The sequence below is a fragment of the Buteo buteo genome, chromosome 24, assembly GCF_964188355.1.
Source record: "Buteo buteo chromosome 24, bButBut1.hap1.1, whole genome shotgun sequence".
In the NCBI taxonomy this organism is placed as follows: Eukaryota; Metazoa; Chordata; class Aves; order Accipitriformes; family Accipitridae; genus Buteo; species Buteo buteo.
The window spans coordinates 14,917,519-14,989,607 of NC_134194.1; positions in this window are offsets into that span (position 1 = coordinate 14,917,519).

Below are 72,089 nucleotides of genomic sequence, written 5' to 3' on the forward strand. Positions count from 1 at the left end.
CTTCAGCTGCACAAGAGAAGTACATTTAATTCAGACCCAACACTGGATCCATACCATATAGTTGTATTGTTAGCAGACTCAGCAGAGAGCTCTCAAACTGCCCGTGCTCAGATGCTTGAGTAGCCTCTGTTCTTCTGTAGGTGGGCCATCCGTCTCTGCATGCAGACATACGGATGGGGCAGTATTTGAAGGCTTACACCATCCTTGCCTATGCTGCATCTGTCTTTTGGATTACTGGAGAACTTTTAGTTTCTCTTGCTTTCTACTGCTTTTTTCTAACACTTAAAAACCAAAAACCTTTTAGAGTGTACTTGTATTATCTTATAGTTAACAGTGATTGATCAAATTATAGTACTGAGCTGCAGTTTAATGCAGATATGACAACATTGTAGGACAGTGCTTTTCAAATGAAAGACTAGATTATGTCAGTAAACGTAAGGGGAACTTACAAAAGTGTGGTACCCACAGAAGAACAGATAAATGTTAAGGGTAAGCCTGGGCTAGGTTTTGGTAGGGCAGACATTAAACTGCAAAAGAAAGGCAGAGTACTCGAAGGCAGTTGAGACAGCAGAATGAATCAACAGCTGGATCACTGAAAGTTATTCAGAGGTTAATTCAACAGATAGATTTGTATGGAAGCTTGTTTGTATATTCTCATTTTCATGGGGAGTTTTGCCTGAATAAGCAAGATTGAGCCTGCAGATGTTGCTTTACTATTAAAATTGTTATTTGCATTATGTGAATTGGACATTCAAATCCCTTAGGCAGCTTGGAAAATGTCAGCCCTACCCACATAATAAATATGACCCATGTTAACGTACTGTGGGACTTTGTTTCCCCTGTTTCTGGACTCCTGAAAGAGACTGTTACTGCCTTCAAGGTAACTGTCCTGGTCTCTTAATTCAGGCACAGAAACCTCTGCATTTGTGGACAAAGCTCACAGTTTCAGTATGGCCATATAACCTATTTCTGGGAGTTTATACACAAAGGATAACTCAATTAAGTTTATTAATGACCAAGCCACACAGACAATACCCTGTTGTGGGAAGGAATCTATTCCTACTGCATCCAATTTATGATATGCTTATGCAAATTTATATGTCTTTATACTGATGCACAATAACATCACTGAAATTAAAAAAAAAAAAAAGGTAGGTGATAGATGATGAGGAAGTCTGAAAAGGTGCAGTATATAGACTGAGCACAGGAAAATAACTGGTCTGAAACTATATCCAGTTTGTTCAGCATACCTGCATTTTGTTAAGCGAAAAACCTGAGAAGGTGTCCTGTTGTTGCCTAAGTTTGCTTTTTAAGAGCTGAGAACTTGATGTTTCAGGTTTTTTGGCTGTGTGTGTGCATGCCTAGTTGTGTGTCTTTTGAAAAGATGTGGACTGATTTGCATGTCTATAATAAGAAAAAGAAAAACATAGGCCACAGCTTGAGAACCACCTGTGAGTAACTTGCTCTTTTATTTTTAGCTCGTTCTGTTTTGTGATGTGTTGGCATATATTGATTACATGGGTAGATCTTTAAGATGATGAGCTAAAGAGATTGAGCAGCACATGCAATGAGATTAAAACAGTTTAATGAAGAATGCCATTTTTATCTTCAACTTGAATGCTACTTGCATTGTGCCATATTCCGTTTTTACCTGTTCACTGCTTAATTGCTGTGTTGTAATCTTAAGTATTAACAAATCTGAATTTAACATCACAAACCTACTTTTTTATTGACTTTTTCTTTCTTTTTTTGACTTTTGACTTTCATACTTTGTTATTATTTTCAATTTAAACTGTCTCCTATACATCTTTCCTGGTTTATAATTGTGAAGTTTTATCTATACTAATTCCAGCTGAATAATGTGGAATGAAAGTGTTAGGATAGTCAAACCCTAGTGTTTAAGTGGGGTGTGGGGGAATTATAGGAATGCTTGATACGATAGAAATTAACACTAAATGATTGATAGAAAAATAGTTTTTTTCTCACTGCACTTTCTCATCTCACCGAAAATCTAATGGAATATGAGAATAACAGCACTAAAACAATCAGATCACTTGCAGAATATAGAACATGGCTTTTCACAACGGCACATGACTTTCAGGAAACATAGGCACCAAACTAAAGATCACTTTTACTATGTTTTAGATCTTGTCTATCTTTTTTATTCTTCCCAATTATTGATTATTTTTTGTTGTTATTGTTCCAAAATGAATGAATTAACTAAACCAATTCAAACTGCCATAGGATTTACAGGGAATATACTTAAACATGAAAGGTTGTGAAGGTGATAATATTTACTATAGTAGTCTCCACTCTGTTTTGGACATGTAGGCTTGCTGTTTATTTAGCTTGATGTCTGATGCCAGGAACCACAAATAACAACTCAGATTTCTACCCTCCCTACCATTTTTCATTCTTGCAGAGTTTCACAGTTAAAGCCTGTGGCTCATGGGGTAGGAGACTGCAATCTCTGTGTTTCCATTTGCTCTAGTGGAGATGGAATGATTTCTTGCTCATAAGAAGTTGTTTGAAATAAAATGAGCAGGAGCTGGAGGAAGCCAAGGGGAAAAATACATTAAATGCTGTGTATGAGAGGGGAGGGGTCTGCAATAATTTTGTCTGCCATAGGAGTTTTAGAACCCACATCTGTGAGACAATGTCCTGGGCTGACCAAGTTTATGCATTTGGGAAAGTGACTTTCAGTCCCTGCTGTTGACTTTGCTCAACTTTCAATAAACTACTGAGCATACCCTGGAGCGATGACTGGAGTCTGATCCTCCCAGGTACATCTTCTAATTGCCAGGGGATAGTATTGTTTCTATGCTCTCTGTTTAATATTTTGTATACACTGCATCAGCACTTCTGGGAGTGGCTGAGGAGATGCACCTGAAAACCCATTTCAGGATGGGGAGTGGGGAAATTGTTCAGCTCCTGTTGTGGTTTAACCCCAGCTGGCAACCAAGCACCACGCAGCCACTCACTCATCTCCCTCACAGTGGGATGGGGGAGAGAATCAGAAGAGTAAAAGTGAGAAAACTTGTGGGCTGAGATAAAGACAGTTTAATAGGTAAAGCAAAAGTTGTGCATGCAAGCAAATTAAAGCAAGGTATTCATTCACTGCTTCCCATGGGCAGGCAGGTGTTCAGCCATCTCCAGGAAAGCAAAGCTCCATCATGTGTAATGGTTACTTGGGAAGAGAAACGCCGTAACTCCGAACATTCCCTCTTCCTTCTTCTTCCCGCAGCTTTATATGCTGAGCATGACATCATATGGTCTGGAATATCCCTTGGGCCAGTTTGGGTCAGCTGTCCTGGCTGTGTTCCCTCCCAGCTTCTTGTGCCCTGCCAGCCTACTCACCGGTGGGGTGGTGTAGAGAGGCAGAAAAGGCCTTGACTCTGTGTAAGCAAAACAAAACATAGCCCCTATACTAGCTACTGTGAAGAAAATTATCCCAGCCACAACCAGCACAGCTCCCCTTGCTGTATTGCGGATAGAGTTGAAGTGAAATTGTCTCTTATTCCACAGGTGGTTTTTTTTTCCTTCCTCTATCTTATGTGCTATTTAACATGACATTCCTCAAACTATGTTAGTGCACTAAGTAATACATTGGATATAGAGGTAATCTTCGACTTGGCTCTCTATAAGATGAGGACTTGTAGTTTCTATAGAACTTCTACCAGAGTGAAAGTCATTGCCTTGCAGTGGAGCAAACAGGACCCTTGTATCCCAAGGAAACATGCCTTACCTTGTCTGTAGGTACTCAGCAGAAGCAGCTACAGTTGGCCTGTGTACGAGGCAAAGGTTCTTGCTGAGTCCTTAAAACCAGTGTCAGCGCAGCAGTTTCCCTACAGACAGTGTCTGTTCGCTGAACTTTGAAATAATACTATGGCAATGTGACACATTGCAATGCATCACTGACAGTGAGCACACACCCTGTTGAACCACCTGAACTTCTGGACATAATGTACCACATTATGCTTGTCTTACTGTCCTGGAGTTGTGCTACTGAGATCAGAAAAGCCAGCTATAACCTAATGGAACTACAATGATAAATCACTTTTTTTGGAAGCTGTCCTGTTCTGCTCCTGTATACCTGCACTGGGCGGGGGGGGGGGGGGCAACCCACCATGTTTCATTAGTTTTCCTTTCTCTAGAGTGGAGAAGCATCTAAAAACTGCAGACAGATGGAGTCAAAGAGGGCATACCATGAGAAGTGTGTTTATAGTACTATTTGTGCATTCCTGGGGGCCTTTAGCAAAGAGGTGGGATACTGGATTTGGTAGATTTTCTGTCTCATGAAGCATTACAATTTTGTGATTTCCATCACCACCCTCCAACCTGCCTTCCACTAACTGCTGGGTCTCTGCCAGCCTTCTAGCCTCTAGGAACTAGGCATGACTATGGTGAAACTAAAACAGAGGCCGAGTCCATTCTGTATGGTGAGTCTGCATGTTCAAGTAGTGCTTTGAAGAAAATCTTGGTAAGTCTGAAGATGAATTCTGCCAAGGGTAACTAATGTAGTATAAGCTACTTGATGGAATTAGAATTTAAGGGAGCTGTAGGTACTGTGTGTGTGGACACTTGAAGTGCTGTCCTGCGCTCTGGAACCTCTACCACCATAGGTGCTCCAGCAAAGCCCTGTACTGTGAGTGTGGCACATGCTAATAGAACTGCATTTCCCCACGTAGTTGTACTGCATTGCAGACTACCCAAGCCAGAGGAGAGCTCTTTTCTGTCAGCTTAGTTATGTTTTCTCCACTAGTCTTGCCATAGTCGAGATTTTAATGAGGAGATAGAAATTTTTGAGATACTGATTTGAAATGTGAAAGGAGCAATGCTGAAACTTCTTTGGCTTTAAAAATAGCCTGAGCTGCTTTTTATGAAAATACTTCTAGTGCTATTGCAGTTGAGCTGTGTATTTCAGTGTAGTAACATAGTTCTGCTAGCCTTGCTTCAGCTCTGTGCCATGAAGACAAATCTAAAAATAATGCAGAGAATGACTGTAGGCAGAGTACTGCTGCTACTGCAGTACCACAATGTAGTATTAGTTTCTGCAGCAGGAATTCTACAGCTTTTTACACAGTCACAACTAGATGTAGACAAGACCACACTGAGTTCCCTGCCTCGCCTCCTGCCTTGTGATTTTTATTTTTCCTCTTCTAGACTTAAGATTCCTTAAAAATACTTAGAATACTTGTATTGTGCTTTAAAAGTAAAAATTTAAGCTTTGCATTAAGTTAGCCTCTATGGCAGCCCATCCCTCACTACGCAGTATTATGGAATGGGGACCATGTAGGCACTCCTCTCCCGCCCCCCCCCCCCAAACCCCCGCAATATCCCTTTCTTGCTGATTGCTGCAGCACTCTATAATCAAGTGCTCAACTATTGTGAGCATACTTCAGCTTGTTGTAATTGCCCTTTGTTTCAGTCAAGAGACTGGTAATTACTCCTGTGGGCCATGCCTTTTGCTTTAGCAGCATTTGATTGAAACCAGTCATTTATTGTGGTAAAATCGTAAGGCTTTCTGCAGTGTTTACAGATAAGCTTTCTTTGTGACAGTCATTTAGTCTACCCAACCATCCATATATTAAAGATATTGCACATTTTCCCTTTCTCTATTCAGACAAATCAACTGCTGTTTTCAGTTTGATTACATTTCAGTTCATAGAGATCATCCTATGAGTCTCCTCTCCTAGCTTCTGCTTGGAGCAAGATTGCCTTTTGTTGGGCCTGTGCTAGCTTTTTGGCTGTTGGAAGTTACTGATGTGGAACTTGTTAATAAAATTAACTAAATACCTTTATGTATGCTTTATTATTATTCCCTTTTCCTTACCACTGCATAAAAGAATATACGACTGCTTCATAAGGCCTTTTAAACATTAGTGGTTTGGAACCTACCAATGCTTGCTTTATCAGTTACTCACAGATTATTAACTAGAGTTCATTTACAGTGATATAAATCTTCTGCTTATTACCAAGTTTTCTTGGTAACTAAATATCTTAAGTCTGAAAGTGCTTTAGTGTTTATGAAAGAAGCCAGAAAACCTTAGAAGAAAACTGGGATGGAATTCCTCTGAGCACTCTCAAATAGTGAGGTGGCTGATACGTGTCAGAGGGTTAATTGAGTTGTTTCTGGGGTGGGCAGTCTGGGTAATAGAGGATGTTTGGGTGATTTTATGTCCTAAGAAATTGAAATGGGCATGTTTCACATTACTCATTTAAAATTGGATTAAAGCTAACAGTTGATAACCTGAATCTTGTTACAACCTAGGAGTAAAAAAATGTACAAGTTGGATTCAGTGACCAGTGGGTCATTAGGAGCTCTTTCACTCATCTTGGTAAGCTTTGTGCAAGGCATTACCTGTTATCACTCCCTTGGACATCTAGGGTTCTGGCTCCCTTTAAAAAAGAGAGCATTCAAAAAGCATTATACCTTTTCAAACTTTCTTCCGAAAATGAAATGGGCAATAGTTCAGATTTTGACATTTGAGAACAGTACCTTTTATTATGCAAATCCTTCCAAATGATTTGTAGGAGTTACAGTCTCAGTCTTTGTGCCTCATTGGTAGTCAGATAATGTGTGGCCCTGAGGGTTATGGGGCTGGATATTTTGCTTGAGCCATCAAGACTTCTGCTTTTAGATCATGTGTAGCTATCTTCCAGGTTTACTTGGATTAGGATCACTTAAATCCGTAGTTTAAAGTCTGTAAATTATGAGTCTGTAAGGACTTTTAAAGTCTGTGATCTATCACATCGAGACACTGAGGCCCACAATGTGTTAACGTACTTCACGAGCAAGTTGTCTTTTCAGTTCAGTTTGACTTTGCATAATATTTTCTTCAGCAGCATTTTTGGTAGATACCTTTTGTTGGAAGGGCTGCTCTTGAAGGTTGTAAGTTTCTAGAATACTTCACAAAAGAAGGTGTTAGATTTGATAAGTGGTGATTCAAATTGGTGGTAGTTGCTTTTGATATATCTCACCAAGACTCAAATCCTTGACTGTCTTGATAGTTCAGAACAAAGTTTTGTGCAGTCAGTGGCTGGTACTTTTTACTTTAATTGCTCACATGCCAGGAATTACATAATGCCCTTCCATGTTTTATAATTCTACTTGATCTTTGTGGGAGTTCTTATTGCTGCAGTTACATGTCTGAAATCTGGCTAGTGATATATGGTTACATATGGGGAATCATTCTTGTGATCAGTTTACAGTTTCTAATCTGTCTTTACCATTATCTTTGTTATTTATAAGTAAAACCATTACCTCTGGCTTTTTTTTACTACGTTGGCTAGTATAGTAAAGGTTTGGGTTAGAACAATCTGAAGGTGATAGGTGACATTTCATAGGCAAATAGATTACTTCTTGGATCCTAGCCTCAATGATCTGTTTTCCTTTGCTGAGCTATGGAAAGGTGTCGTGGTTTAACCCTAGCCAGCAACTAAGCACCACACAGCTGCTTGCTTACTCCCCCCCACCCAGTGGGATGGGGGAGAGAATCGGAAGAGTAAAAGTGAGAAAACTCGTGGGTTGAGATAAAGACAGTTTAATAGGTAAAGCAAAAGCCACATGCACAAACAAAGCAAAATAAGGAATTCATTCACCATTTCCCATGGGCAGGGAGGCGTTCAGTCATCTCCAGGAAACAGGGCTCCATGTTGTGTTAATGGTTACTCAGGAAGACAAATGCCATCACTCTGAACATCCCTGTTTCCTTCTTCCTCCCTCAGCTTTATATGCTGAGCATGATATCCTATGGTCTGGAATATCCCTTGGGTCAGTTGTCGTCAGCTGTCCCAGCTGTGTCCCCCACAACTTCTTGTGCACCCCCAGCTTACTCGCTGGTGGGGTGGTGTGAGAAGCAGAAAAGGCCTTGACTCTGTGTAAGCACTGCTTGGCAATAATGAAAATATCCCTGTGTTATCAACACAGTTTTCAGCACAAATCTGAAACATAGCCCCATACTAGCTATTATGAAGAAAATTAGCTCTATCCCAGCCAAAACTAGGACAAAAGGTGAGATCTAAGAATTAGGAGATGGGTAGGATACAAAGTACAGTGAGAATTTGAACTACAGGCTGTAGCATTCTGCCACTCTTAGATGTGTGTATGGTGTTTTATTGGTTGGTGGTTTTTTGGGTTTGGGGTTTTTTTGCAATTCTGTTTTATGGCCTGTGCTTATTGTGTGTGATTGCAGGGGATTGAATTTGAAAACACAGTAGTGTGCGTCTCCTTGTTCCATTTTTCTATGTAATTTTTTTTGTTTGTTTCTTTATTGTAATACTCGTTCCAGCTTGTACCTAGCCCTGTCGAATTTGCATGCTGCTGAGCCCATGGGATTTGTTTTGTCACAAAGGCCCAGGCTTTCTTTCCTCTCTCTTCTTCCAGAGGTAGGTTTTTCTTTCAGGAATTTTGTGGTTCCAAGGTCTTCCTCAGTTTATAGGAGACAGTAGGAGAAGATGAGAGAATATAGTTAGGCCAAATGAGAAATATAAAGTGTTTGTGTCTACATTGTGCCCTGCAATAGTAATGATAAAGCGGATAGAAAAAGCTGTGGCTAGAAAGATATGCTTCCATTGCCATTGGAGAAATTTTCCTGCAGTGTTGCATTTTCTGCAAGTATTTCTGATATTATTACAATAATTGGTTAGTAAAATAGCTATTCTTCACACATCTGAGTGGTTGCACTGTTTTAAGTTTTTCTTACTTGCTTGTTTGAAAATAGGAGTGGAAAAATAAAGCCAATATGTATACTGTTGTCTCTGACTTGTTTGCCACTCTTCCTCTGGTACAAGCAGGTAATGCAAAATCTCCCAGAAGAGGCTTGACAGAATAGTCAGTAGAAGGTGGGGGTTAGTATTGAATCTCTTTCTTTTCTGATGTTCAGTAAAAATCAGTAAGAGTCAGAAGTGAGATCAATTGTAGTGTTCCATAGATTGGTCAAGTTAGGCTTTCCCTGTATGTGAGGAGGGTATGCAGTCAGTGGCTCATGGTGCCATTGCCCCTAGGTCCTGCTCTGAATAACACTAAAGTATTTAGCAGCAAAACCACCTGGAACGATGATAGTGTTTCACTTTTGTGAAGGTCTAATTGGATGTCTTTCTCCTTCAAGGCTTGCATAACACAGACTAAGTGAATACAGTAAAATACTTGGGCATTTGAGAGTCGTATTACTGGTCCTAAAACAAAACTGTTGTGACAAACTATTAAATGGAAGACTATTTCAAACAAATTATCCCTCCTTAGCAGAAAGACAAGTCTACAACTATTTTAACAAAAGGAGCAAGGAGTCTAATCAGCTTGTTGAAGCTGCTGTATTTTTGCATACAACACAAATACAGGAAACAGTTACAGTGCTCAGGTAGGACAACCTTGCAAGTGCTGATGAAGGCAGACAGGTAAACAATGCTGAGAAATGTGCCAAAAATACAGTAACAGGCAGGATATGGGAGCTCAGCCATTGTGCCAACAACTGTTGACTTGAATTATTACTCTATATATCCTCATCATGAATATTGTTGCTTGGACAGTACAGTTGTTATTGTCAGTAGTAGAACAACCTTTCGGTTACCGTCATGTTGCCTACCTATCTTCTGGTTAACTAATATATTGTGTAAGAACCCATCATCTGTGCTCCTGCTCCTCAGTTTTCATCATTATTGATTGGAATTAGTAATGACATAACATTTGTGTGTTTAAAAAACCCCCAAACTAACCTTAAACCCCATTCCCCCCCAGCCCGAATCACCCCTTTCCCTAGTAAGGACTTGGCCTAGAAACAAACAGCATTTTAAAACAAGCAAGCAAACAAAACCCCCAACAACAAAAAAACCCAAACTACCTGTTCGGCTTAGACTTTCAGGGTTATCTTTGTTAAAGCTGACAGACTTGTGTGTTCTTGTGTGCACTGACTGTATATGGAGTGAAATTTGGGTTTAGTAGCATAATTCTGCATCAGAGGGTAGGCAGGCTTGGGCCAGAACTGAGGAGAGAGAGGTGTTTGGAACAGAAAATCCACTATCTTGCTTCTCTATTATTCATAACACAAATGACTTGGCCAGTCATACACCAGCCTTGGCCACCTTGGATTTTAATAAGTGTATTTTACATACATGATTAGTTTATTTTTGTAATGCTAAAATTTTCTTTTAGTGAACAATAGTCTTTCAGTAACATGAATTTTTGAAGTGTTCTGATTAACAAGATTCTAATGGATATATGTAATGGAATGATCAGGGCCTGGCAGAGAATGTAATATTGTAAATCTCTCCCAATTCTACCTCTTAAAATGGTAATTATTAAGAAAATGAGACTATAAAGTGCATGACATTGCACAAACAAAAGGCTGAACGCTTACGCTCTGGCTGACGTGGGTTCATACTTAGACATGTATACAAGTCACTTTGCATTGACAATGTGTTTCCCTACATGCATTAGTTTAACTTCTATAATGACATTGCAGTTCTCTGTAGATGTGCCAACAGCCCCATATAAACTAGCATGGCTCATTTATGAGTTCTGAAAATCTCGCTTGGAGATCAAAAAGGGACTCTTTCCAGGATTCAAATATGGAAAGGAACCCATATCCTCCCATTCTGGAAATAATCACCCTGTATTTTTGTGGAGGCATATGTAGTCTATATACATTTAAATGAAAAGAGAACTGCAGCTCAATATGCGGAAATTAAGGGCGTTAAAATGAGCAGCATCTGGTCTTGAGGAAAAAATGAAATAAAATGAATCAGAGACATGGTGAACCTTAAATTATTTAAGCTCCTCCAGTGGTAGTGCTCTGTAATTGCTTTCCCTTTCTGTAAATGTTTCACAGCTGTGAAGTTTCCAAGTGAAGAGCTAAAGTGCTGGCTATTGTACAAAAATTAAGGCCAATTTCTGCTTGCCTTGCTCACTTGTAAAATCTCATCAGGCCTGCTTCTCCCCATCCTGTGCTCTCTGCAGTCAATTACACCTGTGCAAAGTGGTTGTAAATTGCTCCTATTTATGAATGGATAGAGTTTTATCTCATGTTGTGCCCTGTCTACAAGACTTCAAAAAGTAGCATGCAGTGCAGAATCAGGCCCACATTTCTTACCACCAAACGAGTTGTACTTCATAACATAGACCCATAGAAAAACATGTGAAAACAGCAAGAACATTGGGCAGGTGTCTAAAAGACTCAACCCCCCAAAATGCTGAAGAGAAGACAAGACAGCAGCAGATGGCTTTACTTTCACTGGACACTTCAGAGATACAGTGGAGATCAGTCTCTGCTGGCGAGTTGCTTGAGCAGCCAGGCTCTGCAAGGAGCTGGACTCCTTCAATTACAAGACTTTTAACTGAGGACCTTTCATATGTCTATGGAGTGTGAAGTGTAGGAAGTTTTAGTTTTTGTTTTATTCTTTCTTACTAATTGGTCTGGAGTAATGTCAGCAGTAGAATCCTTCTGCACTGTTTAGGAGTGCGATTTTTTTTCAGGCAGCATGTAACAGCCTAACATGACTTCTGTTGCAGTCCCTGCAAAAAATGTAGGCCAATGCTGAGTAGTTGCCTGGGTGGGTGGGTAGGGAGAAACCACACACACCAAAAAAAAAAAAAAAAAAAAAAAATCCCCAACCCACTTTATAAAAGTAAGATAGTGTTTCTGGATCCTTGGAATTGGCAGAGATGGAAAAGAAATAGGAATACTCATGTATTGGCCAACCAAACACATCCCACAGGGAAAGCTGGCTTGTTGCCTCTGCACAGCACTGTAAACCAAAGCAGAATGAAACACAGTAAGCTAATGACATGGTTGTTCCCATGTTCACATGTGAATTGTTTGGTTTTAAACAAATGGCCTTGAAAATGGAGGTTTGACCTCCAATGTGCAATGTTTACACCACAAGCTTACTTTTTCTCTTAAAATTGGCACAGTCTGATTAGCTCGTCATGGGTTTACTTGCAAAGTTTCCATATATTTAGTTTTCTTAATGCTTCACTTTCATTCTTGGATGTCAATTTCAGTGCATTTCTGTTCATGATAGTTATGACTTCATGTTTTTGTGTTTCCTGTTAGTAGATATTCTGTCTTACTATATGTTAGCATTTCTAAATTAATTTATTGAACTCTGATTTTTAATGCTGTTACAGGGAATTTAAAATAACTCACATAACTTAAAAAGCAATTACTTTTATTCTGATTGTGTGCGGACAGCTGCCATTTTGAGAAATGAAAAAGAACTTGGAGTCCTAATAAGATCAGGGGAAATATACCATATTATCTGTCTGATTTGCCTTATGCCTCTCTGGGTTTTTCAGCATTGGTGTATAGTTCATGTAAGCATGAAAAAGTTCCAGGATTTCTACTTCCTCCTCCCTTTGCAAAATGTGCATCTACAGCCCAACATTTTAAACGACTTGCATCTTGAGCAGTGTCCAGTCTCACCTGCAGGATGGTAGCAGTGCTTGTAACATTTGCATCAGATGTGGTATGGAGTTTGCCACCTAGATGATTCATATAGATAAAAGTTGCAAATGACATGGGAGGGATTGAACAGTACATCTGTTCAAGGAAGAGGGGAGGAAGAGACTGGCTTGCTTTCATATGATTCTTGGGCTCAAGAACACATAATTGTGTCTGCTTTTGGGACAGGGACATTGTGGTACTTGCATGAGGATTTTTTAAATTTTACTCTTTCAGCTAATGTAGGTTTGTATTTTCCTGAGGGGGTGACTAGAGGATGTGTGTCACTAGGGGGCTGGTTACACTGCAACAGTAAGCAGCCTGGATTTTCTTGGAATGACTCAGATGTGTATGTGAATGTATGTAAAACTCTGCTGATCAAAGGCAGGATCTGCCACAAAATGTAATGACATAAAGATTGACTTTGCATAACTCGTCTACAACCACTATAGAGAGAACGTGGCATTTGGTTACTTGTCTTCTGCATTCTTTCTACTTGTCCTCAGCATTTCTTTTTTTGTAAGGTGAATGGTTGCTGTTGTGCATGATTTTGAGTATCTTCAAATCTTTGTCCCTTTGTTTTTTGAAATACTGCTTTTGCTCTGGTGCCAGATTAGACTGTATAAAATGTAGAAAAATCCAACCTGACAACTGTACTGAGAACTTAAAATGCTCTTGAATTTTTTGAGTGCTTTAAAACAGTTCTCTCTCTTTAAGAAGTGCAGCTCATTGATGCTACAAAGAAAATTTAATTAGTTGGCATTTATAGCCCCTGCCCTATGGTAGAATAAACTAAAAAGCTTTACATAATCAAATAATCTTGAATTTAACAAACTTGTTTATTTAAACAGATTGTGTTTTTTTTAGAGAAGTCTGTAGTCTACTTTGTAAATTCTTTTCAGATCTTTTTTATATTTATTGATTTTGATTAGCCAACTAATTTGTACTTAATCAATAAGAGTGATTCTGATTAGCTCATTTTGAACTGTTAGCATAGAAGGCTGAAATGAAGAAGGGATTAGCAAAGTGTTTTGCTGACATTCCAATCTATTTTAAGTGAATGCAAGCTTCTAATAAATATTTAATGGATAGTTGTTTGTGGTTTAATAGAATTAGATAATTCTATTAGAATCCTGTTTGGAGATTTACATGTACCATACATCACTGCCGAAGATATGGTTAATAATTTAGGCTAAGTGACTAGTAATTAGAAACACAGATTAAGTAGGGACTTTTTTTTTTTTTTTTTTTTAAGGTCATCCAGGTATTTATATGGGTATGTGTTTGCTATGTAACTGCAACTCCGTTCTTAGGTTCTGTCTCGCACAGAAGAACTAATTTGGTGAGTCTGGGACAAGCCTTAAATGTGATAACAAAGCATGAGACCCCTGGGGTTTATTTAATATCTTATCCTCTGAGTTAATGAGTTGGAAAATAGTTCACTGTTTATCTACAGTAGATTGAGCAGATGTTGCCAATTCAATTTTATGGAAAGTAATCTCTGAGAGATTGTCTTCTGCCCGTTACTTTTTCATGGCTTGAATCTCTGCTGTCCTCTTCTCAGCTTCAAGAGAATGTTTCCCACACTGTTCGTGGAGTTGACAAAAGATTAGTACAGCAGAACTTGGTAAAGGTGGTTAATATGAGGAGGCTTTGCAAAGATTGTTTGAAAATACCCTGAATTTAGTGTTGTAAACGGAATGGCAAGGAAAATGGTAAGCAATTGAGAAGGCACTGAGGAAAGTTAAAACTAAATAAAATATAGTGCAAATATTTCTCTATTGCTGCCACTTATATCAGCTTTGGTTTCAAGTGAAGCTGTAGAAATGGTGATACAATGTGCACAGAAATCTCTATGGACATGTAATTTAGGGCTAGTACAAACAAAGCTGCGGACAGCTGCAGTCGGGTACTGGTTGTAGTCTAGACCTAATCTCACTGGATCTCAGTGCGCATGGTTTGACAAAAAGATGTTATTTCATCTTCTGCAGCGATCTTAGAATGTGAGGACAGTATGAATGCATAGCTGAGTCAAGGGAGGATGCCTAGCAAGAAGCTTTGCATCCCAGCTACCCCCTCTGTCAGTTGAAATGAGGAGGCTGTCACTCAGCTCTTACACTGTCCGGGAGGTGAGCTGCTCTTGGTCTTTCCTCTAGTTATTCCCATTGTAATATCATCACTTTTGTGCACCTGTCATGGATTACAGAGTATTCAGTTACCATCTGTCCTATCAGTGTAGGAGATGCTAACCATATTTCGTGAGGCATTTGTTCTCACATACATGTATGTTTCTGAACATGTGTATTGTCCATTGGAGAGCCAGAGGCTGGTGTTTTCAAGTTGACCCAGCACCTAAGTTCTGGTGCCATTTACTGCATTCAAGGTACCTATTTAATGGTGTCATGCAGCAGGAGCACTGTTGCACTTGTTGTGAGAGTTTTGTCTCTAAAGCTAGATTACTTTAAGATTTAATTTTGTGAGCAGGAGAGTTCAAGAGGCAATAGTACTGCAGAGTCTTTCTGCTGCCACTTCCCTTTCATTCTTAGTGCTGTCTGTTCTTACCTGCTGTAAGGTACAAGTGTGTTACCTACCTACCTGATGTATATACTTTGCAGAATTGTTCTTCAAAGAATGCTCATTTTGTGAGGCTGCGTAGTTAGGATTGTACTATGCGAGAATTTGGTAAAGGCTAAAAATTCAGTCTTTCAAAAATCCAATTATTGAAGATAAGATAGTTGATCAGTGTGACTAATTAAGTACGCAGATCTGGGGAGTAGCATGTCATTGACCAGTTACACAGTAGTGTCATGTAACGTACAAGAGGACAGTTTCACAGGAATCTTTTAACTTTGACTGGATAATGATGTAAGAATGTGGAAATTCAAAGTAGCATTGACAGTATATTTGTTTGTTTGTTTGTTTGCATTTTTATTTTGCCCCATCATTGTACTTTTCACTTCTCAAAGTTAACTGCGTTACTCCATTACTGTCTTAATGCTGTCACGCAGTAGTACTGGCTTGAACTGGAGTTGTGTACTACTCTGAAGACTGCCAAGCGCAGAATTAGACCTCTGTGGTTTTGAAGATGGTTTCATTTCTTGACAAGTGTGGCATTACTTCTATGGAATTGCTATCATTCCTTGAGTTAAATCTGCTGGAGCTGAGACCTGAATCTGGCCTTGACTTCTAGTGTATGTACATGTGTATATGTGTGCTTACAAATAAATCTTCCTAAAGCACTCTGGGCAGGTTTTGAGGCATTGTCGTTAATGCTGTACTCCCTAGGTAAAGTGAGGTTAATAGGCACTGCATTGGCACAAAAGGTAGGATTAAAACTGTTCTTTGGGGATGTTCTTTCTTAAGCTTCTCGTAGAATTCTTCTAGTCCTTGCATGGATAAAAGAATGGCATCAGCTTGGTTCCTGTGCTCATCCTGAGTTTGTCTGCTTTGCTCCAGTTTTATTTCTTAGGAGGTAGTGATATGTATTGTGTCCTCTGGAGAACAGTTCCATTACTGTGAGCTGTTAGTTCCACTCAATATTCACTCCTTGGAAACAATGATTTGATGGCCTGGGACATGGATTGTTATATTAAGCAAGAAAATAACTTGAAGTGCTCCTGTAATTACTTTGCATGCAGTCAGTCTCATAGAATTTCTGGCAAGCTCACCTTCATTTCTACATATATAATGTTGCAGCACTTAGCACTTCTGTAACATGGCTTTACACCTTCAAATTGTTTTATAGTTATTAACTAATTAATCTCATAACACCCCTGTAAGGTATATCTGCTTGTTTCTGCTTGGGTGACTATGTGGGAGATAATAATATGTGCCTTGAATATTAATAAACGCTGAAGTAGTATACTGCATTTGTGGTTGGAGTGGATTGTTGTTTTTTTGTTTGGTTGTTTTTTTAATCAAACTTGCTTTGTTAAACTTTGTTTCTGGCTTAGCTTGAATGATTACTGTCAAAGGCAATGCCAAAATGTAGGTTCTGGAAGATATATATGTATGGTCTAACTTTTCACTAGTGCTGATGATTTTTTGCACTGCTCTAGTAATAAGTCAGAAAAAATGCAAATGCTGCAACTGTGTAATCTGATAATTATTATTAATTAGGGACATAGTCTTTTAGAGGCTGTTGGATTTTGTTGTTGTTGTTAGGATAAAGGAGAACTTGAACGCACTGAAGTCTCTTCCTTGAGAATTTGAGGGATGATGATAAACTTCCCTTAGCTTTGGCTCTTCGCTATTTTTTCCAGTTCCTAGAAAATACCAGCATATTATGCAGATGTCTTACAACCTTACATCACAATAAGTCTGTGAGTTGTAATAGTTGAAAGGGATGCTGGGCAAAATTTTTCATGAGGAGGATGAAATGACAGGTGGATGAACAATGAGGGTGGGGATTTTTTATGGTTTAACCCTGGCTGGCAGCTAAGCCCCACACAGTTGCTCGCTGGCTTTCATGCTGCAGGATGGAGGGGAGAATCAGAAGGGTAAAAGTGAGAGAACTTGTGGGTTGAGATAAAGACAGTTTAATAGGTAAAACAAAGATGCATGAACAAACCACAAAACAAAGAGGAATTCATTCACTACTTCCCATCAGCAGACAGGTGTTCAGCCATCTCCAGGAAAGCAGGGCTCCATCATGTGCAATGGTTGCTTGGGAACACAACTCCGTAACTCTGAACATCATCCCCCTTCCTCCTTCTTTCCTCCAGCTTTTATTGCGGATCATGCTGGTCATATGGTCTGGAAAATCCCTTTCGTCAGTTGTGGTCAGCTGTCCTGGCTGTGTCCTCTCCCAACTTCTTGTGCCCCACCAGCCTACTTGCTGGTGGGGTGGGGTGAGAAACGGAGAAGGCCTTGAGGCTGAGAGAGCGCTGTTCAACAACAGCTAAAACATCCTTGTGTCAGCACTGTTTTCATCACAAAACACAACACCATACAAGCTACTATGAAGAAAACTAACTCTATCCCAGCCAAAACCAGTACAGGCTTTAAATTCAGTTCAATTACTGCATTATTACTTGACTCTTGGAAGTCAAATGGTCAACTCACCGGAGTGAGTTAGGTGTTTGCTTCCCACCAGCATCTTTGCTTCTAATATGGAATATTGACTTGTCCATCCCTAAAGGCTGAACACAAATGTGCTTTTATGCAAGTGGGTAGTCCTGCAGAGGCGAATCTGCCACAGCTGTGCAAGGAAATACTCTTCAAGAAACACAAACCCTCACAAAACCTTCTTCCTCTTCAAAGGGAAAAAAACCCCCAACCAACCAACCAAAACACGAAAAAAAAAGACTCAAAAAACCAAACCAACAACATCACCTCCCCAAACAACAGCATACCTCGACTTTATATGTAGAAAACACTTTATTTTGTAGGTAAAGTTCTTTTGTATGTTTGGCAGGAATCTTATCATGGTGTTTCCCTGGCCTCACTCCTCAAAACTGATAGTAATTTGCCTGCTTTATGTGCAATTTGGGTGTCTTCAAAATCTGAATCTTTGCCATCTCTACTTTTGTACAGTGCCTTGTGCAGTAAAATTATCATTTCAGATAGGCATTTGGGTTGTTGTTATAAGCAATTAACTGAAACCAGTGGGTTTTGGTGTTTGTTTTTTTTAAGAGTTTGTATGAAGTAGCACCATTTGTCTTCCTGTCATCCAAAGAAGAAAAGTTTGAGGCACTCAGTGGAACTACAAAGAATTGTATATTAACTATGGAGGACAGACAAGGGATAGCAAGAGGAAGTGTTGATTTTTCATGAAGTGCCTTGGCAGCTGTGTTGATTATTGTGGAATATCTGTTTTGGCAGATGAGTTGCAACTAGAGTTGCCAAGGAGTAGTTTGAATAGAGACAAGCATCATTAGACATTGTTCTCTCAAAGGTTTTGGCTAGGTCACTGGACTAACTGTGAATTTGGGTCAAGGACCTGAGCAGGTAAAGTAGCCTCATTTATCATCAGCCAAGGTTGAGATAATAGTCATCAGTCCATTTGACTTTAGCTGAGAAGTGAACAACTTACTTTGTTTTAGTAATGATTTGAGAGACTCATCAATACAATCACCAATACTCTTCAGTGCAGTAATCTGTCCACGTCTCAGTGACCAGCGTGATTTCTTGCCAGCAAAGAGAAAGGAGAGCAAAGTGGGCAAGCTGATTACCTTTCCTTTTGTTTCCTCTTGTTTCCACCACATGGAGACACCTTGTAATCTCAGGACTAACTCAACAAGGTCATCTAAGATGTAATTCTCTTATCCTACAAAGCAATCCTGTCTTGTTGCATTAAAATAGTTGAAACCTATATAAGGCATGCATACTGTCTGGTTTTATGCAGAAATTGTTCCTAGAATACTGGTATTGACTGTACTATTCCTGCTTGTTTTAATCATGAACAAAATGTCTTCCCTGGAAATATTCCCAGTTCATGCTGACATAGGCAAGAATTTAGCTAGGCCACCTCAGCAGGACATAGTGTTTTGCTAACACAGCTGTGGAACTTCCAAACCAGGTAACCTCTGGCCAGCTTGGAGGGCAGGCAGAGCAAATCTGCATTTCTTTGCATGTAATTTGCCTTTATAGCCTGACTGCATCCGCGCTGAGCTGTAACTGTAGACAGAGAAACACTTGGGTTGATTTGAGCTAATTGAGTTGATCAAGTGTTACCGATTAGTTCAATTTGCACAAAGTCCCACTTGTCTTGTCTTCACTTGGAACAGCAGCAGTGCTAGCAAATGAATTACCACATTAGAGCTCTTGTTACATATAGACAATAGAGGGATGCATTGTTTCTGTACTGGGAGACTGACTGACAGACTTTTGATAAAATTTGGTCGCTTTCAAAATTTGACTGACCCTTAAGAGTTGTTTTTTTTTTTTTTTTTTTACTTACTGCAGGGAGTTTTCTTTTCTGTAGGCTAGTAGTGCCCCAGATGGAGAATTTAAATAGCGGTAGCTCAGTAGCTATTGTACACTATATTTGTCTGTTTGGCAGGTGTTTGTATTTTAATCTATGCTAATTCTATATTTTAATCTATGTTAATTCTACATTTATGCATTTTTTCATTCATGGCCCCACTTGCCACTCTCCAAAGACATCAGTAAAAATACCTTCATATTTGCAGTATAATTTTTGCTCTTCTCAGCTGATACACAGTAAGGAAGTGAAAAGCACTTCACAGATGCTAATGAGATAAGCTGTACAACACCTCAAAGCATAGAGATAGCATGCTAATACTTGTATTTTACAGATGGGGAAGCTGAGACAAAGAATGGTTAAATGTTTTGCTCTAAGTTATGCAGGAAGATGAAGTTAAAGATGGGAAAAGAAAGAAGCTAGATATTACCCTGAGTCCTGGGGAGATGGCCTTCAACCATGAGTTCATCATTTCCTCACTAAGACTACCTTGTTCTTATGTCTGTCGTAATACATTACAGAACTCTTGCACAAGGTTAATCTACCTGATGTAGTTCAAGGTAACTAATAGGACAAAATATTATTTGTTTGTTTAGCACTGGAGAAAGGGATGTCTTCTAAACTCTAGTACGCCAAAACCACAAGCGACTGTAAATGCCAGAGAAATTTTCTTCCCAAAGTCCTGCTTGTTAGCTGTGTTGCATTCATCTGAAAAGAATGCTGCAAGGGTGTTTGCCTGTACCAAGTGAAGGGCCTTGGGCTGCCTTGGAGCAAGCAGGTGCTCACTGTATCCTCTTCTCCCTTGGCTAACTTGGTATTAAAAGAGTTTGGGATGCAGCTGTATGAGTGCAGAAACACATACTCTCAAGTGATTTTATTTTTATCTGAGTCTTTTTCATGTGGATTATTTCGGTTGATGTCAAAACAAGCTCTGCTACAATATTTGGAACTTGAGAGTTGGCTTGCAGTCATAGCACCAATAGAACAAGGTTTCTTCTCCTAAAGCACCTTTGAATCCCCTTCCTTGAGGATTCATAACATTTTTTTGCAGTAGAAGGATTTCATGTCATCATTAAGGTGCATATACCCTAATGTTTGGTCTATGTAAAGATGAGGTGCTTTTTTAGCTTATAGCTATAAATGGAACAGATATCAAAATAGTTTTAAAAAAATCAGTAAACTTACATTGTGTGCAGTAATGCACAAAAGGCTACATTTTATGATCCTTACTCATGATGGAAAGTACTTACATTCATCGCTCTATAGTTTTCCATTTAGTGGCACTTCTGGGGGGGAACAGAACTTGTACATGGGAGTAAATGTTGCCTTCACACAGATCAGCCTCTCTTCCAGGTACAAGGCAAAATCTTTAAGGAAGATCTCTAAAACTCAGCTTAAAATCAATGAGCAAAAGTTTTGTATTCGGACTGAAAAAACCAGTTTGTTGGAAAAGTGAAAACTATTGTAGAGTGCTCTGTTTCACATATTACTTTCTTAAAAAAAAAAAAAAAAAAAAAAAGGAAAAAGCTTCCACTCCTTTGCCTCCAAATGCTGCTACTGAAAATAGAAATATTATGAAGTCTCATGAGAGCTGACATTTGGTTGTTTCACGTCTCCCTTCTGCTAACTGCATTTCCCATGCTGCAAAATATTTAAACACCTTGTGCATTGTGGGAAGAAATAGTCTGTATATTTTAATTTTTGAGATAAATATTTTGGTTCTCCTCCAGTTACTTATGCCCAAAAAGGATGCAATTGCCCAGAATATTATTTCTCCTTTGTTTATTGCTGCTTTTCCTCTAGTGTCTCCATCTCTGAACAGTTCTACTTCCACATTTATGAGTAGTGCACTTCCTTAATCTTTGCTTCAAGTTCATTGCATCTGGAAAATGTTTTTCTTCTTACTTTTTTTGCTTCTTGCGTTTGACAGCATTCAGTGCATAGGCAGCATTGCTATTTCTCCTTTATGTCAGTGAGCCCCCTGTGGGTTTTTTAACGTGTGTTTCATGTGGTGGCATGGGAGACAGAAATATTTAGAAAAAATAGAGAAGGATGATTTTGAAAATGAGGAACCCCTGTCAGGAAGACCCAAGGGTGAATATAGTACATAAAACTACCTCTAACTCTTCTTTAAAAAAACCAAACTAATGAAGAAAAAAATGCCCAACCAACTAAACTTTGACTAAATTACAAATTGTCTCTGTCCTTTTAAAGTAAACATAAACTCCCTCTGAAAGGAGCAGATGGGTTTGCTTTGCACGGAGTTGTTTTTTTCTTGCTAGCATGTACAGCTGTCTACAAAAAGATGGGCTTTTTTTTTTTAATGAAGCATTACTTTACAGGCCGAGTGGAACGTGTACTGTATATGAAAATTTGGGGGAATTATTTATTTGCCATTTATGTGCTTGTTGCATATTTGCATCGATACGTTTGTACAAGTAGAGTCAACCCAAAGCTGAATCACAGCTTATAAGTAACTCTGTAGTGCTCTTCCATATAAAAAGGAGATGGGACACAGTCATGTTTGTTCTGAGAAGATGAGGGAAGCCTAAAGGGTCTACCTTGTCCATCTTACTCCTACAGGAGGATGGGAGGAGTGGAGGTGTCACCATGGTCCCTGACTTGCGCAGTAACCATGAAGTGGCAGCACTGATAAGAGTCTATCTTCTAGGGTGCTGGTTCAGGGGGCAGAAGGACTCTGGGTGTTACTTCTGATGGTCTTTGGCCCAGGGCAGCTGCTTATTTTGCCTACTTGAACAGCCAGATGTTGCCAGTGTTCTGTTGGAAGTGCAGTAAGTGTGCTGAGAAGTTGGGAAACAGCTAAGATCTGTTTAAGGAAGTTAAGAGTATGTCGCCCAGTGGATTGAGCATTGATCATGGTGCTTGTGCCTGCAGGAGCAAGTTAGCCAAACAGAGGCTCTTATGCTTGTGTGAAGTATGCCTGGTCACATCTGTTCAGGAGTAACTGAAGACGACTTTAAAAACACAGGGTTTGTACAAAGCTTTCAGCCTATGACAATAGTGTTTTTCTGGGTGCCTTCTGTGGGAAATACTGTATTGCCTTCTTGTGGTGTATATACAGCACTCCAGACTACCCCATTCATAGAGCCATTACTGACAAAAGAAAAAAAGTATCATTTTTTTGTTTATGAAATGAACACTGATTATTATGAACACTATTATGTAATAAGCACAAAATATTTCATTTAAATTTGATCTTTTTATGCCTTGGAGGTAATCTCCAATTTTTTGTTAAGGTGGAACAAACGTATTACTACAGAGGCTCTAACAGCATGGAACTTGTCTAATCTGGTGGGAGCACTGTCTTGCATATCACTGTGCCTAGTCAATACTCTATTATTGCACGTTAAGTGGTTTGCTACAGTATCCTGTGCACAGGGTATTAGAAGGAATGTTATCTAATTTCCTAAGCAATAATGGTATAAACAGTATGCATTTTTTATTATTAAAAACCCAAACTATTGCCTCCACTGAGTTAATGTTTCTTTTATATACAGTTAGCACCCAGGAGACTGACTCATAAATCAACACAATTAAATGGGAAGTGCAAAGTTTGGGAAAATGGGAATTTGTTACAGACCTAGAGTCTTTGACTCTACCTGCAAACAAGCTTTAACTTGCTTAATGGTATTTTTATTTGACTGTTGTGTTCTTTATTGATTTTAGTTGATTAGGAAGAAGTCCAAACCAAAACCCCAGTAACCTGTAACAAATAAGAACATTAGGATGGAGTGAAAGGAAAAGAAAATACATAGTTTTGTATTGGATATTTTCTAGTCATTTGACTGTTCAATCAATTTCTATTCAGATGGTCCATACAAGCACCGTTTTTATAGGTTCCTTATACTATGTAGTAGGATCTTTGTTTATGGGAGTAGGGTGTACTACTTTGAAATTTATATTTGTAAAGGTTTTTTTGTCACTCCCCCACAATATAATGACATGCATATTAAACAATTTGTGTTCTTGACTTTTGTGTTATTAATTCAGCTGAGATATGTGGTTTGTTCTGTACAGGCAGTGTTTCACATCATAGGAATCGCGAGACATGAAAGCTAAAATGTTAATGTCAACACGGATGTTTTTTGGATTTGTTAGCAGGGGCCCAGGTAAGAGAGTCCTAACCTTCAAAACCTGAAATTTTCTGAAACCTTGCCTTCTAGCTTCACTGAGATTAAATGTTTCATTTTGTTTGTTTTTTTCCCTCTCCTTGCCGCCCCGTATCCTGCTCAAGTTCATTCAATACTGCTGTTAAAAGTGGGGAGGCACTTAAAGAGCTCCTTGAAATTTTCAGTTCTGTTACAAGTCATGGTTTAGTTTTAGGTGAACCTGAGCTAAATCATGGATTTGCAGTGAAAAATCACACTAGTGTTTGTAATATGGAAATAATATATGCTGGTAACTTGCAGGTAAAATAATAAAAATGGGGTTTAAAATGCAGTTTTTGGAACTAAATAGTTATCATTTGGAAAATGCCCTTAGCGAGCTGGTGTAAATCACACCTTCACATTTCCAAGCAGTAATTTGGCTTGAAAAGGATGTGTGAGTCTGCAAGACAAATGATGGTAAGCTGCTGAGCTTTATGGGTGTTTGTTCTTCTTGGTTTACAAGTGGGATGAACAGTTCAATCCAGCCTTTATGCTTTAATAGTAAAAGCAAATAGAAAAAAGGCTAAATATATACGGGAATCAAAGGCTTTTTGGCACCTTGAAGAAATGCCAGTAATGGCTGTAGAAATGTCATAAATCAAACATACAAAACAAAGGTTGACCTTAGCTCAAGATATCTTAAGTTGGCATTCTGTTCCCAGAAAAATACAGAGAAGCTGCTATTAAAAGAATACCTTCAATCACATCTACCTTTATGGCAAAAAACTTTAGTCCATTGAAAACCTGAACTCATTTTCTAATGAGTTCTAGAGGCTAATCCTAAAGCTGGTACAGATGAAAATGTGTTGTCTTAGAAAAGATTTTCCAGGGAAGAGCTGTTTGTGTGCAGCATCAGAATGTGTGAAGGCTTTCTATTGGAGACTTCCATGACTCCAGATGCATTACTTTGTGATGCAGGACTGCAGTAACTTGCTAAGAGTTTCTATTGCAATTACTTCTTCCCCAATGCAGCAGCTTCATCTTCAAACAACCAACCCCCCACCCCACCCCCAAAATCCCAACGCAACCAAAAAACACCACCCCAGAAAATTCTGCAAAGCTATAGGTAAATGTCTTGTTTTAAACCTGCACCAATCCAAAGGTTTAAAATAATCTTCAAAAGAGCCATAAGGCAAGGGGAAAAACACGTATACAAGAAATGGTGTCAACTTAATGAGCTTGGAAGGCTGATAACTGTGTACTGAGGAGAACTAGAAATGGAGCTTCTGCCACACTTAAAGGACTAGAAGAACTGGGGAGACCAGTAGGGAAAATTTACAGTGAATTACATGATACTGGTTTGTGGTTTTTTTTGTTTGCTTGTTTGTTTTTGACTTCTTGTGAGTAGATAAGATTATACTGAACATAGTGTGCTTTTGAGTTTGTCAGAATATGGTTTCTTTTCTACAGCTGTATTTGTGTGACAGGTTGTTACATCACTTGAGCATTAGTTTGGGAATTCTACGCAAACCTTCCTGAAGAGCAGAGAGAGAGACGTAGGCTTTGCTAGGAAAGACTGTCTTAGGCAGTCCTTGACTTTCTGATGTGTCAGTAAGACTCCCAACATCCAGGAGATCCCCAGGAGGGGTCTATTAGAGTACCAAAGTAATAGAGGTTGCTGGCAATACTGAAGGAATCTTTGTTTGGGTAATGTACTCTGATCTGATTTTATGTCATCAGCAGTCCTGTATCCTATAGAAAGGAAGAAATTCTAGCCACATGTGTACATCAGCTGAGGTGTGTGTGTGGTTACTGTGGCCCACAGGACAGTGTATAATTCTGTGCGTTGTTCGGTTAATCACCGTACAAAATGCCTTAATACTTGACCAGCTTGTGAGAACAGAAGAGGGTAGCAAACAGGGTCTTCAAGGCAATGCAGCTGAGATTTTGAAGGTGGATAGCCAGAAGGCAAGTCATGTGCCTGTAAGGACATTGCTCACTTGAGTGCACAATATGTTAACTACATCTGGTTTTAGCATAATCATCCTTGACTAATATGAAGAGAAGGGAGAGGGTTTAAGTGCTGAATAAATAAATTACTTAATTACATGTTATCAGAGAGGAACAGATGGTCAGTTTAGTGTGTTTTCTGACTGCTTATGCTTTCAAGTGAGGGTAGATCCACACTGATTCTTGTACAGGAGATTCCCAGTGTCAATAATTCATCTGTGGGTACATCAAACAACTTTTTACTGTTATCTTTGAGGTGTGCCTTGCCAATACCTATTTTAGGTGACTGAAGGGTCTCAATGTCATCAGGAACTAACATTTTGTAACACTTTCTCCTTTCCTCATAAAGTAACTGTGTATTCATTGTAGTGCTAGTTATTCTTAAAGGTGAGAAATGGCTCAAGATACCACACCAGAAGAGTTGGATGGCTGCATATCCTGTCACATGGATATTGTACTGTAAAACATTTTGCCATATCTGTGGCCAAATCATAATTTGCAATCCAAGTTCTAGTTAAAGAAAATGGATTTTTGTTCTTTGGAATTGTCCTGTAATCTTCTGCCAACTCCTGAGAAATGCTTTCCTTAGGAGTTTTCTTAGATCCCGAATTCAGTGCCCACAATATTTGTGTCAGCTGACCCGGTCTGCTGTTGGTGCAGCCCTTCATCTAGCATGGGCTGAAATCCTGGTTAGAGGTGGAGTGTTCTTGTGAAAAGTGAGATTAGGATATGGTCTGAATATTTTTTTTTTCCTTCTTCTAGAATTGGGATATATTCCACTTCCATTTTTAGGTGGAAGAATTCTACAAGTTTAGTTTTTTGTAGCCTCTCTGCCTTGCATAGCTTTCCTTGTAGTCTGAACTTGGTGTGGTAGAATTGGTTGCAGGAGTGGTTTTCATTACACTTAGCTCTTCCCTTCCCACGTTTTTCCTCTCATGAGGAATTGTATGGGGAAATTAAGTGTAGGAGTGTTTCAGCTTTAATTAATGATTGTTGCCTAAATGAAGAGAAGAGGAACAAACCAAGGGTTACCTTTTGTACTCTTGTATTAATTAAGAGAAAATAAACAGCAAAAGGGAAATTCTGTGTTCTGAAACAACAGTAATAGAAAGCAGGTTTGTCACTGTCTTCTCCAATAGTGATAAATACTTCTCTATTACCTATTGTTTCTTAAAGGTGGCACATCTAGTACTTCTCTCTCCCTGTGTGTATACATCAAAATAAAATGCAGTAACAAATAAATGCTTGAGCCTTATTAATAAGGCATGTTCAAACTCTGAACTTTAATTCAGGATCCATTCTTAGAATGAGCTTGATTTCTAAATTTTGGTTTCCTTCTGTTAATCCTCTACTTCTCTGCTTATTCTTTGTTTAAAAAAAAAAAAAAAGGCAAAAAAACAGCAAACAAATCCTGTATTTTTTGTGGAGGTTTTTTTGTTTGTTTGTTTGTTTGGTGTTTTGTTTGTTGTTTTTTTTTTTTAACTAGGATTTAATTCTGAGCTAAAATCTGCTACTGAGGATCAAATGAGAAATTCAGATACCAAAGAAAGCATTGGGCAGGAATGAGGGCTAATACCAGGTGATCACCTACTTGTCAGCATCCTTAATTTCCACCTTCCTGCTCTATGACTTTGGTATCATGGCACTTGTCATGGTTTAACCCCAGCCAGCAACCAAGCATCACGCAGCTGCTCACCCACTTCCCCCCACTCAGTGGGATGGGGGAGAAAATCAGGAAAAGAAGTAAAACTCATGGGTTGAGATAAGAATGGTTTAACAGAACAGAAAAGAAGAAACTGATAATGATAACACTAATAAAATGAGACCAGTAATAATGAAAGGATTGGAATGTACAAATGACGCACAGTGCAATTGCTCACCACCCGCCGATTGGTGCCGCATTAGTCCCTGAGTGGCGATCCCCCCACCCCCGTTCCCCCCAGTTCCTATACTAGATGTGACATCATATGGCATGGAACACCCCTTTGGCCAGTTTGGGTCAGCTGCCCTGGCTGTGTCCCCTCCCAACTTCTTGTGCCCCTCCAGCCTTTTTGCTGGCTGGGCATGAGAAGCTGAAGAATCCTTGACTTTAGACTAAACACTACTTAGCAACAACTGAAAACATCAGTGTTATCAACATTCTTCTCATACTGAACTCAAAACATAGCACTGTACCAGCTACTAGGAAGACAATTAACTCCACCCTAGCTGAAACCAGGATAGCACTGAAAGTCAGGGACCTAGTATTCAGGGCTGCATAAAACAGGGGATTCCTGTTTTCTAACGTGCCTGGTGTTTGGAGACAACAGCATAAGCAATAGAGTATCAATTTCTGTCATGTAATTGGATTAATGATTAGTTCACATGATGGGGCAGGCTCTATTGAATTAACTTAAAATGGGATTGCATCAATAAGTAGCAGGAAGAAGAGGGCCATTTGCTACTATTTGCTACAAATACTGCTTCAAACTTCTTGTTCAGTATTTTTATTCTTTATGTGAAGTTATGTAAAAATAACATGTAAAAAATTATGTAAATTCAGACAATTATTAAAGTGGAGTTTGCTGTAAGTTTTTATTGTAAGATGCAGTAGACTTCTGGACTCTATCCGTATTGGGGCAGGTGCGTGTGTGTGTGAGGAAATCCTGTTGTGTTGTTTGCTTTTTTCCCTAAATCTGTATAAGTGGCAGCTTTCAGTCTTCTCACTTGCAAAACACCAAAACAGGAAAAAAAAAAAACCCCAAACCAGAACATCCAAGCTGCAACTTTGAGTCACAAGATGATTTTGAAAGGTGAAAGACAGATGGGTTGTCTGTTTTTTGATGGGAATGTGTTGGAAGGAGCCATACTGAACAGCTAATGCCCCAGTGAATCCGCAAGGACCTAAAGTGACTGAACATGTCAGTGGAAGATGTCAAACTCCTATCAAAAGGATAGACCTCTGTGGGATTTGTATCTTTCCTTGCCTGCCTTGGCAAAGAGCCTTCATGGAGGTAGAAGAGTATACAGATGCTGAAAATACAGTTATAAAGCATTTGCAGCACTCTGAACTCTTCCAGGACCTTCTGAAACTTTTTTTTTAAATTCAGTTTTGCCTGAAAATCTGCATACAATTTGAATTAAATTGAATATGTTTCAGGGCTCAAGCAGCGTGTCTTCCATCTGAGGCAAAATGGAGATGAATTTCAATTAGATGTTCCCATTATAATCTGTCTCCACCTGTAGTTTTCATCAAAATTGCTAGGAAGTGTGATATAAAGTATGATCAGGATTTGCCCACTAGCAGCAGTGTGCCCATTATCTTAGTTTAAAAAATAGCGCAAAATAATTAGCTTGATGCATGCATGGGTGGGTGTATATATATCAGCTTCTCTCCGTGAACAACTTAATTGTGACAGGTAATTTGTATGGGATTTGAAAGTAGATCTATATGTATGTGTTTTGTGTATGTAATACATATCATGGTTTATATTCTTTTCATCTTCATGATGATACAGATTACTAATTAGGTTGATAAAAGGTTTCATAAGATTTGTTGTGATGTTGGCAGAGTAGTCAGTAGTTACTTTAAAATGTCTGTTTTGTATTGGTGTTTTGTTCTGAAGTTGATTTTTATGGAAATTTTTTTTATGTGCCAACCCATGAGGTGAATCTTAGAGTGTTAGTATTACCTCAGGCTTATGGTCAACTCATGATGTGCCTGTCAGCAGCATCATCTCACCAGTCGGCTGAAGCTGCTCTTTCTGCTTTACCATAGCTGTTGCCATGCAGGGATGTTGTGGTGCTCTGAAATGGAGTCTCCCTACTGCCGCTTAGTACACACCATTTCCACAGTTGCAGGATATCTACTCCACACAGGTGATGATAAAATAGATTAAGTTTCCATCTTTTCTCACTCATTTATACAAAGAGATTTTTGAAGATGTGTCATGCACACATGGATAGTTCTTTTTCTTAAATAAGCAATAACTCAGACTTGTGTTTCAGGCAATACCAGTTTCAAAGCCATGTTAAAATTACTTGGTGTCTTGGGTTCCTAAGATGGCAGTTTTGTTAATTGGTTTCATGACAGTAGTGTGATGTTTAAAAACTTCGTTAGTACTTGGAATGCTTGCTTATCTGCATGTCTTTTTCCTGAGAACATTATTAAAGGTGTAGCTTACTGCCCTTACCCTGCCATGCTGTTTAAGTATAGTGTACTATTATTGTTCATCTGCTGTATCATTTTGTTTGGAGGGTTTTAGATGTGTGATTTCTTTGCAGTACCTGTGACATAGCACTTGCAGAAGGGAGAAGTGAATTGGTGAGTACCACAGTGCTGTTGAATGGGCTTGGTGTATTCAGATTAACTGTAGTGATAAGAAACAAAGGTGAACATAGCTGTGGTTCAGTGCTGAAAAGAGGAGTGTAAAATGTAGTGTTAAACTGTAAGTATGGCAAGGGAGATATTTTGATTAGGTTAATAAAGTGTTCCCTGTTCAGAAAGACTTGACAGAGCTCTTTAGTTTGTTGGTGATTTCTGATTTCTGTTTAGAAGGATGGGGAGTATTAAGTAGAAGATGCAAATAGTTGTACTTCAGGAGAGACTATGGGTGCCATTGGAGTGCCGTATGAAATCTGTGTATGAGACTGAATCAAATAGCTAATATGTGAACAAGTGCTGTAGTGTGGTTTGGTTTTTATGTGCCTTATACCTGAGAAGACGGAGTTGGCCCTCTCTGCTGCTGAACAAGTTGGCATCTGCTAATTTAAATAAAGTTCTTTATTTTCATTGTGGGTTTCAAGGAAACTGCACATCCTTGTATTTGATATTGCAGGGTGAATAATACTTCTTGTTCTGTGCTGCTACTGTTAGGACACCAGTTTTTCCTTCCATCCTTCCTTACTGTGATAAATGCAGCAGTCCCACTGATAGGTCACTTCACTGAAAGTCAGTCTTATCTAGTGGAGGTGCATGTTGCAGGCTGGAGCTGACTCTGGAGTTCTTGTGTATCATAGTTTTGCCAGCTGCTGACATATGCTGATAATAGACTTCTTGTTAAGCAGCAACTTTGATAGAAAAATCAGGTAAGCTTAGGTAAGTGTGTCTATCTCATGCTGCAGTGAATAAAATTCACCTGTGGGCTTGTGGGTGAAATAAGGAGAATTCACATTTCAGTATATGCACAATGAACTTCGAGAGATGGCAGAAACCTCGGTACCAACAACCAAGAAAGCAGGAGCAGATAAGGCAGGCATTCCTCTGAACTCTGCCATCTAGAATATAAATGTTAGAATTGTCATCCTATTCCTGCCGCAAGGAAGAAAATGACAGTGATGTGTCTTCACGGAGACAAACATTGCAAAGAAAACCCAGCCCAAAACAAAAAAATCTAAATCAATAAAAAGGAAACAGAGTATGAAGTCAAAGGCCCTGAGAGTACTGGTGGCATATAGTGACGGCTTTCAGCCTGCCTTACAAGATAAATGTTTTGTAAGAAAAAGCATATAGCAATGGTCTGACTGAAGAGGAAAACAAAGCAATGCTACAGAAGCAACGAGCAGCAAGATTTCACTGAGGCAAAAAGCTTAGCAGGATTCTAAGAAATGCTAGCTGGACAAGATCATCCAGAGCTAGCAGGGTATATATTTAAAATTAAGTGGAATTTTAGAAGGGATAGGAATTGTATCCTTGGGTCAAACTTCAGTAGAGTTTGTGAGGAATCTTGGTATCTTAACTGCCTTCTTCAAGAATTCTACTTCACACTGGTACTACTGGCCTGCGATCAAATGAAAATAGAGGAATAAGACAACTGCACATCTACCTGGGATATGTGAGCTTCCACTCTTACCACTGGATTATCATTTTAGGCTTTGGTTTATCATACAGATATGTGCACATTTTCTTTTCCCTTGGCAAGTCAGAGCAATATCAAAGACATCCAAGGAAAAAAACATACTGGTTCCTTCACTTTGTCTGTGAACAAATGTTACATACAAACATCCCGAAGAAAATGCCCTTAAACCAGTAGAGGAGATGTGAACCCAGTGGCAGCAACCAACAGGGAAAAAGTCAGAAAGTATTGGCAACAGAATGTAAATTGGGGTTTTTGTGGTGACTCATAAACACTAAGAATACTTAAGTAAATGTGGGGTTAGACCAAAGTGCTCGAGGTAAAAACACAGCTCTTGAATTATTTCAAATGACTCAGTAGCCCTTAATGTGAACTATTTGTTGAACAGGATCAGTGTCTCACACTGCTGAAAACAGATCTCTTTCAAACCACCCTTAGCTATAAATAATCTCCTCTGCAGTGTAAAGGATACCAGAGAATGCCCAGATTGCTGGGCAGCATCAACTGCAAGCTTCATGTTTGGTGTGGTTGTTGTTTATTTGTTTGTTTGGTTTGTTTTGGGGTTTTTTTTGGTAAGCATTTGGATCTTGTTTAGGTGGAAATGGTGGTGCTAGCATTTCCTAAAGATCTTACTATACCATGTGTTCACAGAATGTAAACTGTTCTGTCTGGGCAAAGTACAAAGCACTTGAAAATAAGGTTCATATCATAGATTCAAATGGATAATTATAAGCAGTAATATCTAATGATAACTTTGAGTTGACACATCTTCTGTCTTTCTAGAGTTTCCAAATTGTTCTTAATGGAAAACCTCACAGCAGCTGATACAAAAAAGTTAGTGGACAAGTGTTTTGGCAGTTTTTTTTGTTTTCCAAAGCTGCTGTTAGAAATGGTCATGCTGCTCCCAAGCACCTAGGAACACCTTTAGTGAAGGAATAAAATACCCTCAGTAAATGAATAGTCTTAAGTTTCTGTTGTAATAAATACCACTCTTAAATGTTTTTTAGCAGCTGAGAAACAATATCAGTTAGTAGCTCTAAGCTCATATCACGCCTAATTAAAAAAAAAGTGTACTGGAATTAAGTATACTGCCATTGAAATGTTGATACCAAGATATTGTCTCACTTTCTTCCTTTTTATTTTGTTCTTGATGAGATAAAAAAAAAGATGTAGAGAAAAACATCGAACAAAAAAAACCCCAAACAGAAAGTAATTTTTCTGTTTTTCTCACCATTGAAAAATAAAAGTTGCATGGGAGTCAATCAGAATTTTTATTCATGGGTTCTGACTGAAAAATGACTGTGGTTTGTTTTTTTTTTTTTTTGAGTTACCACAGGTTCTGGAATGAAACAGAGGTTTTTATAGAAACAAATTCTTAATCTACAGCTTTCTCAAGTTGTATTTCAGTCCTCCTGCTACTACTCAGTGTGTTTGCATGCAGTAAGAAAAACAAAGGTGTGCGGTTTTGGTTGTTGGTGGGTTTTTTTGTTTGTTTTTTTGTTTGTTTGTTTTTTAAGTTGTTCACAAAGGCTATTCCTTGGTGCCTTCTGTCCTGCATAACAAATACAGGTCTACTTAGAAATTCTTTATGGGTCCTGGCTCTATATTGCCTATTCATGTCCCTCAGTTGTTTTCAAATCCTTTAACCTCAGCTATTCTGAAGAGTTTATTTTGGTTTGTGGCTGTTGTGAAGTAAGGAGTTTATTTAAACTGGCCAGCTCCAACAGTTAATGCAGCATCTCTGAAACTGCCAGTGAGCCTAAATTAGGTTGTCAGAGTCAACATACTGATCTAGTGAGCCTATTAAAATCTTAATAACTTTTAAAATTGGACTCTGGGTAACAAAACATTGTCCCTGTGCATTAGATTTTCAGTAGATAAATCTATTAAACTATGTCTTATCACCTTCCTTCTCTCTGCTAGAGGCTGCCCAAAGAAGAATTTTTAGAAATCCAGTGAGTACCTCTAACACTGGTACATCATAAATCAGCTATCATTGGAGTACATTCAGCTCATCCAAATAAATTCTGCTGTGTTAGGAAAATTTTCTGGTTTGCTTTGGGTCATCTTACTGATGGTGTTTGGATTTCTGTGCCTAAAAGGGAAGGTAGTTCATTTTAATGAGGCAAAAGTAGGGGGAAGATAGCTATAGTGCTTGTTTGTTGCCTATTATTTCTGAGCCCATAGTCCATCCTGATCTTAGTAAAGGAGCTGTCAATTACATTTAAAATCAGACTTCTGTTGTCTCAGCTTCAGTTCTGTGCATGAGGACATGCTTTGAGTCCAGTAAAGTTATATTGCTTTCTTCTTCTCTTTCCTTCTCTCCCTCCAATAAAGTGACAGATAACTGACAGGTGGCAATATCTATAATGCATTGCCATCAATTGGAATTTCTTCCTTCAATTTACTCTGAATGGGAAGGAAAATTCTTCTTCTGCCACAATTCTCGCATATCACTTAAGTTCTCCTTCATTAATAGATGCAAGTGGGAGGTCAAAATTGTACTTTTTAATGGGAACAAAGTTGCAGCCTTAATTATGGAGGAAATTGTAGCTTACTCATAATAATCAACTGAAGTGTGAATGTTAAGTTTGACTGGCAGAAAAACATCTGTCATCATTATTACTATGTATGAGACCAAATCCATTTGCAGACAAGTAGCAAGTGATTAGACAGAACTAGGAGAAGTAAAAGGACTTTTATGAGAAAATCCTTGTAATTCTTCTCTTTCAAGAAGGATAATTAATGGCCTTTCGGATATTTCAGCCAGTTGTAATGCTCTCTGAAAGCAAATTAAATAAAACCAAGCACGGTCATATATGACAGCAGTGACTGAAACGAGCCCTTCTGCTCTACTATCCTGTAGTCTTTGCACTGTGTATCTCTGAAAAGTGGTAATATAGCAAAGAATCTAGGGTTTTTTTGCATAGCAGTTAATAACTAAAGGAGATGAAAAGGTGGGATATGTATAGCACATATAACAGATGTGTAATGTCTTGGAATGCAGTTGTCAATTCTTCTGTGGTGGTGTCAGAATGTGTACTCCAAACTTTGAAGAGAACCATAAAATGTGAATTGAGGAACATAGTAGGTAGACAAAAATATGGCAAAATAAATATGCCTAACTTGAGAGTCATCATCGAAGACTATGAAGTATATATCAGTCTTCATGAAAATTGCTGTTTTCTTGAGTCAATATTACCAGCTGCAGTCAAAAATGCTGCTATACTCACTGAGCTATTTTCAGCAGATTTTTCTGCCTTAGTGCAAAAGGGTGAACTTGACTTGGGGTCTCTTGAGCAAACACAAGTTTTATCTGCTAAGCAATCCAAATGCCAGCACTTTGTTATCATTAAAGCCTAATTATCAAGAAATCTGCATCAGAGGGTATTAATGACACTATATTTTGATATTTAGACAAAGCATTCTATTAGAAGCTGGAGTGAAAGAGGAAGTGATAAAGACAATTAGTTCTCCTAACTGCAGTCTGTAGTAGCTTATCTATGGATTTTCTCCTTACATGGTTAAATATTCCCTCTGCAATTCAGGTTTCATCCAAGAAAGAAGATCTGATTTCAGATAATTCTTCTTTTAAGCAAGCAGTTGGTACTTTAGTCTGCCATTCATCCATATCCACTTACCCCAGGATAAACACTCATTTATGAGAGAATTCAAAATAAAGCACAACATGCAAATTCTCATTTACAATAAATTGGTAGGTAATATTTTTTTATTCTCAAACACTTGCCTACCAGTGGCCATATCTCCAAGGAGATGAGTGCTATTGTAAAATACTGTATGAGTTTCTGCTTCTCCAAGGAAGCATAGCTGTCCTTGTACAGCTTATAAAATCACTGTATACTAACCTTATTGAACACTAGGTTATTTTTCTGTGTTTTTTTCTCTCATTGTTTATAATGACCAAAACAGAAGCAACTAGGGCATCTGTGTCTTTGCAGACAACGTAGTCCTATTACCTTGTTACTTTTGAAGTTCACATAATAAATAGCAATTAGTAGGAAGCATGGCTCCTTAGATTGGGGCCCTGTTGTGCTCAGTGCAAATACACAACATGAAGCTCATAATTTACTCCCAGATCTTTTATAATCTAAGGATAAAACTTGTCAGTAGTGAAGTTGATCAAATGGCTGGAGTTGGTGGAGGCAGGGAACTGATGAAGCAGTGGGCCTAGCATAGCTACCACAGTCTTAATTCTTCAGCTTTTAGAAGGTTTTGAGTTTGGACAGAGGAAGGTGTTTAGTTTGGGACAGAAAGTGAAGGTGGTGGTGCCTCAGATGCAAATTGGTCTTATTGAATCTTGGGTTTAAGCAGGAGAGAGTAAAGCGAGGTATGAGAAATCTCATGAAAGTAAACTTTGTAATGCTTTGTGAAATACAGGCTGAAAATATTGCACAGCACTTAAAAAAACCAACAAACCAAAACAAAAAAAACAGGGAGGAAAAAAACCCAAACAAAACCAAACTCTAATTGGAGGATCTCCAAGCAGCTTGCAAATATCCATTAATTACCTCTTGGTGGGAAGTGATACAAAGATCATTTCACTTGTTTTGGAATTGGAAATCAGTTGCTGTTAATGTGTAGATCAACATTGCTACCATCTGTTAAAAGTAGGAAAAAAAGTAGAGTGTATGGACAAAGCATTAATTTGCAGTTGGGATGTTCATACACAGAATGTTACCACCTGACCTTGAATTCAAATTTAAGAATAACTATGAGACATTTAGTGGGTTTGTGTAGTAAAAATCTTCATAACTCAGATTTTGCATCTTCTGACTTTTGAAGTGAAGATTGAGCCTTGCTACCTGGAAGCCAAAAAACCTGATTATGCTGGGACACGATCATGTTACTAACTGCCTATGCAACTGAAAGGGGTCAAAAGCTTCAGGGACTTTTATGGCTGCTGGAACCTCTGAGACTCTGCTGTTTTTTCAAATTACTTAAGTGAAGACTCACCCCAGATGCAGTCTTGGGCTGTCATCTTTACATTACTGGTGTATTATAAACCTGCCCATTGTTACTCTGATGCACTGTGTACAGCAAAGACCTGCTTTAATAAGGCTGCATTTTTCAGTTCCTCACTTCTCCAGATCTTGCTTTTCTGTAAATATTGAAATAATTTATAAATCATGTATGTAACTGACATTGTCTGTGGCTTTTTGATTATACATACCTCCAAAGATGTCTCCTATTCAACTCTTTTTAAGGATCTGATCATGGTAGTAACTACAGTTATTTTTTTCAGATTTGTGAAGATACTCAGTCAGTTCTGGTTTTAGTTACTGCTTCTACAACAATGCCTTTTCTATCCTCAACTTATCAGTTATACCAGGCAAAAGGTGAAATTGCCTTTCACTACTTGAAAAACTGGGCCAAAGTAGCCAACAAATGTTTAACATCAAATACTTTGTTCCATGTGAACAAGCACTTTCGTCAGCTGCCTGGGTAAATAATAGCTCCTATTAGGTGTTAGCCAGTACAAATGCATGATGAAAACAATCTCTCATTTTCTATAGAAATAATGCACTGGTGCCCTTGAAATAGTTGTAGGGTTTTTTTAATTGAGAGTCACAGCATAGGAATGGGGGGGGGGTGGTGTGTGTCTGTGTGTGTGTGTTTTACTTTTTTTTTTTTAACTGTTATTCACAGAAATACTCATCTATTTTTCTCTTCTGTTCCTCCAGGTTTGATTAGAAGCCTTGTGTATTGTGGGAAGGAGTGGGATGAAGTGTATGGTTATTACAACTAACCACAGGAGAAAATCCTTTTCCTGACATGATCTTTGAAGGTACACAGTGTTCTTAGTTTGTTTTTTTTTGTTTTGTTTTGGTGTGGGGTTTTGGGGGGGGTATTTGTGTGTTGGCTTTTTTCTTTTTTTTTCAGGGGGGTGGGGTGTGTTTTGGGTTGGTTTGTTTGTTTGTTTGTTTCTGAGCTGCTAAGAGAAGTGACAATGTGCCAGACATTTTAAGAATGGGGGTGGTGGCGCATATGTCACAGATGCTAGAAAGGAGACAAATAAATACAAAGGTGCTCCTTTTAGATTGTAGTAAGAGATGTAATGGCTCCAGTGTGAAGTAATGGGTAGCCTTAAATGTTAAAAGTCAAACAGTCCGATAAAGATTAATTGTGGTTGTATCTGATCATGAAAATGAGGATACCTTTTTTCTCTTCCTGCTCACTACAGACATTCACATGCTTTTTGTCAACTTAGTAATTCTGAATTTTCTTTACTTAAGAGTACTCTGTGGAAAGCCCTACACCTTGTTAGTTTGTGCGCATGTGTGGATCAAGTAGAATTTCTAATAAATCTGGACTCCACAGTAAAAAGTGAGCTGCTGAGCCATTTTATTTTAACTCATGTCAAGTGTGGCTTCTAGTGTGACTGAAAAAACGCACATAATAGACCCAAATTCAGCCACTCACCACTTGGTGCCACTCTAGCTTTGTGAACTGCAGTCTCACCAAAATAACAGAAGATCTTTCTTCCTCTAGGTTTGCCAAGTGCTGTCTGAAATATGACACTCTGAGCAGCCATCTTTAAGTTATGTTGGTCAGAGTCAGAATAGATGGTCGCTGATGGACAGTTTTCTGATATTGCTCAGGAGGGAAAGGAGATGGTGGTATCTATGATAGGGATTTTAAACTGAATATGTGGATATGAAAGCACTGCAGGTTTTTGTTTTCTAATGCTGCTGTCAGTTCAAACCTGAAACTGGATTAAACCATTTCAGTGGCTGCTCTGAGACTGTTCTTTTCCTGGAGAGGAAGAGAGACAGCTGTTGAATGTACTTGCAGGTATTTCCATAAAAATTAGAGAGAACTGTAGCATGTGTGTTGTTTACTCCATTTATTTAAATACTTCTTGCATAGCACATCTGTCTGCTTAGCCTCTAGGTTCTTGATCTGAAAAGTGTTGTATAGCATGGGTCATTCTTCTACAAGCAACCCTATCATCTTTGTTTTGTTTCCCAAGATGTGCAATTATACTGAAGGAGACACATAGCCTTTTTCAAAGGGTAGTGAGGAATTTTAAGCTGTGTTGATACTGAGAACATATTCTCTCCTTATTAAGTTCTGTAAATGATAATGGCAAAAAAAGTGATGATTTCTTGCAAGATGAATGTTCTTATTTGTATGTTGAAGGTAGGATTGCACCATCTGAATGGGTGAGGAGCAAAACTGTGGGACAGTTGGTGATGAGGAGCCATAAGACTGGCTGGACAAGAAGTGTCCGACTTGGAATGGGAGGAGTGTAATCAGAATCAGGAAAGGGAGAAAGGCTGTGGAACTCTCTCTTTTGGACAAAGTGGCAAACTCAATAAAGCAAATGTGACTGGGATTTGGAGTCTAGGATGGAAAAATGACAAGATGCAAGTTGAGGGTAGGACCGTGACCAGGAGTAAAAGCTTAAAACTACTCTCGAAGCATCTCTTCTGTCCCCCCTTCCCTCTCTGCTCTCCATTCCACTTTGTTATCCTTCTCCCTGGTTGTGCAGGCACTGTTACTTTGTACGTGCTTAACATTAGAGGAGTTAATCTGGGCTAATTATTTTCCCTGTAGATTGAAGTACTGGGACCTGATGTGTGGCTAATGAACAGCTGGAAGCAATAAATTCTGTAAAATATCTGTAAAATAAATATATACAGGAGTTGAATAAGGTGACAAAAATGACCCTACTTCCCATATTTTTCTAAGCATTTAACAATAACTTTAGTAGAGTGTCCTTTCTAACTTTTAAGTGTTTGACTTTACAACTGTGTATTTTCCTTCAGTACAAGGTTTGTGTGATAGACATATACAGATAACACTTCATTTTTTCAGCTCCTTGCTATGCCGCCTGTAGTGAGGTGTTTAGCAAATATCTGTATGAGCATTACTTTCCTGTTGATGGATTTTAAAGCAGAGAAAACTGAATATGGCTGATTCAGCAACAAAAATGTAGGAATTAAAATCAAATTCCAGAACCTGGAAACTGACTTAACACCTCTGTTCCTGGAGAGGTGACTAAGGAGCTTTAATGAAGAGAGAAACGAAGTTATCAAAATTGAAGAAAATACATCTAAAAGTGTTGTTTTGCAGTTATCCTTTTCTGATTCTTCTCAGAGTTGCTAGTTCTGTTACAGGATTAATGTCTTTCACACGCCCTCTTTTCCCCTTAGAGATCACTCATGGTTATTTGGGCTTGATTGTTACTGTTTATTTCAGCTGGACCTGGCATCCTACCACTTTTTTAATTACTTCTCCTGTACTTAATGTTTTATGTAATACCAACCAGAAATGATATTTCAGCTGCAGATCTCTGCAGAAGGGGAGAGTGACATAGTGCAGAGTAGGGTGTCTTCTGCACATTAGATATACTTACTTTGTTGGGTAAAAATCTCTAAGTTGTTGTGCAAGTTAGTTCATACAAGTTGGCAGTTGTTATTGGTACATTGGGATAGTCCACACAAGAAGGTATAAGACTTTTAAGACTCCAGAGAAACTGTAAACCAAACGGATGTGACGAGTTCATCTTGTGTGGTGAGCCAAATAGAGAAATGAACTATTGCATTTTGCTGGTGCTCAGGGAGAGTTACAACCTGATGCCAGAAGGTTAGACTTCTGCTCTTATGGCCAATGCTCTCATGATCTTTTGGAGTCCCCAAATCCTTTGAACAATTCCTTTTGACCTTGCAACACCATGATCTTGATCTAAGATCTTAGTATGGCTAATCTTAATTGGCCTCATTTGTAGCCTCATCATTACACTGACTTATGTTGTTGCTGTGCATCTCTCATATGACTCCTTCCGCCTCATTGTTCTAACATTAACCTACTTTTAAAAAAGCAAAAGCAAAGAAGCCGAAGCTACCTAACAAAGATGGTTTCTTGTCAACACTTCTCTGATCCTATGACCAAAAAGTCATAGAATGAAAGGTGTTATAGTAATGGAAGAAATATACTATATATATATACTGCTCCCCTTTGTAAATCTAATTTTTCTCTGTAGGTTTCAGAAATAACTGATGACAGAGATACTAGCAAAATGTGTATGTTGTAAACTGCATCAAACCTAACTTCAAAGAGACTAGCTGTGTACCAGAAGTAATTTTTTAATGCAGCAGTCCAGAAGTCTTTATGAGCTAATTTATCCTTCATTACCGTCTTGCTACAGCCAGACTGCTTTCCTGCATGAACCGGTTTGCTTTAAACTAATGTGGATTTCTGTACACTAAATTGAAGTTAGATGTATAGACATACCAGAAAATCTGTTACTTCCCTTCTCTTTATTTTTGTCTGTCACTTTTAGTAAAAAGCAAGGTACATGCATGAAGGAGGATGTGTCTCGGTAGACATAAGTGTAGACATGTTTTCAAGCAAGATGAGCAGAAGGCTGAGGTTCTGAATTACCTTAATTTATCAGTATAACTCTATTGCATTAAACCCACCTATTTGTATGCATAATGCTCTATGAAATCCTTGCTGTAGTTTTAAAAATAAGACTATGATACTGTTTTGCAAGCCACTTCTGAATTGGCAGTGCTGACTATTACAAACTTTCAGGAGGAAAAATGAAAAATTTTACTCATACACATAAAGCAGCATGTGCTTTTGATGATAAAAGACAAACAAAATTCCAAAGGGACTCGTGAAGTCTGTCTGACTTTTTAAGGCTGTGGTGATGAGACACATGAAACAGTAGATCTTAACAATTGAAAAATAACCTTAAAATGTTCTCACAGTGTGTAAACAAGATGGCAGTTAGAAATCTACTGTTTGAAAAACTTCTGCTACTAAATGGTTATAATAATTTGTCAGTAAAGGTGAATTTGAAGGAAATGTGCCAAGACTCAAAACAAAACTGAGTGATGATCTGTGAAAAAGTAGTTTAACATCTAAAGACTCAATTGTTGGGTTTATTAGTAAGTTTTATAATCACAGAAAGTACCAGCTGTTTATATTCCTGGGAACTTAGTTCTGGCAAACAGAGTGACATCAACAAGCGCCTTTAATACAGGGCATTTGATGTTGCAGTCTTAGGTGAACTTGAGCTAATAATTTTGAGGTGGCTTTTTTTTTTTTTTTTGCATTGAAACAATGCAGTTCTTAATGGAAGAAAACGTAAGCTAAGATAGCTGCCCCATCAGACTCCCTCTGCTTCAGCAGCCCTGTTAGCAGTGGTCAGATGCTATGTTCTGAACTGTTGCAGCACAATGTTAACTTAGAATAAAATTAGTGCCTTTGGAGCAGGCTATGGGGGACTGCATAAAGCTCGAGACGTGCCATGCATATTATCTTCCTGCACTCTTGCTTTCTTTGTGATCATCTTTCTCTGGTACTGGCCTGCACTGGCTTCAGTGCTTATGGGTAGGCTCTTAAACCAATAGCCAAGTTTTTGCTTTCATTGTAATGGAGGCATTAATGTTTGCTCAACATCAAAAATGTATTATAGTTGGTTGACTTATTGATTAATGGGAGACGTGTGATTTTGAATGTTGAAACATGATGCTGCCCCATTGACTTAAAGTATTGCACCACAAAGGTCAGGAAGGGATATTATTACAGTTCCATAAATGGAATAATTCCTCAGGATTTAACTGTCTATGTTCTAGGGGAAGAAAATTGATTTGATAAATGGAAACTAATCAGCAGACATTCAATTTATACCATGTGCTTTTTCAAGCAACAGTGCCTGTAGCTGTCCTAGTTTTGAGAAAGAATTGTTGGACCAATACACATTTTACTGGACAGGCTGACTACTGACGAGTTTACACTCGGGATTAACAAAGAACTGTGATTGCAGTTCTCAAACTGCGATTCATTCTGGTTTAGCTGAATTGCTTAAGGATGTGTGTGGATTTGAGGAAGACTGAAACTGCATTTCTATACCAGAAAGTAATTATGTAGGTTACATTGAAAGATTTGTTTGGTAACATGATTTTAAAGAATATTAAATTGTCCAAAGGGAAAGTTAAAATGGTACATGTGGACTCAGAGCCATTGGGAGTGCAGTATTTTGATTGCTAATAAAGAGAACAAAGCAAACTAGTAAACAGTAATAAATAGTGAGTTATTAGTTTCATAGGCCAGAGCAACTCAGAAAAGTGGTAGAGTGAATAAAGAAAGGAATAGCCAGTGAAGGAAGAGACTGGAACATGAGCTGTCATGTCTGTGAGAGTACAATTGGCCCCTCAATAGGAACTGATAAGCTTGTAGCCTTCACTGGATTGTACTTAGAACAGGTAATGAATGTAATCAAATGTACAGTCGAAGAACTGTGTGGTAAGGAGACATCTGCCAGGGAACCTTCAGAAATGCAGGGACAATCTAATGCTGATTATTGTGTGAGTACTTCAGGATAACTATCCTTACCCTTTCAGTATTGTTTCCTTCCTTTAGATTTTCTTTGTCTCTTGCTGCTACATTTGCCTTTCAGAATTCAGATGGATAGGGTACTCCGGAGTGTTAGAGTTGGATCTCAGACAGCAGGAAGTTGATGGAAATGTGCCTCCATAGAGACTAGTTTTAACTGCAAACCCCAAGTTGTTTCCTCACAGATGCCCATTGCTTTCCCTCTTCTTAGAAATTTAAGAAAAGATTTGATGTAATTTGTTTTCTTTAGATGTACTTTGTTTATTTAATCAGTATGACCTTCTGGTAATCTGGAGTGGAACTTCACCTTAAGTGAGCCCAAGTTTTTCTATTTTTTTTGAGGAAGTGTTTCTAGGACAGTCCTGTGAACCGATCACATAGCTAATCCAAGTTCCTTTAAAGAGTCTGTTGTTGTAAGAATATTTTTTGCCCTGTCAGTCTAAACAAGTACAAATTTATAGATTGTTATGGGTACCAATTCCACTGCTAATTTTCAAGGTTCCTGTGGAACCTCATGCTGTAATATTGAACATGTTGAGCAGGCTGCATATGAACATAGCTGAGTAGAAATCTCATTTAGTTTCAACTACCCATTACCTCAAATTGACCAAGCTTTGTTTACAGACTTGCACAACATTTCTTTAACTGGTTGTAATTAAGCTTATGGGAAGTAATTAATTACCAGCAAGTTAATAGAAAAAGTAGACTGTAAAAACAGAACTTTAATGAAATGGCTCAATAGTTTTTACCTATAGTTTAGTCCTGCCTGCAGAAGTAGGAGGAGTGTGTATCAGTGAGAAACAAGCTCCAGTGAAGTATGGTATTACAGTTCACTTTGAGGACAAAATTATCTCTGTAGTTTTGTCCCCCTTTTGTGTCTTTCTGAAAGATGTGCAATATGCAGACAAGCTATTTATTACCCTGTTTACTGATTTGCTCTGCTGTCTTTACTGTAAACAAAGATTTGTCTTTCCCAACCATCCTTAGCCTGTAGCTGTTGAGTAACAGAAACTGGTGTTTCACCTCTTACAACATCTGTAGTTTTTGGGTTGAGATCTGTTATGCTCAGCAGCAATTTTTGTTCATTGTTTACTTCCTCTTGAAGATATTTTGTTAAATATCATGCAGATACATTTGGCAAGGGTTTATAGCATGCTACTTAAGTAGCACTGCAAAATTTTTGTAGCAGAAACAGTCTTTAGTAGGTTTGCTACGCTGCCACTGGTTTGCTCTGTAGCCTAGGCTGCATTCAATTGGAATATTTTTAAACTGGTAGTGAGAAAAGGTAGTTCAGGAGTGGAAGATTTTGATTCAAACTCCTGTTCCATGTCAAGCTTGTGATATTCCATCTTCCTCTGCAGAAAGTCATAATGACAGTCATTTTGCAGAATTTTTAGGTGGGGCATTTCTGGTCTCTCTGGGGAGCTATTCTCCTTGTAAGAAAAAATGCCTCCATCTGCTGGAGTGGTAGAGTCAAGTGAGGAGAACGTGTCACCAGAGGGCTGAGGTAACTAGTTCTACATTTTGCAACAGAAAAACATTGTTACATTATTTATGCAATCTGTAATAAGCTCAACAAGTATTAAGAATCCCCACTGCAAAGTGTCTCTCCTATAACAGTTGTAGAGATGATGGTATGGGGGTTGGATCCTGTGATAAGGGGAAAAAATGAGGTTGTCTTTCCTTTTAGTGGTTAGTTGAAGGGCAGTGTTGGTTTCCTTTGTGTTTGTTTCAGAAGATCAAAAATTAAATATTCTGCTTTGGAGGGATACTTGAAGGTCAAGTGGAATATTTTATGTTGGACAGATTAGGTTGGACAGATTTTCTGATGAGGAGAGATTGCCCCCTTGAAAATGGAATTGATACTTAATCTACATTGGCTTTTTTTGGTGATGTTTTTGTTTGGTTGTTTTAGCTATTAAACAAGTATGATCCTCAATTGTAAATGTTCTTTAAGACATTGTTATATAGCAGGTATGTCAAAAAAAACAATGCTCCTTTCTCATTTCTAAGCAAGTCTCTATGCTTATTGATTATACAAGCATTATACTGGGTAGAATGATAACTGCCTCAGATCTTTGGCACCCTCCCCTTTTGCTGGCTCAGGCAATTTGGTGTAATTAATTGTAATAGCTGTATTTATCTTATGTGGTTTAGAGTTTACTCTCTGATATCATGATGTCCTTAATGCAGATGCTTCAGGATTGTTTCCATTAGGATCAACTGAATGTAATTGTTTAAGCACCTTTAAGCTGACCTAAGCTGAAAATTGATATTCAAACCACAGCATTTTTGGCAAAAAAATGACTCAGAGTAATGATTTTGTAATCAATCAACAATCATTGTGTAAGGGCTGAGTCATTTGCTCTGGCATCTAGGAGTGCTGTGAGCAATAAAATAATATGGGAAGAACAAGTGCAGAGGTGAAATACTTTGTAGCTCCCTCAAGGAAACATCTCCATCTGTGGAAATTTGGTAGCAGGGACTTGCCAAGAATTAATTCTTTATCAAGTGACCATGTGTAATCCAGTAAGCAGTAACTGCAGTAGTTAGAGAAGGTGATAGTCTGTCAGAAACTTGCTTTGTTGTTCTAGTGAGGCTTGTTCCTTCTAGAACAGATTTGTTTTTACACGGGAAAAGACAAGGAGGGAGTTTAGTTTATACCCTACCTTAGACATGGAACAAGGCCCTCTATACTAAGCAAGCTCTCATTTTAAGGTTCAGAGTTGTGCACAACCATAGTGAGATACACTAATGTCGGTAGTCAGTGAAAAGTAAAGACAAGAATTGGAATTGCTGGCATCAGAGTGAGTCCAGACCCTGGTTTAAATTCTTGCCTTGATATTTATACAGCAATGAACTCTACCTCTAAGAAAAGTTCACACAAGAAGGAATTAATTCTTTCCCACTACATCTCAGCTATTTGCTCGGTTAAAAGCATGGAGGGCAGAAGTTTTCATAATGAGTAACGGACACAGTTCTAGGACTAAACTTGTTTCTCCTAACTGCCATGTAATTACTTTGGCCACTAGAAATAACATTTTCAAGGTGAGAAATAGCTGTCTGTAGGTATACATGAAATGCATCTTTCTACGACAGCATATAGTAAAAGTGTATTCTCAAAAAGAATAAAAGAAGAAAACTAAGGTAGCAGTCAACTAAGTAGCAGACAACATATTATTGCCTGTTATTTCAGTTGTATATTCTGAAGCAGTGCAATCAAAACCTGTGTCATATTTTGAAGAAGTCCTCTGGAGATGCATTGTGTTATCTTAGGTCCTCTTTGCTGCATTACACCATTGCATTTTCTGGCAAACACTGAGTAACTTGAAAGTTACAACTGTTCTAAATTCAGGGAATGGGCATGTACAGAGGTTGACTTAAGGATTTCTTGTTGTTTGGGGTTTTTTTAGGAGGAGTAGCAGTGGGAAGCAGCAGGTGTTTATTCATAGAACATCTGACTGTGATAAAAAGTGTTAATCTGGTCTTGATATCTATATTACTAGAAGAGTCTTATGCTGTGTGCAATGGACAGATTTTTCAGACTGTGGCTGCTTTATGAGGATCAGCTGACACCACCCAATATGAAATATGGGTTAAGCTGTCGACTGACACATCTCTAGTTCAGTCACCTCTTAGCTCATACACATAGAATGATGGAATGGTTTGGGTTGGAAGGGACCTTAAAGATCACCTATTTCCAACCCCCCTGCCATGGGCAGGGACACTTTCCACTATATTGGGTTGCTCAAAGCCCCATCCAACCTGGCCTGCGACACTGCCAGGGATGGGGCATCCACAACCTCCCTGGGCAACCTGCTCCAGTGTCTCACCACCCTCACAGTAAAGAATTTCTTTAGGGACTGGAGCATATCTCCTATAAGGAAAGACTGAGAGACCTGGGACTGTTCTGTCTGGAGAAGAGAAGGCTGGGTGGGTTGAGGGAATCTCATCAATGTGTGTAAATACCTGAAGGGAGGTACAGAGGTGGTGGAGCCAGGGTCTACCCAGTGGTGCTCAGTGACAGGACAAGAGACAGTGGGCACAAACTCAAACACACGAGGCTCCATTAGATCATCAGTAAACATTTTTTTAATGTGAGGGTGACAGAGCACCGGCATAGGTTGCCTAGAGAGGTTGTACAGTCTCCATGGGGATATTCAAAAGCCATCTACACATAGTTATGGGCAGCCTGCTCTAGGTGACCCTGTTTGAGCGGGGGGGGGGGACAAGATGGCCTCCAGAGTCAACAAGATGGATCCCCTTCCAATCTCAACCATTCTGTGATTCTGTGAGAGAGCTGGAAAGGAATTAATGTTTCAAAGTCATTCAAGTGGCTTGCTCAGGTCCTTCTGCAGCAGGATATGAAGAAAGAAACCAGTCATTTGACTTTACTGCCCTCTGTGTGGTGTGTTGCCTCGCAGGTTTCTCTGTTCCCTTTTCTCATTTTTTGGACGTAAAGCAGAAAGCTTTACTATTATGATCTAGTTTCTAAAAATGGAACAATAAAGCTGAAATAGGTGGGAGGGAGAGCTAGAAATGCACTTTTAAAAAGTCCTGAAACCCAGGTGCACAGTTGTGGTCTCAGTTGCTTGAAAATTGTAAATTATTTTTATTGGTAGAAATCACTGCTTCTCTTGATCTTAATGCCTGCTGAATAGGAAGAAAATTTTCCTAAGCCAAGTAACTGTCACTTTGTGTTTTCTTTTAGGATTTATGTATTTTGAAAACATTTTTTAGCTGCTTAAGAGAACTGTCTTCTGTACTGAGGGACTTATGTCAATGAAGAAATTGGTGCAGAAGATGTCTAGCGCTAAGTATTCTAGCTTCTGAATATTTTCAGGGAAGCTGGACCTAACGAGATTAATCCTAGGGCATTTAAAGAATTGGCTGTGTAGGGAAGAAAGTGGTATCTGGGGAAAAGCAAATATAGTACTTCAGGAGGGGCTAGGGAAAGGATGAGCTGGGTAATTAAAGACCAGTCTGTTTGGCTTAAATATAGCAAATAATAATTGGATAGACATCTCATAAGCCCCTGCCAGTTAGCAAGATCGGTTACCGAGTAAACAGATTTCTCAAGGGCAAATCATGACAAACCCATTTAATTTCCTTGTAAGACAGTGTTACAGGTCAGGTGGTTAGGAGAGAAGTAGTTGATGTTATATACCTTGACTTGACTAAAGTTTCTTGCACTGTATTCATATAACATTCTCTTAAGTCAGCTGAGGAAAAGTGGTGTAGAGGAGTCTACTGCCTGATGGATATAGAATCGGTTAGAAAAAAAATTTTCTAAGAATATGTATAATTGGCCAAATGTCAGAACGTAGTAATATATATCAAGGACAGCTCGTCAATATCCTATGTTTCATATTAATCAGTGTTTTTATTAATGACTTGGATGTTAGAATGTGGAGTACTTTCTGAATCTGCCACCCCTGGCAGAGTGAGAAGGAACACAAGAGCATGGGGAGACAGGTGCTGAACTCAGAAAGACCTTGGGAAATGGAGTTCAACAGGAACAAGACCAGGGCAGTGCACTTCAGCAGGGTGAATCAGCTGCATAAATACAGCATGGAAACATTTGGCTAAACAGTAGTTCTGCGTAAAGGGATTTAGGATTTATAGAGAATCACAACTAATAGTGAGTCGTTAAGATGATAGTTAATATCATATTGTTACATGCCTGTAACACTTGTGAAATAATCTCACTGCCTTACTCAGCGTTGGTGAGGCTTCTATTAGAAAACTTTCCAGTTTTATTTTTCAGATAGCTGTCATCCCAATGAAGACAGCCCTCAGGAAAAAACAGCAGGCCCAGAAAACATTGCTGAGGAAGAAGAAAGTAATGAAGAGGAGCTAGAGTTGTTTAGCCTAAAAATAGGAAGAAGATGGATGTAATAAATCTTAAAATATACAGAACATTGTTTCAAGAAGAAAGGGAGTAATCTGTTATCTGTTCATAGTGGATGGGGCAAGTATGGAGCACTAATTATAGCATGAAGGAGGCCATAGAAGCTCGTAAAGGCTGTAAACTCTCCATGGTAAGAAGTCTTTAAAACTTGCCTTTGAGATTAGATTGATGAGACTGGTCTATCTTGTATACCTATGGAACGTATTTGCTGCAGGAAGATTGTCCTGGTTTTGGCTGAGACAGAGTTAATTTTCTTTCTAGTAGCTGGTGTAGTTGTTATGTTTTGGATTTAGTACAAGAATAATGTTGATAACACACTGATGTGTTTAGTTGTTGCTAAGTAGTGTTTCTGCCAAGTCAAGGATTTTGCAGCTTCTCATGCCCAGCCAGCAAGAAGGCTGGAGGGGCACAAGAAGTTGGGAGGGGACACAGCCAGGACAGCTGACCCAAACTGGCCAACGGGGTATTCCAGACCATGTGACATCATGCTTAGTATATAAACTGGGGGGAGTTGGCCTGGAGGGGTGGATCGCTGCTTGGGAACTAACAGGGCATCGGTTGGTGAGTGTTGAGCAATTGCATTGTGCATCACTTGTTTTGTGTATTCCAATTCTTTTATTATTATTATTGTAATTTTATTATTATTATTATTTTCTTCCTTTCTGTCCTATTAAACTGTTCTTATCTCAACCCACGAGTTTTACTTTTTTTTTCCCCAGATTTTCTCCCCCCATCCCACTGGATGGGGGGGAAGTGAGCAAGTGGTTGTGTGGTGCTTAGTTCCTGGATGGGATTAAACAACGACAAAGATGTACTCAGTAATTTTGTGGTGATTTCACGTCTAATTCTGCCCTCGTTCTCGGATCTTGCATTTTGTACTGTGCCCCTTGCTGATTGTGCTGACAGAGAAACTGTATGGAGTTTTGTATGTTTTGTTATTGAACACTAATACTCCTAAAAAATGAGGAAGAATAGCCCAGTAGAAGTGGTAAGCATCTACCCAATCAAAACTATCATTAATTGGTGAAAGTAGAAATTGCAGTGTTGTTTTCTCATGAATATGCATGAACAAAGTTATACTCAAGACAATGTATTTTAATGTACTTAGACTGGGTTCTTCTGGCATTGAGAAATTTGGGGGGTGAGCAAATATACCCTGCCTCTTCTTGGGGCTCTTGCATTGAGAAATATAATTCAGAAAGTTAAGCAAAAATCAGACTTGCTGAGAAAGATATGGCTTGAAATCTGTTCAACTCATCCAAAATCCACTGAAGTTAGTGAAACTTCTCCCCGTGGATGTAATACAAAACCTAAGTGAGTCCTTGATGGGGGTTTTGTCTGTTCTAACCCTCCAATACAAAGTAGGTGCAATTAAAATTGTGTGGAGTAAATTCCTGACATTAATTTTTCCTGTAATAATTTTTCATGCATTTGTCTGAGTCTTACAGCAGAAGATAAAAGGCTGTGCTCTAATATAGAAACCCTTTTTCATTTTGAATTAAAAACATTCTGATACTGGAAGGGTTTGTAATGGCATTCCCAGAAGCTCCTGATCAAGAGTCGTCCACTTAAGGCAACAACAGGTTTCACTGCAGACTCATCTTGATCAGACTAAAACCTTACCAAGCTGAACTAGCAAGCCTGAACACTTTAAAAAAGAAGATTCAATTTATCAAATGTGATTTTGGGAACTCAAATTTTATAACATTATGCCTGTATCTATTCACTACTCAACGGCAAGAAAGTCCGATTACTTTAGCTTTCCAGTGAAGACGATGATAAAAACAGAATTGACAAGAAAAACCAACTTGCTCAAAAATCTTACATGCATGTAAATATGCTTGTAACAGCAGAGAGGTCATAATTGCAGTAGTTGTTTCCATTCTAAGCCTTCTCTAGCTATTTATAACCATTAAGTTTTTGAAACTTCCCACCTTTTAGGATTGAGACTGTCCATGGTTGATCTGTGCTGGAAAGAGAATTTTCTTAGTAGAATTCAGTGAAGTTTTCAGTTGTACTTAAACACTCTCATATACTTCCTGGCTTGCGAGATGACTGGTTTTGATTCATCCAGATTGAATCTTAAAATTGTGCAGTAAATATTATCTGTTCCCTCATGCTCTCTCTTATTCCTCAAAACCAGCTCAAAAAACCTAAATGTGGAATTGTCTAGTAAATGTTACAAGCCAGTAAAGGTTAAGTTTAAAAAACAGCTTAGGAGAACTGTAATGAGTAAGGGGAGAGAAGAACAGCTTCTTCTGACTTCTGGTTACAAAAATACTTTTATGGATTTTTACCATAAACAGATTGGACGGCTGGGGAGACTGATGTCAGGATGATACGCTATGGTTTGGAAGAAATGCATGTTTCAGTGTTTCATAGAACAGTAGCCCTTTCAGCCTTGTATTGCCTGTATGATAATAGCTCCTACCACTCAGAGATTAGTCAGAAAAATTTCTGCCTCTTTTCCCCTGTCCCCCAAAGTTTAGGTCAAGCTAATTAGGATAAAATGCTCATTTCTTACTATTTAAATCCTCAGTTTAACTATCTCATCTTTTGACAAATAGGTATAATTAGTTCTCTTGTATAATTTATTAACTTCCCTATTAAGTTGTGTACAGATTAGTGAGGCACCAGGCACACTGGCAAAAAAGGCTTACAATTAGAAGGTGATAGATGGGTTTGTTGTATTTGATAAACAGGCTTTGTCATATTTTCAAATGAAACTGGAAGGAGCTGTTTTTATGTAAATCCTGTCATATCATGAGTCTGATCAGTATTGAACTAGATTCTGTCTTGTGCATTGCCATGATAGCTTTGCAAGAAGAGGAGGAGATTTAAAGATACTAATAATGTATAAAAAGAGAATTTTGAGTTTTCTTAAGAAAGGTATGAAAAAGGGTTACAATAGAGCAAAAAGTGAAATCTTGATTCTTGCCTTGTACTGCTTCCTGACAGGAGAATTGATGTGTCTGTCATTATGCACTTGAAAAATGCCCCTGAAAGTTAGTCTTCTCTGAGGACACTAACATGTACCAACTTGTGGCATGACTTCTCCTGATACTGCCTCTTACACTTCTGTTGTGTTGGGTGAAGGTAAGGCATGAAGATGTATATTGAAACAGATCTACAGTGTTGGCAGCAGTGTTATTGCCATTAGAGCACTGCCATTTTTGGTAAAAACCTCCTAGTAGATGGGATGGCTCTTGAAATTTCCATGAAGCAAGATTTAGTGAATATTCAAAGGATGTCCATAGGGTGGGGCATACCTAGGGGTGTGTCCAGAAGGATAGGTCTGGCTATGGTCAAATATATGTAAAGGGAAATGGAGATTAAATGAAAGTGAGCTTGTGACAGAGTTAAAAAAGCAGGTCTCCAGAATCCTCATCCTGTGCCCTGACCGTATTTGCTTTGAAGTACTCTTTCTCTGTAAAGCTTTACACACAAAATAATACTGCAGAGTATAATGATAAAACAGGGCTTACATGAATATCTACTGTTATTAAATAATCTCCTGAACAGTTTGTGTTTAGAATTGTCAATACTGTGTATCATCACAGAAACAGAAAGATTTCTGCTGTTTACATTCCTCACCAACAGCAAACTCCTGTGCTACTGAATTTTCTTAAATCAGCTCTTTCCTTTCAAATTGATGATAACTGGTCCAAATACTCCATTCAGCTAAGCACTGTAAATCCAGACTAATTCAATCAAAATAAAAGTATTTTGGTTTTAGAGAATTGGGCCCAATGGCTCTCTTCCATCAGTGCCTGTGCTGAACTTTCTTATTCTGCTCCTTTTTCCATGTGTTATTAACTTCTCAAGTGAGATTTTAATCTGCTTTGCCAGTTTGAAATGAGCACCTCTAACCTCCTGTCAAAAGCATCACGATCTAAAATGCTTAGAGATGTTGTTATATTTTAATTTCCAGTGCTAACAGTTTTCTGTAAAGTTGTTTTGATCTGTTTTGTTGGTTTGGTTTTTTGGTTGGTTTTTTTTTTTAGAGGGAGAAGGCACAGTTTTTGGGTCAGACTGTTCATCCTTTTTTTTTCCAATCTATTAAAACCTGCTATGATTTCCAATCTCTTTTTGTCCTGAGACTGACTTGCTGCACAGGAGTGAATCTGGCTTCTTGAGATAATTTATCTTTCTGCTATTTCTCTTGGCTCTGTAACTTTGTCATTTCCCTTCAAGGGTTTTATTTACTTTGGAGGTGTTTATACAGTAGGCAACTTTTTTTTTTTTTCTTTCATTCGTATCCATCAGATTGGTTTTCATTGAGCTTACAAGAACAGTTTTTCCTTTGACCTTAAGGATGAAGGGTTACTATTTCAGCCAGTATTTCTGGTATAGCTTCTTCCCCTAGGAATTTTTCTAAAGGAATGAGCTTACAGTATGACTGCCAACATTAAATATCCAACTCGAAAGGTGTGCTTGAAAGTAAAGGACCCTTGGCTGCTGCTTCTCTCTCTCTCTTCAAAGGAAGAGGTAATAAAAGTTCTGCCTGTTTGACTACCTGCAGAAAGCTAAAATATCTGGGTGATCTGAGGGGCAAAAACTGCAGTGACTAATGAGCTGGGCGCGGAAGTGACTTGAGGTGATGTAGGTTGGCATGTCCTAGTAAGATCACCAGCGTCTTTTCTTCTTGCTGACACTTCATAGAAGCATCAAATGCTGTCTGTAGAACTTGTCTAACTTCTTACAGAGAGAGTAAAAATTTAGTAATTAGACCTTAATCTTCCATGTGGCACGTACTAGACACTAAATACAGATTTTACAAGACTTATCTGGATTATCAACTGGGAGAGATTTTTATCAAATGGGATACAGCAATGACTTTTGAATGGTCTGTCTTAATTGGTAGTTCCAACTTCCTTTTGCCATGTTCATTCATACTGTGCCTTTATTGCCAAACTTGAACATGACTTCCCTGTACTGTGGATGCCCCTGAAGAACCCACGCACTAGGTAATATAGAGTCCTATGGTCTGCATGTCATCATCTTACTAATAGATATGGAATAGGACTCCTTTTCAAGTCTAGTGTAGGCAACCCCCTGTTTTGGTTGTAGTTTCTCTCATTTCTCCTTGTAATTTCTCAGAGGCTCCTTCTAGCATATATGCTTTCTAGCATATGCTGTTTGGTTGCCATGGTAACAAGTAGCTATCTACTTGACTGTTATGTTGCTGTTTTGACTTCTCTTTTCTTATGCCGTGCCCATCACTGTCATGTGCGTTCACCTTAACAGCATAGAACTGATTTATTCTAGCATCAGACATTCTCTCACAGTATCTAAAGGCTCAGCGCTTGCTTTCTTGTTTATGTCACAGGATCCAGCTCGGGCTGTTGGTCAGAAAGAAAGAGGAGTCAGTAAGTCCTGTCCTTTGTCAACGGGGTTTTGTTTTTAGTTAGCAATTCTCTGATAAACATTTATTCTCCAAATATATTTTGTGAAATATTGTCTCTCTTTTTCACTTTTCAGCGACCATGGGTTCAGGGCCTTGATCTTCCTACTGGAAGCTCCTTTGAACCTTTCCTGTGTCTTAGTCCCTGGCCATACGGTGGGCACAAGAGCACTCCCCTGTACTGGAGGGCTAAGATGCTGAGCTAATAGAGACTACGTAAGTAGTGTAAGTAACTAGCTTGCTACAAATTATAGCATGGGGAGTTCCTAAAGCACGGCTTTTGTGTAGACCTAATTATAAATATGTAAATACTTTTTCGACAAAGCAAAAATATGCAAGATTCCTGTGAAGGGATGGGAGGACTATTTTGGCAAAATGGCCCAATATTTTTCAGTTATGAACATAAACCTGCCCAACTCTAGAGAGTTTTCATTTTGATGACCTTAACACAGTCTATTAATGATCCTGGAAACTAACTCCATTCACTTAATTAACTTATTAGATGTAGCTTGTAAAGGGGAAGGTAATTCAGCTAGAATGAGGCTAACAAGAGCATGACTATTGCCTACTCTATAACATTACCATGGTTTTCTAAATCTTCTTAGCCAAATGTATTTAAAAGTTATGTTGCAGAAGTTTTAGAAAAAAGTTAAAATACATAGAAAGAAATGATATATTGCATATATATAATCATCAAACACAGCTGTTAAAAATGTCACTTGCTCTTTTCTTTGTCTTTGAAAGAAGTAGCTTAGCCTCTTTGGATTCCTCTGGCTGTTGCTGGTGTTGCTGCGATAGACATGAATGTATGGTGTGTTCTTCCTGCTGCTTGAGGATTCAGTTACGTATTATTACAATAGTTCAAAATATCCTCTCAAAGCTTTTGATGGTTCTTGATTTAGTGGATAAATTGTCCTTGCCTTAACATCTTATTAAGTAGTGCACACAAAATAGGAAAGGAGGACCATGTTGTGGTTTGGGGGAGCAAAAGTAATGAATCTCTTAATTTGGCAGCTGAGCTTGGAACAAATAGAAAAGGGGCAGACTTGAATTCCTCTGGCAGAAAATTTGAGCCATTGTGTTCTTTGAGGGTGTCCTAACTGTGGGGTTGTTGTGTATTGATCAATGAGGATGTATACACCTGTATATTGTCAAGATGGTCAAGGAAGTTTTTTGTGTGTGCTTGGGTTTGGTTTTGGTTTTGATTGTGTTTTTTTTTTTTTTTTAATTTGTATTATTTTTCATTTATTAACAGCAGAACATGGCCAGTGGGAGAGGCTACAAGAGCCATTGCTTAGTGTGGTAGCACCTGATGCTTTAATGAGAGGGAGAATCATATCCCTTAAGAAAAGGAGAGAGGTCAGGATGAGTCTTCCATATTCTGAGGACATGCTTTAAGCACTGAGTTGATGGTTAAAGAGATCTATAATGCTTCTTGCTCCAGTAGCAACTCCGTGTTTCTACTCCAGAGAACTGATGTTCCCAAATCCACATTTAGGGATGTAGATTTCATCATTCCTGGCAAAAACATCTTGACACTACTTTTTAATCCTTCGTACATGGAGAACTAGAACACTGAGAAATGTTAATGGTGAGATCTTGTCCAGAACCTAAATCACAACAGTATTTTTCCTGCCTCTTCAAATGTGTGCTGAATCATAATGATTCTAATACAGATTCCCTCTCAGCTGCTGTGTGTCTGAACAGTATTTTTTCTAGATGTTGCTCAGCTGTGGTTCAGAAGGAGCTATCCAAAACAGGGTTAATTTACATCTTAGCCCTACTTGCAAAGTGTAAACTTTTTCCTTCTAATTTTCAACCCTTCTAGACAGACAGACAAGTCTGCCTTAAAAGTAACCTCAGAAGTAGCATAATAGTATTCTATAATTGTTGGCATTTAGTGGCTTTCATATAAGAAATGTTTTGTTAGTTTTTGCATAGTGAATTAATTGTAGTTCTAAAAAACAGACGTCCGTCTGGCACCTGCAGTGAGATAAATGCAAAAATGATTCAGGAATAATAATTAAAGAAAAAAAAAAGGCACATACTTGGACTTTAGTGCTGTTAGTTGTACCAACTGCGTCTGGAATATTAAGTTTAGAAAAATTTAATTTTCATATCACCAGACAGCTTTACTTCACTGTGATTTCAGGGATAAATACTTCAGAGATTATGAAGGTTCTTGTATTTTAATGCTGGTGACAGTGTATATATAAGGATGAATTACAATCTGCAAAGAAGACATCCAACCTTCAGTCTCCATTTTGAATGTAAAAAAATTCTTCACCTGCTCCTAGCAGGAGCTGCAGTGACTTTCAGAGATGATTGACTTACATTTGTTTTTTTTCATGACTCTTCGGTGTTTTATGTTTCAGTGATCTTGGGAAATAAAATATTCAGACATTAAGGTGAGATTGCAGGAAAATTTCAATATCCCTTAAATGGGGTGCCAATTACTGCAGTATGTCTCCATGGCAATTTTTTTTTTTTTTTTTAATTATTACAGGTATTTATTTTGGTTGTTTCCTTACGTGTTTATTTATTTATTTAGGCGTGGCTTCATTTCCACTGCTGCAGGCCGGCCTGACATGCTCTAAATCATTAACCCTGTGCTCCAGGGAACTTACCCTTATGGCAGCATCTTTGATATTAGATTGGATCCCTTCCGGGCAGAATTTAATTGACTGGATTTCCAGGGGGAGAGCTGTTTCCCCCAGTCTCTCACTGCTACATCAGGCCATGATTGTTTCCACAGTTGATTTAGAAGCCAAGTTTCTGCTGTTATATGATAGCAAAGGGAGAGCAGGCAGTGAATTAGAGGGCACAGGCTGTGCTTTGAAGCATAAGCTGATATGTTTCTTCATTTAGGGATATATTTGCTCTAAGTGTATTGGCACTTTATAAGTATTCATACCAATAAAAGCAGCATGAGATGGATGAATACAATTTTATAGCACTTGATTGTAGATTACAAGGAAACCTGGAATTCTGTCCATGGTAAGTCATGGAGACAACCATTGTAGCAATAAGGTAATAAGGTGATGTATCTTACCTTAAGCTTGAGTTATGTAACTGGGGTTGTGATTGTTGGCAGGTTCAACCTCTATGACAACTTAGAGAAGAAACAGAGGATATTGATGTTTTTTTCCTTATTAGTCATGGCTGTAGAATCGCTGCTTAGACAACCAGCCTCTCTGAAGTCAATAGAGCTGTTTATACATATTTGCTTATTCAGGCACTTCATTGTCCGTGAACTCTTCCAGAATCACCAAAGTCGAAATGTTAAAATACAGAGAAGTGGTGATGGGAGCAGTGGTTATGGGTATCCACACACAACTTCCATGAAAGCTAAGAAGTTGTACCCTTAGTTTGGTATTCTTAGTAACCAGACCCAAATGCTTCCTCTTCAATAAGTGTTCCAGGAGAAAGCAAGACTTAAATTAAAACCTAAAAAAGCCAGAAAGTTCACAGTCAGGTTATTTGAGTTGGGTGTAACAAGAAAGGGAACCCCAGGTTTTATCTTCGTATTTCACGATATATGTTCCTATCTACCTGTGTTTAGCTATGTCATGGCCTTTCTGTATAGCTCAGGAAGCCTCTGGTTATCTGACATATTCAGTGTTAGTCTTGTACATATGCAGTTTTTTGACTGTGTGTATATGTACAGGACAGGACTGCTTTTTGTAGGAGTATGAATTCAGTATTGGAAAGGTTGATAGAAATGAGGTGTTGTCTGTGCTGCTCCTTTCAAGAAGCTGGGGGGCGGGGGGTGAGGTATAAATGGTTCTAGCAGTGTTCTTAAATTTACAGAGAGTATTAAAGAGGACATCATAACCCAGAAAACAAACAAAACATGAAATTGGCAGAATCTTCCAAAAACTTTGGATTACTCTTTTGCGTAATTCAGAAATTACTTAATATTTTACTTAATAACAGCTTTCTGTAGGCATTGGGCTGTAAAGTCATTGCAAGTCTTGATCCTGATAGTTTTAAAGTTGTTTTGGGTTTTGGGTTTTTTTGTTTGTTTTTTTAGTACAGTACCTGTACCAATCCAAACTTTTCTCATAACTGTTATTCTAACTTCTAGGTGTTTCTTAATGTTAAAGTTTTTCCTCTAGAAAAGCTTTCAGTTCAGATCTTAAAGCCATTAGCCAATCTAAAATGTAATGGCTCTGACAGTAGCTGAGTATCCATCCTTGAGCCTCTGTTACTCATGAGAGTGAACGCTTGCTGCGTTTGTCACACCAGTGTGGGGACTATTTGTTAATCCCCGTAAATCTATCACAGGCAGAAAGGAGGTGATGCAGCTACATAAACTATATCTGTATGAACATTTCACAGGTAAGAATAGTGACTGGAAATTTACTTTGAAATGGAGATTAAAAGACATTTGTTATGAAATGGGTGATCAGATCAGTAACACTCCACTTGACAAACTTGCTGTCTTCACTAGCATCAGAATTAGGTGAACTGGATTCTGTGATATCCGCTCTCAGGAATGCCTGTCATTTAAGTGATGTCCTTATAGCCACAAAGGTATGAAATATGCTTTTTCAGGTGGAATTAATTTGGATGGTTAATTTGCATGTTCTGACATGACCTGTGTCTGCATACACCTAACAGAATTTCACCCTTTTCCCCATGTTTAGATGGATTACACTGCTTCCTTCCCTATCTAAATCTGGGGTAGTTCTGCTGTTATCTAAAAGCAGTTTTCGTTAAAGGAAAAATGTACATCCAAGCAAATCGTGAAGTTGAAAGTCAGAGTTGAGGTAGAGCTGGCTGCATCACTTGATCTCTCTCTGAATGTTACTGGCGTGATTATCACAGTGCACTGGCTCAGTGGGGAGGGAGGATGTGCAAGCAGCAGACAGGAATTACATCGGGGGGGGAGAGTGAAAAATTTCTCAGCCATTACTGTGGGGTTTTGCTAGATTTTGCTGAATGGTGCAAATGTAATACTACAAAGGTTTTTTGGTAGTTCATGTTCAGGGAAAGGAGAATGTGCCAAAGCAGAGAATATGTGGGGTCATAAATGAGGCAGTAATCTTCAAATTCCTCTGTTAAAGCAGTCTGAGGCATGGGGAAGCGTAGGAGTAGAAAACTGGGTTTCTTGATTTTCCCCTGCCCCATAGCTCTTTGGAAAGGTGAGAGCAGAACCTTGATCCCACAGTATCTTGTTTCTTTCAATGTTCTGTTGCTGTAGTGAGTGATTGGTATGCAATGAGGTAAACTGGGTCAGCAAAGGGATAAATTCAAGATAATGAAAGAGCAAACAACAGTAATCAGAGCAACTGTGGGGGATTAAAAAAAAAAAAAAAGTAAAAGTCCCTGAAAGTCCAGTTAAAAAACCAAAACAATATAAAATAATAAACAAACAAACAGACAAGCAAACCTCCTACCTACAAAAGAGTCCATCTGCTTGGAGATTGCTGCTGTGTGACCCAGACACTAGCTGTGTGCAAGTTCTGCCTTTCTGTGCTTTTAGTTTCCTCTTCTGCATCCATTTCTCACTGACTCACTACAGAGTTGCTTTATGCAATCCTTTGCGCTGTCTAGATGAGCCTTGTCCTGGGAGAATAAAATGGGTAGGTTGTCATGAGGCTGGAGACGGAAGGACTTTAGAACTTGCTGCAAGGGAATTTGCTAGCACTGTGATTATTCTACCAGCAGGCAGGTGAGAGGGATAAAACTAGTATCTTATTTAAAAAAGCCCTTCAGAGAAGTCTCTTGGGACAGATGAAATTCTTCAGTTAGCAGAGGTCTGAAAAATTTCTGAAAAGCCTTCAGATATTTTCCCTAAATAACTCCCATGTCAAGACTTAAACTCTGTCCTGCTTCCCTTCCCAGTATAACATAACCTTAGAAAGTTCTTTGAGGTTATGACCTTAAGCTCTGCAACCCCGAATTTTCTGAAAGCTTGAAAATTATAGGTTTTAGGGTCTCTCATTTCTGCCACGACTTATGTCAAAGCCCCATCATTTTACACTAATGCCCATTCCTTTGCTTCCTTTCTTTTACCATCACTTACACAGCAGCAGCTGTGAGATTTGCAGCGAGAAAGGGTGTCACATACTGATTCAACTAAGTGAGGTATTTAATATTTTATGAATTTAGGTCCTTAGTGTTCATTTCTCTTGCTTTTTATTTTTATTTAGGAAAACAAGTGGAGTCGTTCATGTTGTCTAATGTTTTACAGCAACATCTGTTGTATTTCCCCTTTTCTGTTTTTCAGGATATGGGGATATCACGTGGCACTTACGGCTGCATTTAACATAAATTACAGCTGATGTACAATTCGTATTTCTCTGCCTGACTTTTAAAATAATTATTAGAGATGAATCCATGTTCACCAGGATTTTTATTTTTATTTTTTTTTTCCAGTGGAGTTTTCTGCTCCCTATGTTGAAGTTTTCCCTCTGGTATAAAGTAAACTCAGTAGCATTTGAATCAAATGAGAAATGTGCCACATTCAAAATTGGGCAGTATAAGTTTGTTTACCCTTTTCTATTCTCTACCATTAGGACTTTTAAACAGGCTCTCATAACTTACCATCTGGATTACTGCAGCATCCTTGCAAGCTGCTATCAAAGCTGTATCACCCTCTTCTAGTGTATATGAAAATGCAGCAGCTCTGAACATCCTGCCTATGAAGCCTTCCCCTAAATGAACTCCGTCTTTATGCTTCATCAGATTCTTGTTTTATGTTTTATCCTGTTTACATCTTGTGCTACTCAGGTTTTTTTATATCATCTTTTATTGCATTGTTCATATTCTTTCTACTTTACTAATGATCATAACCTCTTTCTTTTTTTTCTGCTGGTTAACTGTAGCTTCCTGCCATATTAATCTGTTTCGAGGCTTTCTGTGCAGAATCAGTGCTGCTTATCTCATCATTCAAAATTCATACTGAGTCCCAGTTCTTCCTGAAGGAAATTTTTTTATCCATAGTGTTTGTTTCAACAAAGATAATGAAACAGTGCAAAATATTTAACTTCCCTTGATGATAATTTAATCTTGCTGTATTCCCAAGAATCTTCTGCTCTGATCTCAAATTGTCTTTTGTTAGCTGAAACATTGAATCACAACTGTGATGCTGTCGTGGTTCTGAGCATACTGCAGGTTTGAGCTCTATGTGCATGTGAAGTCAAATTGACACTAATGGTCATATTCATAGTAGTTTGCAGGTGTGTGTCTTTATGGGCTCTTCAGAATATGAATTATGCATCTTTGTCTGCATTATGCTCTTCAGCAGTGAAACTAATAATAGAACTGATACTAACAGAGATGATTTATGTTTTGGTAAGAACTAAGTTAAACTCATGAGATGGTAATACTTCAGAATCTGAAATGCTTTAATGTAGAAATGATATTTGTAATTATCTCTGTTTCCAGGACTTTGATTCCAGATTTTATAGTATGCTGTTGAAGTATACAGTTAAACTTTCTGATAAGGGATGAGTGAAATCTAAATTTTCTGTGACATTGAAAATGACACCTGTCAAGGATTATTATTGGCAAAATGGATAGTCTGATTGTGTACCATCTTGAAGAGAGTGCTTGTGAAACGTTCACCGCTGCTATACAGGACTGCCCTCAGCTAACACTCATCAGTGAACTTTACAGCTCCACAGTCTCTTCTGCTTGGCTGTGAAATTGGTACTTATGTGCTGCTCTGGTGCTGCTGCCGCTGCCAGTACTGTTGAGTTGGCTTTCATTGTGATACGGAGTGAGCGGGAGAATTTCTCGCTTATTACATCTCTTAAATTCAATTAGTGCCCCTTATACCATGGGAGGCCATTGCAATATCTGAAGTGGAGAAAAAAAATAATTCCTGCAGCCCTGTCCTGTTTGTACCGCTTAGTATTTTCCTAGAGCCCTGCTCTGAATTTAAATTCTGTTCACTCTAAGTGTCTCAAATCAGCAGTTGTTAGAATGCGTTATTGGTGTTGTTTAACCCCAGCCAGCAACTAAGCACCACACAGCCACTCGCTCACTCCCCCTGCAGCAGGATGGGGGGAAGAGAATTGAAAGGGTAAAAGTGAGAAAACTCGTGGGTTGAGATAAGAACAGTTTAATAATTGAAATAAAATAATAACAATAAATTGTAATGACATGCAAGATAACACAGGGAGAGAAAGAAAACCCAAGAAAGACACGTGATGCCAATGAAAACAATTGCTTACCACCAGCTGGCCGATGCCCAGCCAGTCCCCAAGCAGCGGTCCCCGGCCAACCTTCCCCTAGTTTATTGCTGAGCCTGACGTCCTATGGTCTGGAATATCCCTTGGGTCAGTCGGGGTCAGCTGTCCCGGCTGTGTCCCCTCCCAACTTCTTGTGCCCCCCAGCCTGCTCGCTGGTGGGGTCGGGGAAGAAGCAGAAAAGACCTTGACTCTGTGTGAGCACTGCTCAGCAATAACGAAAACACTCCTGTGTTACCAACACTGTTTTCAGCACAAATCCAAAACATAGCCCCTGTACCAGCTACTATGAAGAAAATCAACTCTACCCCAGCCAAAACCAGCACAATTATGAAGAAATAAACATTTATCAGATTGCCTTTTGAGAAGGTGAATAATTTAGCTAGGAAAATTCCAACAACAACAAAAGCATGCTGCTGACTGACAATTTATTTTATCCCTTTGAGGTGCAAGAAGTTGTTGCATGCTGAGTGAATATTGATCTGCTGTATACAGATAAATGAAATTCCACTTACAATTCTTTGGTTGCTCACCTGTCACCAATTAAAACTGAAGAGCATGGTCATGCACCAAAAATATTAATTAACTCTCTTCAGTTGCTGGTTATCTGCTGACCCAAGAGACTGTGGGCTGGCTTGTTTGATACAGCTGTGCCTGGCCTTCAGTCTATGCAGGAGCTCTTTTCTGGCTCATGTTATTCCCTTTCCACTACTCTTTGCAATGATGATGATTAGTAGGGTGTAGCCAGGTGGGGGAAAAAAACAGAAATTACTTGTTCCTCCCCCTACTTCCTTTTAGATTTATCTGATCATTGTTTTTATTTTTCTTGGATACTTTATAGCCAGTGTTCGCCACTACTAACTGCACAGTCAGTGGTCATATTTAAAAGCTGCATTTTTCCTGTGTGTGCAATCATGTTACAAGGTATGAACTGAAGAAAAAAATATGTAACGGAGTAAAAAATGAACTTCTAAGCAAAGGATTTGTTCTCTGGATTATCAGCTTTCAGAAAGTCACTGGAGTCCTATCAGGAAGATAATTGATTGCCAGAAACTTGGCTAATATTACAGGAAGAAGACAAAATAAAGGATAGAACGAAAGCTAGGGAGTAAGTTCAAAAGGAGCACTGAATTTGCTGGGAGGAGTATCTGGTCAGCATACCAGCAGAGGCAACTGTTCTTTTGATGATGTTTCTACCCATTCCAGCAGCAGAACTTTAACAGCCTGCAAGGAGGTTGGTCAGTGGAGAATTAGGAAGCCATAACAGCTGTCCTAATAGGAGTCAGGTCTCTGGCTTCTTACTTTTCCTCACGATTAGGGGTTCTAAAAATAATGGCTTCAGGGACAAGGTAGAAAATAAATAAGGTGATGAGGCTGTATTTTGAGCAGTTTCATCTGCAAATCCCGAGTGATTCTGCTGACATCCAATTATACAAGTGTAATGGAGATCATCATCTAGGCCTTGATTTGAAAATGACATTTCAGGGTTTTGGCAGCTCTAAAAATACTGACATTTCTAGTAGCTAGAGGCCATGAAAATATTGATTCAGCAACAGAATTGTTTTGTAAAGCAGTGATAGCTGGCTGGCTTCTGAACTGTTAGCATGTTGCTCCAGGCTCTACAGTATATTGCTAACAAGGAAGGAGTAAGGCCATTGAAAACCAAACGTGTTGGTGGGGAACATTCCTGAAGGAATCAAATATGTCATCTACCACTCACGAAGTATTGTTGCAGCTTTCTGACTATACATCCCATTGTCAGATAACTTGGCAAAAAATGTGTATTGATAAAACCAGATTTGTCCTGTAGCTTAAGCTAATACCAGGCAGAGGACGGGTCCCCAGATCCTCTTTTTGAAGGGACCTATTAAACAAGCATCTGTTAACTGTAAAAATTCTGCACAGTGAATGCTAAAATATAATAAAATCCACAGCATTTGGAGAAATTAAAATAATAAAATACTATTGGACAGAGTAAGCTTGCTTGTCACTCTGTCAAAATTTGCATGAATTTGAGCTGTACAAAACAGAGCAGAAGCACTTACTAATATTTATAATATATGGGCAATGTAGTTATCTTTTCATTAGGAGAGCAGTAAGGGGAAAAATAAAACCAAACCAAACCTTGGGAAAAATGTTCTTTGTTAATAGCTTTTTTTCAGAAAGACCTTATTCAACAACCTCTGCCATGCTCCAGCAAATACTGAAGTAGATCAGTGCAGTACAGGAAGAGGTTTTTGGGAGCTGGCATGCCTTTGAGTCCATCTATGTCAGAGTAATAGAGGCAGCCCATCTCAGCCTCTGAAACAGGCAGGTTTATTTCTGTTGTCCTGATATTCAAAGAAATGAAGGAGAGATGAGAGTGAGGAAGGAATCCCTTTACTGTACTGTTACCATGCTGTTCTAACAAGAATTTACACAGGCAGTACTTAACATGTTCCCTTTTATGCAATAGACTTCACTGCATTTACTGTTCAAGCAGGAATATGTCCTAAGCCTCTGTTTCTCCCCTGTTCTATCTGCAACTCTTAGTCCATTCTGCTCCCATCCTGTCTTCTAGTTAATGTTTGCTTCAACACCAAAGAAAAAAAATAACCTACTTTTGGGGGTGTTTTTTGATTCGCATGTCTAGGAGAATTGCAACCCTCCTTTTAATCCAAAGGAACCAAGAGGCTCTTCATTTGTTGCTTCTGAGAAGCCAAAGTTAGAGGTCCAGAGTCTTTGTTCTTTTCTGATTTAGTCCTGCCCTTTCTGGAGCTGGTAATTTCAGAGAAGGGAGAGAGTTCAGGGTCATGGCAGCACAATTTTGATAGAGAAGTCACTTCAGAACCTTCTGTACAGGAAATTTAAGACCAAGTCCAACACCAACTAATGCAGTTGTGCTGGAGTCTTACTAGTAGAGCAGTTGTCTGAATCTGTTATTTGAAGATCAGTATTAGTAAGGCTCTGCCAGCTGTTCATCCAAACATGAGCATTGATAGTATCTGTAGTATGAGGGAGTTGGAGGTGAAGGAAGGGGAAGAGAGACAGGAGGGTGTGATTCAGCTCCTGTTCCTATGGTAATAGCTAATCCTCCTGGTATCTGAACAACATGATTGCTCCCATATCAGTAGTTTAAAACTTGATGAGCCATCAATGAAACTGCCTTGCAAGTAGCACACAAATCAGAAGTCAAAGCCAATGATTCTAGTGATCGTTTCTTTTCCTCCTAAAAGTTGCTTGTATTTTGGGGACAAGATACTTCTGTTCTGCTACTGTATTACTCTGCTACTGCCACTGTAGTTGCATAGAGAGAACTTACTACTTTCAATTCATTTCCCCATTTTACATAAAATCAAAAGCAAAAATATATTTTCCTCTCCTCCAACCTAAGTGTAACATTACAACTTCAAAGACAGAGATGGTTTAAGCTGACTTTAAGGGAAACCAGCTGGGTAGCATCTAAAGCTGTAAAAATTACTCTATTGTATCAGACTAAAAATTTCCCTTGTACATTGATGGGGGCAATTTCAGTAGCTTGTCTATAAAATTTTACAAAGTAGTTCCAGAGGATGTAACAGATACAAATTGCAGAGACTGCATCAGTGATGGCCCAGATGAGGAAGACTTAGACTTCAAGCTATTGTAGTAGTAGCAGCTAGAAATTTCAAGGAGATCTGTTTGCATCTTTCTGTTTGCATTTTCTCACTGGAATTAACACTTGAAAACCACCAGAAATAATTTGAATTTATGAAACCTGGCTGTTTTAAGAACGTTAACTAGCACAATTTTTTTTTTCTCCTTCCCCCCCCCGAAGAAGAAATCACTGGGTGAAGGTTCGGAGGTTCGGAAATCACTGGGAAACAGTCTGGAAGTTCTAGTACTTGGTCTCAAATTTGTTTTTGTCCTTGTGAGTTGATCCTTTCCTCTAGGACTGGTTTTAGCCCAATAAGAGCAAACTCTTTGTGACGCCCCTAGGATCTTAAGGATCCTTTTTTTTAGGATATTTTTAGCATCTGGCTCATCATGCCTGCCCGTTTCTCCTCTGTCTTGCTGCATGCTCAATTCTTGTCTGTCTGTGAGGTGGTAGGTGTGCCTGTTCCAGCCTGTACCCTGAGGTTGCAGACTGTAGAGGTGTTTTTAGCATTAAGGTAGGAAAAGCTGCATTTTCGGAAGGAAGAGGTAAAGGAGGAGACCTTGTCCTCTTTTCTTAGTTTATTGTCACATGGTTCCTGTCCTTTCCAAGTGCAAGTGATCTTTTTCTGTGATAGGGTAGTGGGCAGGCTGTGTAAGGGAAGCTGGAGAGCTCCTTGAATGTTTTTTCCAGTCCTATATATCAATGAACTCTTACTTCTTCAGCCCAAACCTGCTCGTGTTCTCATGAATAGCATATTCCTAAGTTCAGTTTTGATTGTTCATCTAAGAATACGTTGACTACATCAGGCCTTTCAAATTAAAACCTTGGAAAAAGAAACTCCTAGAAAGTCGAAGAAAATGGAGATCCCAACGGCTGTTCTCTACTGATGGGGTTGCTTTCTGCTTACAATCATACACCTGAGGTGATGCTCTAGTCTTACACCATCTTTGCCTCTGTTGCAGTTTGAATTGGAAGCCCAGCATATATTTTTTTTTTTTAAAGAGAAATTTTGATACTGAAGTTTCAATTGAAACTTTATATCAAAAGTTAGGAAGAAAAGCTCTTTCACAAAAAATAACTGTGCTTTCCCCCAGATGCCAAGGAAGTGGGTTCAGAAACATACCATGAAATTGAAATTTCTCAAAGTGCCTCTTAAATCTTTGCTGCAATTACTGTAATTCACAATAATAGATCCAGTACTATTTTTAAAAGCTTTTGAAGGTTGCAAGTAGCATCCATAAATTGTGGGTTGTGGGCAATCTATGAAACCATAGGTTTCCAGGGCTTTTATTTAAATGAGAGAATGAGAGAGAAAGATGTAATAAAAGTAGTTATGAAGAAACATGAAAGTTTGCATTGTGCTGAACACTGACAAAAAAAAAAAAAAGACAGGAAATGCCTGAGCCTTTGTAAAAGTTGTCTTCAGGCTGGACAAGATTTTGCAAGTCTGGAATGAGCCTCTTTTAATCCAATAGTTCTTCTTATAGAGACTGGTTAAAATGGTAGCTTACTAGGGGAGCAAACTGTAACAGTTGAGAGAATATGAGAACAGATCTACAACAGCCAGAGGAACCTGTTTATGCTGTGCTATATTGGTACAGACTTTAGTATTAAGGTGAGAGAGTTGAATGGATTGTCTACTTGCACCTTTTCCAACCCCACCCCCAAGTGATCTTCAAATGAGTCATATCCTCCCCTTTGAGCTTGTATGCCACAAAGGAGTGTGGAACCAGATTGTACTCAGCTTTTTTTGTAGCCTAGGCTAATTAAATGTATGCTCATGGAAAATGTTTGATCTGAAGGGAAAGACTGTGTCTCTTTCTCTCTCTCCCCCCACGCTGCAGGTCAGCCGTTACAGACTGTAGTCTTTTCTCTAATATTGTGAATGTGTAGAGAAACATCTGTAGGCTTACAAGGAGACAGGTGTTTTCTTCATTCACCTCACAGTAAAACTTATTAAACACTGTAGAGTAATATGCTTATTTGATAAAAATTAGTATTAATTAATAATTAATTAAGGCTTTATACACTTGATGAAGGTTCTTTCCTTTTAATCTGCATCTTGGGATCACCTGCTCTGCTGAAGTCTTTTGGTAGGTTATACATCTGTAGATGACCATAAAGGTGGACCTGAGACTTAGGATAAAAACATAACTATCACCTAACTTGTAGGGAGACATATAGAAGGATAAAAATCAGGTGATTCTTTGTTTTCCAGGTAGGGTTATAGTCTGAAAAAAGAAGTGGTCCAGAATGGAATGTTTCCAAGGGAAGTTCCAGGAGGAGCTTTGTGTTTCAAGGTAGTTTGTTCACTGTGCTGGGAGCAGGAGGATGGTGGTTAGAGTGGAATATCAGAAAGAAGAGAGGGAATGAAGGGAAATGGCCACCAAAAGAGAGTATTAGCACTGGTGATATTCACAAAGGGCCCAGCAATTGTAAAATGGTAAATAATAGCTGAAACTGCTAATTAGAGAGCTGTTTTTTTCACTTGAAAAGCAGAGTATGAGAAAGCCATGTGTTTTTAGTATGTTTAAAAGAAATGTAGTTCTGTCTCTAGGGCAGAGAACTGCTCTGGGAAAGATTCAAGCAAGCCTGAATATTGGTCCTATCAGCCCCTCCCTGGAAGCATAAGAACTTATTAGTGTTTCAACAGGAAAAAAAGCACTACTAGTAAAGACTACTTGATAAGGATGCAGTGGCTATTAAAAGATACACAATTCAGGAACAATACTGAGGTGTTGGAGGAAGTCCACAGAGTAAGCTTTAAATACGTATTACTCTGAGAGATTCAAGGAGTACAGTCCATTGCCTTTACAAAGACAGAACTGGAGAGGAATCTAATCAGTATGTACATAAGGGCTGAGAAAACAAAAGTTTCTTTGTTTTACTGCATAGATGTATAATGAGATACACACTCAGAAATAAAGTGCATTGCTTTAGCAGTACAGGTAATTAACCTCCTGAATAACTTGCCATTGCTGTCTCATTCTCTGCCATCCTAATTCAAGTTTGGTAGTGATATTCAAAGGATGCTTGGATAAGGTAGTACTAGGGCCTTTCTCAGGCAGGAGGTCAGACGAGATAGTCAGACTGTGTTTGTCTTCATAATCTGCATCTACATAATTCAAGTATGTCATATGTTTGTGAGGTGCGTTGTGCTTGGTGAGATAATGGAAATAGCTCAGTTTGAGAAGTTGGAGCTAAGCATGCAGATCTTGCTCAAGTTCTGGAGCACACTTGGACCTTCTCCTAACAAGTATAGTAAGGGCTGTGTAAAATGCCTTTCTTTTCCTTTCCTCAGTATTCAGAAGCTCATCCCTGCTACTTGGGAAAGCATTACTAGGACTTTTGCTGACCACAAGCTGCCATAGCATGACAAAAGGGACTAAAATCTTTGGTGTCTCAGGAAAAACACTAGTAAACATGTTATGTATTTGGTTTTAACTGGTGTTGCATGTTAAGATGATGAACGTATGAGGTACACGTCAATCCTTTATTGTATACCAGATGATATTATCTTTACCTTGGCTTGTCCTTGTCAATTAGTTGCTTGATATTTCAGTCTTAAGCATAAAATACTAATCTCCCTTTTCAATCTGTTCTTGAAAATAATTTCTAGAATTGTTTGGACTCCAAAAAAAATCTCATAAAAGTTCATCTTTATGAAGTGTTGTCTGATGCATCAACTGTCTGAAAAAGCAGAAAAATATACATATTGGAGTCAGTGGAAAACTCACATGTGAGAATGGGTTTTGTGAGCATTGTAAGTGGCCAGGCATATTATCCTACTGCATATTAGTACCATACCTGACTTAAACAAAAAAGACGTGAGTGAAGGATCATTGTATGTATCTGAGTTCATTGTGGTGTGTATTGGGTTTGTGTGGCCAGGTTTTGGTAGTGGGGGAGTTACAGGGGTGGCTTCAGTGAGAAGCTGCTGGAAGCTTCCCCTGTGTCTGACAGAGCCCATACCAGCCGGCTCTAAGATGGACCTGACGCTGGCCAAGGCTGAGCCAATCAGCGATAGTGGTAGCACCTCTGGGATAACAGATTTAAGAAGGAGAAAAAGTTGCAGGGCACACAGAAACGGCAGCCAGAGAGAGGAGTGAGAACATGTAAGAGAAACAACCCTGCAGACCCCCAGGTCAGTGAAGAAGGAGGGGGAGGAGATGCTCCAGGCACCAGAGCAGAGATTCCCCTGCAGCCAGTGGGGAAGACCCTGGTGAGGCAGGCTGTCCCCCTGCAGCCCACGGAGGTCCACAGTGGAGCAGATCTCCATCTGCAGCCCGGGGAGGACCCCACGCTGGAGCAGGTGGATGCCCGAAGGAGGCTGTGACCCTGTGGGAAGCCCACGCTGAAGCAGGCTACTGGCAGGACCTGTGGATCTGTGGAGAGAGGAGCCCACGCTGGAGCAGGTTTTCTGGCAGGACTTGTGACCCCATGGGGGACCCACGCTGGAGCAGTCTGTGCCTGAAGGACTGCACGCTGTGGAAGGGACCCACACTGGAGCAGTTCGTGAAGAACTGCAGCCCGTGGGAAGGACCCACGTTGGAGAAGTTCATGGAGGACTGTCTGCCATGGGATCGACCCCACGCTGGAGCAGGGGAAGAGTGTGAGGAGTCCTGCCCATGAAGAAGATGAAGTGGCAGAGACAATGTGTGATGAACTGACCATAAACCCCATTCCCCGTCCCCCTGTGCCACTGGGGCAGTAGGTAGAGAATCCGGGAGTGAAGCTGTGCCTGGGAAGAAGGGAGGGGTGGAGGGAAGGTGCTTTGAGATTTGGTTTTATTTCTCATTACCCTACTCTGGTTGATTGGTAATAAATTGAGTTAATTTTCCCCAAGTTGAGTCTGTTTTGATCATGATGGTAATTGGTGAGTGATCTCTCCTGTCCTTATCTTGACCCACGAGCCCTTTGTTATATTTTCTCTCCCCTGTCCAGCTGAGGAGGGGGGGAGTGATAGAACAGCTTTGGTGGGCACCTGGCATCCAGCCAGGGTCAACCCACCACATGGTGAAGGAAAGTCTTTTGGTGACATTAGTGTGTCACACTTTTTGAGTAGACACATGAAATTAAATTCATGGCTAACAAGGCCTCATATTACCTCCTATCTTCTAGGGGTTTTGAGTGTGCTAAAAGGATGTCAAAATTTATAGTACAAAATCTTTATCTCTCTTTTACAAATTCGTGCCTGTAAAACGGAGACTTGGAGAGGTCAGATTTTTCCACATCATTAACTAGGAGTTACTTCTCCAGAAAGGTGAAAGCAGAAAACACTTAAGACTAGTATGGTGCAGAAGTAGATATGGTGATTCATAAGGGAAAAGTGGCCATCACCTATAGCTTTCCACAGGGCACACAGTAAGTGAGTTCACTAATAACTGCAGCACTCTGTTTCAATGAAATGAACCCTCTGCATACAACTTGGTCAAAGAGTTTTGTTGTACAGTTTTCCTAGCTTTAAAAATGTGTACTTTTAATTTGCACATTATGATGATTGTACTCATCCACAAGGCTTGCGGCTAATACATAGAATAGGAGGAACCTTTTAAATGTGCTAAATGGAGTTTAGGAGCACAAGTATTCTGAATGTTAATGGTTCTTGCGGACCTTAGTCTCCTGGGGCATGTCTGAAAATCAGCTGCAGGTTCTAGTGGTACAACTTGGTTTCCTGCAACTCTGGGAAGAAAGTGTTAAAAACAGTGTCTTGTACTTATGTGTGAGTCTTTTGCTGCCTTTGGATGTTTGAGTCCTCTAGCCATCATTGAAAAAGTTCTTCATCCATTTAACAAATGGTTAGTGCATTCCTATAATAGTCCTGAGAAATGAAACTGTATTATATTACATATTTGTATTCAGACTGGAAAACAGGGCGAGGTGAAGCGTTATGCAAAAGACCATGCAGGAAATGGGAAAATCAGGAAAACAATATGAAGCCCTGCATAATAGCATGCCTTTCGTTTGCGTTTGGAAATTCCAAATTAGAAGCTGAGAAGGAATAATAGCTTGTGTACAGTACTGTGGTACTGTCCGCAATTTTACTTCAAACAGGTCTGTGCCACGTGACCACTTGTTAGCAGATAACAGTAGGATGTATGAGTCAGTGTGTGGCCTGCCAAGATGTATTTGAAGCACCTGTGCAGCCTTCAGCAAGGAGAACCTACAGAGCAAAAAATAAAGAAATCCTGTCATGACAGCAGGCTTCTGAAAGCGCTATCTCTCTATCCACTTCGGCTGATGCATTGTGTTAGGGTTTGTCTTGTCAAGTT